Source organism: Peromyscus eremicus, chromosome 22, assembly GCF_949786415.1.
Source record: "Peromyscus eremicus chromosome 22, PerEre_H2_v1, whole genome shotgun sequence".
NCBI lineage: Eukaryota > Metazoa > Chordata > Mammalia > Rodentia > Cricetidae > Peromyscus > Peromyscus eremicus.
The window spans coordinates 5,938,329-6,010,417 of record NC_081437.1 but is presented as its reverse complement, the minus strand read 5'-3'; the positions used below and the strand labels follow the sequence as shown (position 1 = coordinate 6,010,417).

Here is a 72,089-nt window from a genome sequence, read left to right as displayed (position 1 = left end):
CTCCACACGTCACTCCTAGTCTCTGCTGTCTTTGCTGCAAACAACAGTCCCAACTTAGGCTCCCAGCCTGGGACTGGTGCCTCTCCATCAGCATAGCTGCCCATGCGGTCCTAAAGCTGGGGGATGTTTGTACATAAAAGTTTTGTCTGGCGAGAAGTGGTGGCACACACCTGTAGTTACGGCATTCTGGAAGCCTGAGGAATGGTGATTCCTGCTCAAGGCCAGCATGAGATACATTGCAAAACCTTGGGAAGAGAGGGGGGGGGGAGAGAGAGAGAGAGAGAGAGAGAGAGAGAGAGAGAGAGAGAGAGAAGAAAGGAAGGAAGGAAGGAAGGAAGGAAGGAAGGAAGGAAGGAAGGAAGGAAGGAAGTTGGGAGAGAGAGAGGAGAGACTGGTTTGGTTGGGCTGGGGTTATAATTCAGTGATAGAACATTTGTTTGGCATGCTTGAGGCCCAGGGTTCTGTTTCTTTCTCTCTCTCTTACACACACACACACACACACACACACACACACACACACACACACACTCAATTCTGTGTACATATCAGATATGGTTGAAGACCACAAAAGGAATAGAAATGGTCTCAGTATGAGAAACATGGACTCTTAGGTGAAAAAATGTAGCATCAGCTTAAACTAGAGTTGTATTCAGTGGGAGGGTTTGGTTTTGTTTTTTGATAGCATAAAAGGGATATTGAAAGTAAAGAGAAGCAGAGAGCTGGGCATGATAGCAAGTGTCTGTAATCTCTGTAATCTGGAGAGACAGAAGCCAGAGGCCCTCAAATTTAAATAGCAAGACCTTGTCCAAAATAAATAAATACTATTTTTAAAAGGTAGAATAGAGAACTCATAACTCATGCAGTAATTTGCATTATTTAATTAGTCAGTTTGGTTTAGTCTTTATCCAGATAAGACACTGCAACAAACATATATAACATTCTAACCATACAACAGATTAATTAATTCAGTCAATGTTTATTGAACGTGTAATATGTACCAACAGCATTCCAGATGCTTAGAAAACAAAGACTCCTGGCCCTTGAGGATCAATTTTCAGTGCAGGAGACTGACTTACCCAAAGTGTAATAAGTAAGCCGTCTAATGATGCTATGGGGAAGCAAACACAGCAGAGAGGACCGGGGATCCCGGGATGTGGCAGGGGTATGTGTGGTCTCAGATGAGACTCACTGAGAAAGCAACATTTGAGCAAAGGCTTTAATGAAGACAAGACCATTAGCTAAGGCGGTTCCTTGGGCAAGGACATTCCAAGTGGAAGAGAGCAAAGGTCTGTGAGCTGACTATACCTAGTGTTAAGAAGAAGGAGTTTGGGGTTAGGTGGAAGAAGTGAGACCATGTAAGGCTTTGTGGGTTGTTATAAGGATTCTGGCATTTTTCTGAGCAAAACGGGAAGCCATTGAGGAATTTAAGGTGAGAGTGGCATGAAGTGACAGATTTTAGGAGGTGCCTTTGGCTGCTGCATTGGGAAAATACTGCTGGTGCACCATTAATGCCAGCACTTGAGAAGCGGAGGTGGGCAGGTCTATGACTTTGGGGCTACACAGTGAGTTCCAGGGAGGCCAGGGCTGCATAGTGAGTCCTATCTCAAAACAACACACAAATAGAGGGAAAATACTGCTGAGACCAAGTCTAGGAGGGAGTTAAAGAGGTTATTTAAATTATTCTGTCCAGAGACTACTTACTGTGGCTTTGCCCAGGGTAGTACTACAGGGTGGAAAGAAGAGGTCAGATTCTAGATGTGCTTGTAGGTAAGAAAAAGCAGAACCAACGGGAACTTCAAGGTGCTGGGCTTTCGCATAATCAAGGAGATCAAGGAAGCGGTTGCCCATGGTTACTGGAAAAACCCTCACTCCAGAAGCAGCGTGAACACTGAGGCTCTCTGAGGATCATGGAGCTTTTCTTGGCTCTTGATGGGCTTAACTCTGGGAGCCAGGGTGCCAGACAGGCACAATCACCAAAGTACCCTGAACCTGTGGCTTCCAGGTGCCTTGTCTCGTGCCCAGGAAGAATCAGGCAAGGCAGACAAGGAGTGAGCAGAACTGAGGGAGACCATTAAAGAAAGGCAAGAAAGAAGCCAGGCTCTGAGAGAGACCAGCATCAGCCGCCCGGGCTCAGTTGTCTTTTATGGGTTTGATGTGGGAACAAAGCGGAGACTGAGGTCCTCTATGTTAGGATTGTTCGTGTTTCGGGGAGAATTGAAGGCCCAGCCAGTAAGGAGTCCATAAGCCTCAGGCGTGTTCTGTCAGCACTGCTAGAGAGTTACTCATCATTCAAGGGAGAGGTCACATGTGCTATACACTAGCTCATGATCCACCTTGGTCCCCGCCCTGACTGCCTAAGGGAAGCCGGCCCCTGTCTCAACACCACAGAGAAGGAAGAGTTTACAAGAGATTACGTAATGGAACAGAAAATCCCCTCAAACCTCACTGCCTGCCCTGAATACGTGTGTGTATATTTATTTCGTTTTGTTTTGATCCTTTTTTTTTTTTTTTTTTTTTTTTTAAAGACAGGGTCTCAGGTAGCCCAGCCTGGCCTTCAACTTACTGTGTAGCCAAGGATGACTTTGAACTTCTGATTCTCTTGGTTCCACTTCCCAAGTACGGGGATAAGAGGCCTACGTCACCAGGCCAGGTTTACGCAGTGCTGAGGATGGGACCCTTTCTTGCTGTGTACATGCAAGGCAATAGAGGGTATCTGACCAACCGCAGCGCCAGCCCCGGGCTTTCCTTTTTCGCCATCAATCAAGTACATAGTTTTGTTTTCCTTTCTTTTTGTTCCGGGACCATGCTGCAGATGCAGAGGTCAGAGGACACTTTGCAAGAGTCAGTTCTGCCAGCACGTGGGTTTGGGGCCTTGAACTCAGTTGTCGGGATTGGCAGCAAAGACCTGGATGTCCCTGTTTGGATTTTTGAAACAGGATCTCCTGTGGGCTAGCCTGGCCTTTAACTTACTACTTACGAGCAGATGACCTTGAACTCCTGAGCCTCCTGATTTCCTGTCCTAAATGCTGAGATTACCTTAAGAAGAAGAAGAAGAAGAAGAAGAAGAAGAAGAAGAAGAAGAAGAAGAAGAAGAAGAAGAAGGGAAGGAAGGGAGGGAGGGAGGAAGGAAGGAAGGAAGGAAGAAACAAAGAAAGAAAGAAATTTAGCTAGGTATGGTGGTATACGCCTATAAACCCAGAATTTGGGATGCTGAGGCAGGATGATTACTGGGAGTTTGAGGTTAGCTTGGGCTACAAGTCAGTTTGGGTTACACAATAAGACCTTGTCTCAAAAAATAAAAAAGTTGGGGGAGGGGAGAGTGAAATGTTCAGTGGGTAAAAGTGCTTGTCACCCATTGGTGGAGCCTAAGGACCCGAGTTCTATCTTCAGAACTCCCATAAAGGTGGAGGAAGTGAGCCAACTCCACCAAGTTGTCCTCTGACTTCCTCAGGGACACTCTGACACACATACATAAACACACAGCAACAATGAAGAATTAACGGAAGTAAGAAGAAGATGGAGGAGGAGGAGAAACTTACACAGTGGTTTTCAGGAGTTAAGACTGCCCAGCTACCTCAAGGCAGGGCATAGCCCATCACCAACCGGAGCTCACTGTAATGGAAGCACTCATAAAACCAAGCCGAAGCCCAGGGGTGTGACTGCCTGGATGCCTGGACCCAAAGTGCTTTCTACTTTCCCCCTCTCAGTGCCGGGGATGGGAACCAAGGTGTCTGGCACCCTAAGAAGTGCCCTAACCCAACCGCAGGTTCTGAAGATTGATATTAGTTATGCTCCCTGTGTTACCGTTTCCAAACTGTGTTCGCGGAAGAACACACATGGAGATACACGCCCGGGCTTTCCCTCTCTACACATTGCTCCCGTCTCCATCCCATCGCCGCAAGCCTGCGTTATCTTTCTAGAGCTGGGTTCGGTGCAAGAACACAAAGACTCATCCAAAGAAAATGAAACAAAACAACAACTTCCCCGCAGAGTGGAAATCACTGTGCCCCTCAGGCCTGCTTACGTTCTGGGATCTTCAGGCGTTCACAAAGGCGCTCTGCTTGGCCGGCTGTAGGCATGCTTATAAACTTTCTCCCAGTCTCCTTACTGTAAACACAACTTTTAGCAAATAACCCACAAAGTCAGCTTAGCCAGAACCCTTTGTCCTTGACATCTGATTATCTTTAGCACCTCCTTGGCTTTCTCATCTGCCATAGTCCCCTAGGCTGCTGTCTGACACCCTGTCTATCTTCAGCAAGAATGCTGTGGGGTCAGTATAGCCTGAGCCCTCCCCTTACCCCTGAGGTTTTCTCTTAGGAATTTTCCATCCTCTGCCCTCTGCCCTCCTATCTAGTCCCACTTGCCCAGGCTATCTGTTTGGAATTGAGCCCATCCTTTGTCCCCTACTGCAAAGTGCCATTGCCGGGGTCCTTATCACCTACTGTGACTGACACCCCAAATAAAGTCTGCCTCACTATGCTGCAGTAAAAAGTATTGTTTGGGGCTGGCAAAATGGCTCTGCTGGTAAAAGCACTTGGCACCGAGACTTACAACCAGAGTTCAATCCTCTCTGGAATCCACATAGTAGAAGAAAAGAATTGATTCCTGCAAGTTGATCTCCACATGTGCCTTGTGGCATGCATAACCCCCTCCCCAGAAGAAAGAAATATATATACATACATATATATATGCATATATATTATATATATATGCGTATATATTATATATGTGCTTATATATTATATATATGCATATATATTGGTTTTTCAAGACAGGGTTTCTTTGTGTAGTCCTGACTGTCCTGGAACTTATTCTGTAGACCAAGCTGGCCTTGAACTCAGAGATCCTTCTGCCTCTGCCTGCGCAGTGCTGGGATTAAAGGAGCCATCACTGCCTGGCTATACTTTTAAAGTATTGATTTTTTTTTTTTCTGTGACAGAATTACCCATGAAGAAAAAAAAAAAGAATTACCTATGAGGTTTTATTGTTTTGTTTTTTTTCCTCTGTGTAGCTTTGCGTGTTTCCTGGAACTCCTTTGTAGACCAGGCTAGCCTTGAACTCACAGAGATTTGCCTGGCTCTGCCTCCCGAGTGCTGGGATTAAAGGCGTGTGCCACCACCGCCCAGCTGGTTTTTGTTTTTACTGGAGATTCTTATTCAGCAGTCTGGAGCAGGACCTAAGGTTATACATTTCCAGTAAACTTGGTACCAAAGCAGCTGAATGTTCTCAGTCAACTTTGAATAGCAAGAAACAGAAGGTTCTTTTACCTGGGCTAGATGTGGACCCAAAGTTTCACTCCGTAGCTCATAGTGACCATGGTGATCCCTCCCCCTCAGCCTCCCATTATGAGGAGGATTATGAACGTGAGCCACCACATCCAACCATAGAGTTTTTTTTTAATTGTGTGTATGCATGTTTGTGTATATGTATGTACATATATGTGTGCTCATGGAGGCTAGAGGCATTGGATACCCCGGAGCTGGAGTTGCAGCCAGTTGTGAGCTACCTGGCATGGATTCTGAGAATGGAATTTGAGTTCTCTGCAAGAGCAGCAAATGCTCTTAACCACTGAGCCATCCCTCCAGGCCCCTGAACAGGCATATTAATGAAATATTTTCCCCACAATGGTTTTGTGTCAACCAAAATGATGAATTCTAGACTTCATTGTACCGCCCCCCCACCCCCACCCCTGGAAGTCTCAGGCTTTCTTCACATCTGTTTGTCTCATTCTCTTTTTCTAGCTGTCTCTCTAAGAAGTGTTTAAACTTTGGGGTATTTAAGAATGCTTCATGGATGGCAAAACTGTGCCTTGGCCAATTCAACTACAGACGGTTTGCAAAATTTGCCGTGAGTGAATTATTTGGAGGTGCTCAGGGCAACAGGCTCCCCTAAGTTCAGCATCTTAATGAACATCTGCAGATTACACCCCACCACCCCTTGTGTGAACTCTCAGCTCACACTTGAGACTATTTTCTTTCCCATGTTAGAACTTTGAAACAGCTCCTTTCTCAGAGCTGAGATTGCCTGGCTGACGTCCCCCTGAGTTTTTAAACATGTTCATTCATATCTCTACATTCAACTACCTTAATGACGGCAGGGTTCGGCTAACTTGTACTCAAAGGTCTAGGCAGCCATTTTGGTTTGTAGTATCTTTGTTTCAATTATCCAGCTGTGAAAGTAGCCTTAGACAACATGTAAATACATAGGCACGGTGACAATCCCATTCTAGTAGTGCTTCTCAACCTCCCTAACCCTGCGACCCTTGAACACAGCTCCTCATATTGCGGTGACCCTCATGGAATGATTTCATCGCTACTTTATGACCGTGATTTTGTGACCACTATGAATCATAATGGAAATATTTGATACGCAGGATAACTGATAGGTGACCCCCGTGAAGGGGTCATTCAACTCCCAAAGGGGTTGCAACCCAAAGGTTGAGAACTCTCGCACTGAAGTTTCATCTGTAGGCCAGGGAAATGGCTCCATGCATAAAGGCACTTGCTGCCAAGCCCGATGGCCAGAGTTTGATCCCGGGGCCTCACGTCATAGAAGAAGAGAGCTGACCTTTGCACTTACAACTTGTTCCCTCACTTCTATACTTGTGCTGTGGCCCATGCCTCCCCACCCCTACCCCAAAGAAAATTTTTTTAAAAAATGTAAAAACGTTTGTAATTTAATTTACAGGAAACAGGCCAGGTGTATCTATTAGGGCACCTGTAAGTACTTAGATGCTACAGACGACTGATTACAACTCCTGGTGGACCGTGAGACTCAGTCGGGTAATGACTGGTGGTTCCTCAGCAGACTAGCTAGGCGAACTGGGTAGCAATGGAATGCTGACCCAGTTATTTGGGTCATATAAAAGGCGGCAGGGAGCAGATAAGTGAGCAAAGAAACCCGTCTCTGCAAGAGTGAAGCAAGCTCACGCAGAAATGTCAAGACAACCTGATGAGGAGAGAGAAGAGAGAGAGGCAAGTTCCTGCAACTCTAGCTGCCTCTCACATAATCCCTGCCTATTTTTGTATCAGATATCTTTTATGGAGCCAATTGGCTTGCATTTCTGTTTCTTGCCACCCGATAACTTGAGCAACCTTTTCTACCCAATTTTGTAAATGACTGGCAGTTCTCTGCTGTAAATAGCATTGGGTTTTGCTAGATGGGATTCCTTTCTCGCTTCTATTTCAAAGATCCCACCCCACCCTGCCCATTTGTTTCCAAAGGTTCTTTCTTTCTTTTTGTTTCTTTTTCTTTCTTTTTTTTTTTTTAAGATTTATTTATTTATTATGTATACAGTGTTCTGTTTGCATGTATCTCTGCAGGCCAGAAGAGAGAGCCAGATCTCATTACAGATGGTTGTGAGCCACCATGTGGGTGCTGGGAATTGAACTCAGGACCTCTGGAAGAGCAGTCAGTGTTCTTAACCTCTGAGCCATCTCTCTCCAGCCCCTTTTTTTGTTTCTTTAAGAAGCATGTTTGGAGATTTCATTAAGAAATATGTTTTGTGTATGCTTAAGCATGAAGGTTAGGAGAACAAGATGGTTGGAAGAAAGCAAGACAGGGCTGGAGAGATGGCTCAGTGGTTAAGAGCACCGGCTGCTCTCCCAGAGGGCCTGAGTTTGATTTCCAGCGCCTCCAAGGTGGCTCACAGCTGTCTGTAACTCCAGTTCCAGGGTTCCAATGCCCATTTCTATTCCCTGTAGCTAGAGTTTTCCTGCCTGGCCCACAGTCAGGACAAATCTCTCTCACCTGCCAGTCCCACAGCCTCTCAGACCCAACCAAGTAAACACAGAGACTTATATTGGTTACAAACTGTATGGCCGTGGCAGGCTTCTTGCTAACTGTTCTTACAGCTTAAATTAATCCATTTCCATTAATCTATACCTTGCCACATGGCTCGTGGCTTACTGGCATCTTCACATGCTGTTTTTCATCCTGGCGGCTGGCAGTGTCTCTCTGACTCAGCCTTCCACTTCCCAGCTTTATTCTCCTCCTTGTCCCGCCTACACTTCCTGCCTAGCCAATGGCCAATCAGTGTTTTATTTATTGACTAATTAGCAACACATTTGCCATACAGAACTTCCCACAGCAATTCCCTGTGGACCCCAGGTACTCACACAGCGCACAGACATATACAAAGGCAAAATGCCCACATGCGTAACATTAAAAAATTAAAAAGTGAAGAAAGCGATACAGATCCAAGTGATGGCATAGCCTCATAAGGGGGCAGTGACCTCCAGTACTTGTCTCTATCTCTGAACGTGCTTCACCTTACCTTACTGCAGCCAGTACAGATTTGCTGTCCTGCCCTTTTTTCTTTTTTTTTTTTTTTTCTGGATTTTTTTATTTTAAACACAAGACTTGCTGTGTTGTAGACCAGGCTGGCCTCGAACTCACAGAGATCCAACTGGCTCTGCCTCTCGAGTGCTGGGATTAAAGGTGTGCACCACCACTGCCTGGCCCCTGTCTAATATTTTTGTTGCAATGTTTTAGTTTCTACTTCTCAACAGGTGGGTTGCTCCAAATTACTATTAATATTGGGGTTTGGAAAATTTTATTTGATATAAATGATCAATTTTAAGATGTACAACAAAAACCTGCGGTGGTGGTGCATGCCTTTAATCCCAGCACTTGGGAGGCAGAGGCAGGCGGATCTCTGTGAGTTTGAGGCCAGCCTGGTCTACAGAGTGAGATCCAGAACAGTCAGCAATACACAGAGAAACCCTGTCTTAAACAAACAAAATAATAATAATAAAGTGGTAGTAGTACATGGAAGCTGGGCATGGTGGTCCACACCTGTAATCCTAGTACTTTGGAGGTGGAGGCAGGAGGATCAAGAGTTCAAGGTCATCCTTGGCTACATAGAGAGTTTAGCTACACAAGACCATGACAAACAAATAAGACAAGAAATGATAAAAAATAGTACATTAAAATTTTTTCATTGGCAGTTCTAACATTTTAGCCTGAATGACATGCCAGTGCTTTGAAATACTGTAGGCAGAAGTTTCTGGCCCACCAGCCACTTCCAGGTAATCACACAGAGGCTTCATATTAATTATAAATGCTCAGCCAATAGCTCAGGCTTGTTACTAGCTAACTCGTACATTTTAAATTAACCCACATTTGTTATCCACGCTTTGCCATGGGGCTTGGTACAGTACAGTATGCCCATCTTACTTCTCTCTACTTCTGTTGGTGACTCCAGACTCTGTCCTTCTTCCTCCTAGCATTCTCAGTTTGGCTTTCCCACCTAACTATTCTGTTCAGCTATTGGCCATTCAGCTTCTTTATTAAACCAATCACAGCAACATATATTCACACAGTGTAAAGGAATATTCCACATTTCCCCCTTTTTGTCTAACTGAAAAGGAAGGTTTTAACTTTAACATAGTAAAATTATATACAACAAAAAAAGTTATCAAGTAAGAATTATAATTACAATCTTCAGTCCATTTGTATTTGGCAAAATTAGACAAAAAATTCTATTATCTATTTTATCTTTGTGACTCTAACATTTTATACCTAACTTACCTTTAATCATAACTAAGGAAAACATTAACTATGACTGTCTATCTTCAACTCCATCAAAGAACCCAGAAGGGTGAAATGTTATCTAACGACAGGGACATCTGGCTGCCTGGACAGTCACCCTAGGTTTTTCTATAATGTTGGGGCATCCATCTTTGGCCTACAGGCCTAGAATATCTAACAGACATTTCTGAGAAGCAGGGAATTTTGAAGGACTGTCCTACCTTGTCTTGACAAAGTTTGGCAGTTACCTATTTTATACCCTTCTGGTCCAGTCTGGACAGTATACTGTCAGCAATTGAAGCAATGGCAATTTCTTTACCCAAATGGCTAGCTTTTGCATAAAGAAAGCAAACTCCATACAGAGGTCCTTAGATGCCCATCATCTTCTTTTGAAGTAAATTGGTGCTGTCAGGAGCAGGTGTCTCACTGTCAAGAAAAGCCTTATGTTATTAAAACATTTTAAATGCCATATTTGTAGGTCTTTGAAGTATTTTAAGACCATCTATCTACCTAAATATATCTGTTTAACCTTGAAAACATACCTAATATGACTACAAGTTTGAATATTATAGATGACCTGTTTTTTTTATTATATATTACATTTTAAATGAGTTACATAAGCACAATATCCCAAACATGAGTAGAAACATATAGTATAGCAAAAATAACTTTAAATTTGTATTAGTAAACCAAAATCTATACCAATATAAAATATTTTGAGATTAGTGGTTGTTTTTTGGATTAAAGTAGATTCAATAATCTACCCTTTCCTCCTATCATTTCTTCGATATTATATCCTCCATTTTTCTTTCAGAAAGAAATCTTTGAATTTAACTCTTTTGTTTAGCCTTTTTTTTTTTTTTTACTATGACCAATAACAACTTGTAACCAACCCCCCTTAAATGATAACAAACATCTATAACCAATATTTTGGGAATGTGGGTGTTGTTTTCTCTACACTGCTTTCTGTTGTCTGGGGGTGCTGACATCTTTGGGAAAACCTTGAGAAAAAATCAGATAATTGTTAAGTCTTGGCTGGAGTATTCTGTGAGGCTGGATCATTTCAGCCAGCAAGTAGCCCTGAAGCTGTTCTAGATACTGAATCACCTGGGCCATCTGTTTTTATTGGTGTCTGGTCTCCTTGTTCTGAAAATACATAAACTTTGGTTTCTTTTTTTTTTTCAGAGCTGAGGACCAATCCCAGGGCCTTGTGCTTACTAGGCAAACACTCTACCACTGAGCTAAATCCCCAAACCCCAAAATACATAAACTTTGAAAGGTAACATACATATCTGTATTAATACAAATATAGACTGTGCATTGTACACAAGTCATCCAAAGATGATTTTTTTTTGTTTTATGTTCGAAGAAGTAAAATATACATCACAAGTCTTATAGGTTTTTAGGTTTCTTTCTTTATGTTTGTAGCCAGAATTTTCAGGAGGTCTTCCTTGATCAAACCTGATCATATTTAACTTTGAATGAATCCACAGTCTTTTATTTTCTGTGGAAATAAAAGCAGAACCTCTTTCCCAATGTAACATATCTTTTGACATCCATTTTGAAGTTAAGACATTTTAAAAATATATAGGTTGGTTTAGCCCAGCAGCATTTACAATCAAATGTGTCTTAGCAGCTATTGTTCCTTCCTCAGAGGCCAAAAAATTCAAAGACAATACAATAACACATGGTATTCAGACTCTCTGTGTATTTTACATCTTTATGTGGCTTTTTAAAAATTACTTTACTCCCTCTTTAAGGATTATTATTTTAAAATTATATTTTTTAATCTATGACTGTATATACTTTCTATTCTCTCTCCTGAGCCTATATATATTTTTAAACACACTGTAACCCATTCAGAGGTTGTTTTTTTTTTTTTTCCTACCTGGATCTGTTTTTACTAAGCATTAGTATTGTTTTTTGATTGGATGAGGCAAATCTTAAACAATTATGTTAGCTACCGGAACTGCTCAGCTTAGCGCATGGTGGTAGCGCATGGTGGTTGGTGGCTGGCAGCTGCCAGGACACACTTTTCTGTACTGTGGCCAGCATGACAGACTTCAGGAACCCACCACGTGGCTTAGCTCATGGTGCCCTGGCAGCATTCTTTTATGTTGGACTTGTTTAATTCTGTGAAGCTGTGTTACTGTGCCTGTCTAAAACACCTGATTGGTCTAATAAGATGAATGGCCAATAGCTAGGCAGGAGAAAGGGTAGGTGGGGCTGCCAGGCAGAGAATAAATAGAAGGAGAAATCTGGGATCAAGGAGGGGTAAGAACAAGGAGAGGAGGACACTAGTAGCCGCCAACCAGCTACACAGCCAGACATAGAATAAGAAGGAAAGAAAAGATACACAGAAATAAAGGTAAAAGACCAGAGGCAAAAGATAGATGGGGATAATTTAAGTTAAGAAAAGCTGGCTAGCAGGGGGCTTTTTACCTTTCTTCCTGTATGTCCTACTCTGTGTCTGCTGGCTGGTGGCTGCCTGGCTGGCCCCAGGGGTCTCCCTCTCTTTCTCCCTCCTTCTCTCCCCTCTTCTTCCTCTGGTTTTCCTCAAGCCTAGATTTCTCCTATTTTTCTCTCCTCCTGCCATCCCTGCTTATCTCTCTTCTGCCTAGCTATTGGCCATTCAGCTTTTTATTAGACCAATCAGGTGCCTTAGGCAGGCAATGTGAAACAGTAACACATCTTTTCATAATTAAACAAAGGCGGCAGAAACAAATGTAATGCACCTTTACACAGTTAAAGTAATATTCCATTGCAAAAACAAATGTAACACATCTTCACATAATTAAATATTCCACTACACACTCCCTCATCTGAGGTGGGTAGCGCCAGTGGCCCAGATTTACCAGCTCAAATACCACCCAGGTCCACAGCTCCATGGGTTGGCCCACCCTAACATCTACACCATCTAGGACCTGCTGGAGCTCATGAAGGGACTGGTCCTGTGGAATGATACCCACAGGATCTCCATTACTCAGGCAGCTGTGGGATATCCCAGAGGAATTCCAGTGAGGATCCAGTGATTATGGTGTAACAGAAACCAGAGGCCTTGAACCAGACCAGTGACTCATTGCAATGAACATTTGCTAGAAAAACTGATTGGACAAAAGGGTATACTACATGACACACCACTCCCAATGCCACCAGGATGAAGAAGTGTTAGAGATGCAGGAAAGGAGGAGAAGTGAAGAGGTTTTTTGGTTTGGTTTTAGTTTGTTCTTGTTTTTGTTTGTTTTGTTTTGTTTTGAATTTTTAAAATTTTCTTTTGGGGGAGGTGTTGCAGGAGGGTAGGGATGATATGGGGGGGGCCAGGAGGTGAGTGGAATTAGGGTGCATGACGTGAAATTCCCAAAGAATTAATAAAGAAATTTGTACTCAGTTGTTTTTGCTCTTTGTTTTTTTGGCTCTTTGGGGGGCCTGCCACCCAGCTCCCAAATAAGTTACACACAGAGGCTTATGCATAATTATAAATGCCCAGCCTTAGCTTGGCTTGTTTCTTGCCAGGTTTTCTTAACTTAATTTATCCCATCTACCTTTTGCCTCTGTGCGTTTTCCTCTTCTTACTTTTATAGATCTTTCACTCTTACTCCATGGCTGGCTGTATAGCTGGGTGCCTGGCCCCTGGAGGCCTCCTCCTTCTCTGGCCACTTCTATCCTTCCAGATTTCTCCTTCTATATCTTCTCTCTGCCTGCTAGCCTTGCGTATCCTTTCTCCCGCCTTGCTATTGGCTGTTCAGCTCTTTATTAGACCATCAGATGTTTTAGACAGACACAGTAACACAGCTTCACAGAGTTAAACAAATGCAACATAGAAGAATGCAACACATCTTTGCATCATTAAACAAATGTTCCACAGCATGATCAAATGTAACATACCTTAAAATAATATTCTACAACAGAAATTATGTTTTAAAAAAATGCACAGAAAAAAAAAGAAGCAGCCGCATTCTGGAAAAAGAAGAAAGCTCCGCAAGAAATCTTGACGCCCAGGGCTCCTTTTTGTAAAGAGTTAAGGTTCTGTTCTTCCAGACTGCTTGTTCTGGTAAACTCAAGGGAAAAGCTACTCCCTCTGGATCATCATTATCTTTAATCAAAGCTTTTCCTTGGTGGATGTTCAAAGTCCTCTAAATAAGCCTCTCTGTATACAACACTCCCCGGACTTTGAGCTGAATGTAACAGATTGTAACAGCCTTGAGCTTTCCAGGCTGGGGTTGTATAGACGTGCCAGCCTTCCCAGGGTGGGACCAGTCATTGCAGAGGACCAGCGGAGAGGGTTTTATGGGTGAAGATGCAGAAGATTCATTACTTGACCTCAGACAAGGTGTATACTTTTGGGAGGGGGGTTACTTATTTTATGGTAGGCTGGCTCCTGAGGTGGTTTAACTCTGAACTATCTTCCAGCTTTCAAATTTTATGATACAGGAAGAGTGCTTAACTACTTGAGTTTAAAATAGATGTAACAATGAATGAAAAAGAAAACTCAAATTCACCCACAGAACCAGGGAGGCTACATAGCAGGGCCGATCCTAGGATGACTGTGGCTTATAAGTTTCAGTTTTACTCAGTCACTGGGGAAGCCTCAATGAAACATTTCACTATTAGGATAAGAATTTGTACTGTATCAAGCTGATAATAGAAAAAATAAATAAATGAAAATGAGAAAAGAAACTAAAATTCATTCTCTATATCAAATACCATATTAGTCTATATCTGTCAGGAGCAGATAAACACAACTGAGGCACTAAAGTTGGGGCTTTTTGGTTTTGTTTTTGTTTGTTGAGACAGGGTTTCTCTGCGTAACCCTAGCTGTCCTAGAACTCACTTTGTAGCCCAAGCTGGCCTCGAACTCACAGAGATCCGCTTGCCTCTGCCTCCCAAGTGCTGGGATTAAAGACGTGCCACAGCTGCCCAGCTGGAGTTGTGGCTTTTTAAAAGCCAGCCTTTTTCAACCTTCCCTTCCTTCCTCCCTGTGCTTTCTCTCTTCTACATCTTCTTCCAGGAACTTCCTTCAGTTTGTCCACAGGAGGGGGCAACAGTGATGGCTGGGAAAGGAGATTTGCAGTGAACTGATGCTCCAGCTGAAGCACAGCTTACTTTCGCCTTGCGGCTTCTTACTCTGAAAAAAGATGGGGCTCTCCCGGACATTGTAAGGGAGTGGGGGAAAGGAACTGGTAGATGACTCTAATCATCTGGTGTTTTCATCTGTGGATGAGGGGACCAAATACTCTGGTTTTCGTTCTTCTATATCAGGATGCCTATAATTCTATAGCTCTGACATCCCCACAGCTAGGTAGCATGCTTCATATTCAGGTCACTTTATATGCAAATCCTGAGACATACTGAATATCTAGTCAACATTCATTCATCAGGAATCAAATGAAATTCTACTGAGCAGGCAATGTCTCCATTTCTGACACCTTTTCTCTTTATCCACTTAATATCTGTGTAAATGGGTATCAGTAGTGTAGTTTTTGAAGAAGTGGATATAGAAACTGAAAGATTTAATTTCCAGGTTCATAATAACAACAGTAAACTGAAGTCATAGTTTTGCTTTTTCTTATGAAGGCATACATTCAATGGAATTTTGTTTTCTTTTTACAAAAAACTTAGTTCTGTAAGTAGATGACCTTAAACACTTGACTCTCCTATGTCCACCTTCCAAATTCTGGGATTACGGAAGTCAGGCACTGTATTTAGCTTGCTCTTTGAGGTAGAAGCTACATATGAAGCCCAAGCTGACCTCGAAACCATGGCAATCCTCCCTACCCAGTACTGGGATATAAAACTGCGCCATCATGGGCGGTTTGATAGGCTACTTTTCTAGGCTTTAGTGTCCTTTTCTGTAAGTGGAAGTCCTTAAAAGTACAGAGTTGGCAGATTCACCAAAAACCACGAAACACGCAGTAAGTGTACCCCAAAGGGAATGTCCTTAATATAAAAAAATTATTCAACCTTTGTCCGAAATTCAGATTTAACTGGGCACTCCCGTTTTATCCAGCAGCACTGTACCCGGAAAAGCAATACACGTACAATACGCGTAAAGTCCTCATGACTATCCAAAGCCATCAGCGAGGACTCTGTACATTTTTTTTTGTTTTGCTTTTTGTTACTTTTTTTTTTTAATCTGCGAGACAGTCCCATTATAAGTGTTACTTTAGTAAAAAAAAATCTGTGTCTGATTCCAAAGTCCACGTTTTCCCCTAAAACCAAAGCCGGCACTACAAAGAGTTTCCACGGCGGCGTTTCAGCCAGCGGAGGGGTAGCGCGATCTCCAAGAAAGCTGGACGGTCTCTCCACCACTTTCAAAGCCTGGCCGATGGTGGAGAGCCTTAGGGGACTGGAAGGAACCCAGGGCTGGGCTGGCCGTCGCGGCAGCCCGGGCACACGCGTGGCGGGAGGACACCCTCGCTCGTCCCGCGCCGGCTCATCCACTCAGCAGCCGCGCCGCGCCTCCGCCGCCCTCCCATAGGTCCTTCCGGGGGGGACAGGCGAGGGCTTTGCATTTTCCCGCCCGCTCCGCTGGGCTCGGGCCCTGGGCGTCCCCACCCGGCCTCCCGAGCCCGCCCCGCCCTTCCGGACGCCACCTTCCCCCACCCGCCTCCAGGGCAGCCCGGAGGGGGCGGCCGCCGCCCTGGTAGCAGGCGGGCGGGGAGGCCCGGGCGGGCCGCGGGAGGCGGGACGGAAGGAGGGGCGGGGCCAAGCGCCTTGGCGCCGCGTTGCCATGGCAGCGGGGCGGGGAGGAGGGGGAGGAAGCGAGCGAGCCAGCGAGCGGGAGCGGGAGGGGGATGTGGTGCTGCGGCGGCCGCCACCGCAGCTGCCGCTGCCTGCTCGCGGCTGGGTGTCCCGGAGGCGGCTGCTGGGAGCCGCGGGAGCAGCTGCGGTGCTCTGCCATATTGTGTCTGGCCCGGCCCGGCCCGGCCCTCGCCTCCGGTTCGCGGCGGCTGAGCTGACGGTGAGTCCCGGGGCCCGAGCGGCGCGGGCGGAAGGCAGCGCGTGCGGCCGGCGGCGCAAGGGCGTGGGGCGCGGAGGCGGCTGTCCCGTGACGCGCCGGGACATTTTTGTCCCGTGGAGAAGAATTGGCGCCCGGCGCGGGGGTGTCCCCGGCGCGCGGGCTCGGGCGGAGCGTGGGTTCCCCACCACCGCCGCCGCCGCCACCACCACCCCACACCCCTCGGGGGTGTGGAACTGCGGCGAGCACGGCCCCGCGGGGAGTTAGGAGTTTCTCCCCGAGGTAATGACCGTCCGGAGGGGGCGTCGCGCGGCCCAAGCCCCAGTGGGCAAGCCCCAGAGGACGGCCGGCGCGCGCTCGGCTCGGCTGAAACCCGCGGCCGGGGAGTTGCTCGGAGCAAACCGGGGAGCCCCGCGCCACGTCGCCGCCCCGCTCCGGGCTCTCCGATCCGAGCGGGACGGCGCGCGGCGTGGAGTCCCCGTCCGGCCCGGGCGGGAATGGCTGGGCCCGGCGAAGTGGTGCCCAGGAGGAGCCGCGCGCGCGCCCCGCGTGGACTTGGGGCGCGGGGCCCGGATGTGGGGTGGCCGACCCCGGCTCGCGCTCGCCGGGCTGGCGCCCCCCGAGGGTTAGCCGGCCGGGTGGGTTGGGACTTGGGACTGTTTCAAGCGTTGCAATATGGACACTTCCTGTTCGCCATCTCCTCCGGGGCCGACGAGGTTCCTTGTGCCCTTGGGTCCTCGGCTCCGCCGGGAGAGGTCCGCGGTGGTCGACGGCCTTGAGCTTGGGAGCTGGCCGGCGGCCTGGCACCCCTGGAGCACCCGGCGGGAGTAGGGGGAGGTAGTCCATGTGCGAGGTGCTCCGTCTCCACTCCAAACTCCGCCCCCGGCTACCCTCTTGCAAAAAAAAAAAAAAAGCCTCTGTCCCCACCGCACCTCACGCGACTTGGGGTGCTATTTCGTTGGGAAGCCTCGCTCTCGAGGTCTTCTTGCACTTCGTTTCTGCTTTAAAACCTTCCTTTTCACCTTATGGGTGCTGCGGGGTGGGGTGGAGGGAGTCCTAAGTGCAGAGAAATGATAAGACTTTTTTTTTTTCCTACTCGCAACTCCGATGTGCGCGGTTAATTATTTCCAGGTTAGTTGGTGCTCTTTCTCCTGTCTTCTGATTGTGACAGCCACGTGGCCGGCTGAGTGCAATAGAGTGCTCTGGCGGCCAGAGGGCTTGAGGCTTCTCCGGTAGCAGGGGCTTTGTAATGGTTTAGTCTTGGGTTCTGCTCCAGACTTCTCTTGGTGCGCTCTGATACGGGGGTAGTGGAAAGCGCCGAACCGATCGTGTCTAAGTGTTTTCACCTTAATCGTCTGGTGGCTTTGCTTTGCACTTCTGGTAAGGTGTGCATATTAACATTTCTGCCGTCCTTTGCAGCTTTGATGATTCATCTTAAAATTTCAGCAGTGTTAGGTATCACTTTATAGACTTGCCTGACTCTCAAGTCGTTTGAATTTCAAAACCATTAACGAGAGATTCTAATAAATGTAAAATGATCACATTCTGGTGTTTGGAGTTTATGAAGAAACTCATTTTTTTTTTCTTTTTACATAGATTAGCGATGAAAATGCCTCTTTAGGGATAACTACTAGTCTGATTTGTATACAGTCAGATTTGGGGTATTAGTTAATATGAAAAGAATTCATCTTAAGTGGGAAATTACTTTTTAGAATACATAAAGGTGAAAGGGAAATAAAGTTAAAAAAATAAACTTTGGAGAGTAAATTTTTAGGATGTCTGTACATTCCTAGATACCAATGTGTCATTTTTTTTTATTGCTTTGGCAATTTGATTTGTTTCTGTAATATGTTTCTATTATACTTAGTTTTACTTGATCACTGAGCCATGGGAAGGAAACACCTTAGATTTGTAAAGAATTGGGGAGAGAAATCATTCCAAGTCCATATACTGGATTTTTTATTATTCTGTGATGATTGTGAAGGTATTGAAGAGGTGCTGGAGGGCTGGCCAATGTAGAAAAAATGGAATTGAGAAATGAGTGTGTGCTGAGTACTGAGAGCAGTGCTTAGTCGAGAAAGAAAATAAATGAACTGAAGAGGTGGCTATGTGAAGCCGGAAGACCGAAAACATGCTGGAAGATGGAACTTACACGCCGTTTGCGATGAGGTCTAAAAGCAAAATGAAACTTAAAAGTATTACTCAAACTGGAAGTGCTGCCGCCGCTGCCCCCCCCCCACGTGTGTGTGTGTGTGTGTGTGTGTGTGTGTGTGTGTGTGTGTGTGTGTTTTGAAAAGACTCTCACTATATGGTCCTGGCTGCCTTTGAAATTGGAGTGACCCTCCTGCCTCTGCATCTTTTGTGGTTTTGAGACAAGGTCTCAGTATGTAGCTCTGGCTGGCCTGAACTTGCTATGTAGATCAGGCTGGCCTGCCACTCCAGAGATCCATCTGCGTCTGCATCTTGAATGCACCACCATGGATGGCTGCATGTGGTTTTGTTTTGATTGTTTGGGACAGGATCTTATAATAAGCCCAGGCTAGCCCCAAGCTTGGTGTGTAGATAAGGACAACTTTAAACTTCCGATTCACCTGCTTGTGTCCCAAGAGCCAGTATTACAGGTGCACACCACCACACTTGGCTTGTATGTGTTTAAAACTCCCGATGCACCTGCTTGTGTCCCAAGAGCTGGCATTATAGGTGCACACCACCACACTTGGCTTGTATGTGTTTAAAACTCCCGATGCACCTGCTTGTGTCCCAAGAGCTGGTATTACAGGTGCACAGCACCACACTTGGCTTGTATGTGTTTAAACTCCCGATGCATCTGCTTGTGTCCCAAGAGCTGGCATTACAGGTGCACACCACCACACTTGGCTTGTATGTGTTTAAAACTCCCGATGCATCTGCTTGTGTCCCAAGAGCTGGCATTACAGGTGCACACCACCACACTTGGCTTGTATGTGTTTAAACTCCTGATGCACCTGCTTGTGTCCCAAGAGCTGGCATTATAGGTGCACACCACCACACTTGGCTTGTATTTGTTTCCTTGCTGTTTGTTTCAGCAATTCAAAAGAATGGTTATTTTTCAAATAAAATTTTTATTCTTTAGGAATTTCATACAATGAAACTCCCCAGATCCAACCCCACATCTCTACCTACCCAAATTCATATACTTTTTTTTTTTTTTTTTTTTTTTTAAACCCAAGAATAGTTTCTGGGTTTTTTGTTTGTTTTGGTTTTTTGAGTCAGGGTTTCTCTGTGTCTAACTCGTAGAGTTCTGCCTGCCTCTGTCTTCAGAGTACTGGGGTAAAGGCGTGTGCCACCGTGTATGGCAAGAATGGTATTTTTTTAAATGTCCATTTTGTTGCTGCTGCTGCTTTTAGATTGTGTGTGTAATTTAATAACTGGGTTTTATGTAAATACAGTCTTCCATGAGAGCTCAGGGCTTTACCGATTTGGAGAAGAAAAAGATACCTAGATCTGATCTTTTTCTTGGGTTGAAGAAGTTAAACACGGGCGAGGAAACTTTTCAACTGAGAGGAGTTAAACTGTGTGTAAAGTAGGTGGCGTGAGCGATAAATGGAGAGGGGAACTGTAGAAGGCTTGGGTAGGTAGGAGAGGCTTCTTGGAGGAGGAAGGCTATCGCTTTCTAAAGGGAACGTAGTGCTACCTCCAGAGTAGATGATGTCACCCAACCATGAATGTGAGTTTTTTCTTAACTTTCACACTTTGGCTCCAGTCTTCTCCCACTGTTCTGTAGAAACTGTTAATGACGTACACCCCAGCGTGGTATACAATTTACTTTGCATCTCTGTTGACGATACATGTTTATTAGTTGGAACTACACTTGGACATTCCAGCGTTAGGCCTGGCTGAAATGTTGATTGCTGTGAGCCTTGGCTGTAGCTGTTTCTCCGTCTGGTCCCACTTGACCTCTAGTCCTGTGTTTCTCTGGCTCACCCAGCCCCACCGTCCACAGCCACTTATAAAATAATGAATTACACAGAGGCTTATATTAATTACCAATTCTATGGCCTATTGGCTCAGGCTTCTTGCTAACTAGCTCTTACTACTTAACTCAACGCATAACTATTGTCTGTGTATCGCCACTTGTTCTGTGACTTTACCTGCATCTCATTCCATGTTGCTCCTTGGATGGCGGTTTGGAGTCTCTCTCAACTCTCTTTTCTCCTCTCACTGTCTCTTTAGGATTTTCCCTCCTGGCTCCATCCTGCCCTGCCATAGGCCAGTGCAGCTTTATTTATTAGCCAATGGGAGCAATACATATTCACGGCGTCCAGAAAGATATCCCACAGCACTTGGCCTCATAGACTTTTAGACCTACCTTTACTTTTAACTATAATTTGTTTTCCTTCTGTGAGAGCATATGATTCTTTAGGCTATAGCATTCTCTACTGCCTCTTTTCTAAAATTAATAAATACTGAGTACTTAACAGTGTGCCAGCCTGTATTACAGGAGCAGTGAATAGTACTGAACAAAAGGAATTCCTTCCTACATGGTTTATTGTCTTTTAGATTCTATAACCCTAATTAGATTATATGCTTTGACCACTTATTAGGGTCTTGTTTTAAATATGTATACTCTACCTGGTCTGAATAAAGAAGTGTGTGAGGTGTGAAGATGAATAGATCTGTCTTTATAAGTAAAGGTGGAAAAGGAACCACTTCTGAATTTAAATATGGTCTCATTTCCTCCAGAATGAGTTGGAGGATGATGAAATCCTTTTCTGAGGAAGGCTCATTTGACTGCAGTGTGTGCAGCGCTCAGAGGAAATGGGAGGAACTGAAAGAGCGTGTTTGAAGGAAAAAGTAATAACAGTGACGTTGGGAAGGATGTTTAATGACAGAAAGCTGGTGGATTAGTCTGCTGAGTGTAGAGGAATAGGAGATGTCAGAGTGAACGTGACCTGGAGGAACGGCCCATAGAGGTTCAGGGTAATTAATACGGGGTGGCAGCTAGTGGTATGAATTGTCATGAGAGGTAGTAGTTGAGTGTTGAGGGCTAAGAATGTTGCTTGGGAAACTAGAATGTAATGGGCTTTGCTTTGGTGACATGGAGGTCTGTAATGAATACTGTATCAAGACTTGTATCATGCCTATGGTATTACTTTAGGGATACTTTTAGTTCCACTACAGTAGAATACTGTCACTGTCTTGTCACCAAACAAAGACCAAAAGAACATTTATCCTCATTTAGTTTTTATTTAAACAGACTTTGTGTTAGAATAGTTTTGTATGTGCAAAAAACCTTACCCAGTATCCCTGATAGGGCCTTTTGTGGTACATTGTCACAATTAAGGAAACAGGATTCCTATATTACTATTAAACATGCCATTCAGATTTCTCTAATTTTTCTCTAACGTACCTTTTTATCCCATACCTACAGTTTTCTGGACTTTAATGACATGAGAACTTCAAGACCTAATCAGAAATTTTATAGACTGTTCCTCAGTTGAGACTTACCTAGTGTTGAGACTTACTTTCTCATCATGAGCTCTGGCTTGTGGGTTTAGGGAGGAAGATCAAAGGTAAAGTGCCTTTAGAGTATCTTAAGGGTACATGCTGACATACCGTAGAACAGATAACCTTCATCATTGATTATGATCTTTGCTTGCCGATTTTATAATATATGTATCTTATCCACCTCTCCATACCAGATCTGCTTTGGAAGCAAAGTATTCAGTACAGCCCATGCTCACAGGCCTTGACCCAATTCTGATCAATTTTTTTTTTATTTCCTTCAACCTAATTTTCTTTTACATTAAAAAAAAAATTTAAACCTGCACTGATGTTTTTGAGCATCTACTGAATTAGGTTCAAGAAAGACATTGTTATACCCCAGGTGTATGCCTGATTTAATCATAAAGTAGGATTTACTGCCTTACTATGTGTTCCGATTTCATTAGCATTTATAAATAAAAAGTTACCAAAGCCCTAAAAGTCTAAATAAAGCTCTTAAAGTGGCTCTTGGTAAGCTACTGTTCTATAGTTTAGTATGTGTGCCATAAAAATAGCTGTCCTTTTGTTATCAACACAGGTTTTCATTCTTCCCAAGTAAACACTGCTGATAAGTTACCAGCAGAGTTTAACTGTTGTCACCTGTCTTCAAAGCTCTGCGTGTGTGTGTGTGTGTGTGTGTGTGTGTGTGTGTGTGTGTATGTATGTGTGTTTTGAAAAGGCTCTCACTATGCAGTCCTGGCTGCCTTTGAAATTGGAGTGACCTCTTGCATCTTTTGTGGTGGTTTTGAGACAAGGTCTCACTACATAGCTCTAGCTGGCCTTGGAACTTGCTATGTAGATCAGGCTGGCCTGCAACACCTAGAGATCCTTTTGTGTAGCTAAGGCTGGCCTGGAGCTCCTGATCCTCCTTCCTCTATATGCTGAGTGCTGGGATTACAGGTGTGTGCTACCATGCCAGATTAGAGTTTTCAGGTGTTAAAGAAGTTAAGAATTTTCTTGCCTTTTCAAAATTTTTAGTGTGTATGTGTACAAGTGCCTGAGGAAACCGGAAGAGGTTGTCAGATCACCTGGACCTGGAGTTACAAGTAGTCGTGAGCTGCCCAATGTAGTTGCTGAGAATTGAACCCTGCTCCTCTGCAAGAGTAGCAGACACTTTTAAGCACTGAACCATCTCTCCAGCACTTCTTGGCTTCCTGAAAGTTACTACCTGATACTATGCATTTGGTTCTTTTGGCCCCCAGAAGCCTGTTTGGTTTGTTTGAGAAGTGCTCCTAAATCGATGTGTGAAAATACGTGTCTAGGAAACCACATTGGGAAAAGAACAGGGACACATGCGCAGATAGAGATCGGAGGAGGACTTGTGAGAGTTGGTTTTCAAGAATCAAATGCAGGTTACCAGGATGTGGCAGGTGCTTTCACTTGGTGAGCCATCTTGCTGGCCCTCTTTTTTTAAGACACGATCTAGCTGTATATCCAAACTGGCCTCAGATTTACTGTTTAGCCCTGGTCTCAAACTTAATTCTCCTGCTTCAGTTTTCTGAATGTTAGGATCACAGATAAATAGGTAGCATCACACCCAGCTTTGAAATTCTTTCTAAATTGTATAAATATACTTCAAGTTATGGATTCAATGAGTAGATTTAATATTAGATTTTGCAGTGATATGGTGCTAATAGAGATCACCCACCCATCCCACCCCCATCCCTGAGATAAGGTTTCTCTGTGTAGCCCTGGCTGTCCAGATTTTTGTTGTTTTGTTTTTGAGACAGGGTCTCACTGTGTAGCTCTGGCTGCCCCGGAACTCACAGAGATCCGTCTGCTTCTGTCTCCTAAGTACTAGGATTAAAGGCGTGTGTTACCATGGGTGGCTAATATAGTTATTTTGAATTTTATACATAACCTTAGAGGTAAGGAATTTAGGAAAGTGATAAAAAACATACCCTTGTGGTTTATCTTTTTGTTTGTTCGTTTTGTTTTTGTTTTTGTTTTTGAGACAGGGTTTCTCTATGTAACTTTGGAGCCTGTGCTAGGACTCACTCTGTAGATCCACCTGCCTCTGCCTCCTGAGTGCTGGGATTAAAGGCGTGCGCCACCACCGCCCAGCTCCTTGTGGTTTATCGTAAAAGAAGAAATACAAATAAAAATGGGAAGAAGTTTCTTTTAAATTTAAGATTTTACTGCACTGTGGCTTTGTTTCATCCTTAAAAGTTCACTTCAGTGATACCCCCACCCCTGACATGCACACACATTAAAATCAGAGTGTGGGATCTGGATTAACAGGTGGCTGTGGGCCACCTGACATGGGAATTGAACTCATGTCATCTAGAAGAGTATGAGCTCATAACTGCTGACCCATCTCTTTCCAGTCTAAATGCGCCTTTCTTTTATGCTGATTGAACATTTATTAATAATCACAGCAATAATTTCTACTGCTTATTAATTGTGTACTGTGTCCTGGCATGGTATTATGCTACTAGGCCCATGAGTATATAATTCTCAGCAACACCCCTGCAGATAGTATTGTATTTTTGCATATATAATAAACAAGGAGAAATTGTGTAAATGTAGTGCTGGGTATTTGAACACAAATCTATCATAGTAAAAATCCATGTTTTCTTTGTGTTACAATCTGAAGTCTTTTAAGAAAATGGGTTATTTGTCAGAATGAAATGCTTACATATTGCTCTGTTCCAAGCAGGAGCAGTAAAGAATGCTTGATAGAGAAACTGTTATTTACATGCCTACACTGGCAGGAATCCCGCTACTTTTCTTGTTCCTGTGAGTTAAGTAATGGGTGCTGCTCCCTGGGATTCAGGGGAGGCTCAGCGATCTGTCAGGGCTATGTAGGTGAGTTGGTGGCTGGTGGGTTTGCTTGATTGCAAATCTCACTGTTCAGTTGCCTGGCATGACATTTTGCTATAATTATTTTTTTAAATGTTTGCTCACTAATATTACGGTTTTTGCTGGAGCATAAAAATGAATACATTGTATCCTGCCAACAGTGATTTATAGCCTAATGTCTGTCTGCGTATCCACAGTTCTCCCTCCCCAATTCTGTATTTTTTTTTTTTTTAAGGCAGGGTGCTCTGTAGCCCAGGCTGGCCTTGAACTAGTTATGCAGGGAAGGGCTGACCTTAAACTTCTGTTTTTCAGGTGTTGGTATTACTGGTATTCATGGTGTCCCCTATCTCCACATTTTTAGTATTTCTTAAATACATGCTAGAGTCAGTGTAGAGAGTTGTATCCAGCATCTGTGTGATAGTGTTGGTTTCAGTGTAATAACTGACAGGAAGCTGCTGCCCTGGTTTAGACAGGCAGGCCCCATCACTGTGTCTTACACACCAGCCCATGGGAGTCATTTCAGTTACCTTCTTCGTGCTGTACTTTGTGAAGTGTTTTCAAAGTGGGCTTTGGGTCTTTTGAAGATGGTTTCTCCCGGTACTGGGGAGGATGGATTGGAGGAATCAGAGAGGAGCCTGTTAGAATGCCAGTGCAATAGAGCAGGTGAGCTGACGTTTCCTTCTGAGGCTTTCTCAAAGCACTTATTAAACATGTTCTGTTACAGTGAGCTGTGTGGCCCTTCCACTAAATTGAAATACTTCGTTGTGATATTCACTGGATAAATACTTGTTGAATTACTATATTGGTTTTTGAGACTCTCCTGTTTATGTCTGAAAAATAAATGTTCTTGGCAGTTCTAGAATGTCTCTTAACTAAAAAGATAGGTTTTACATATTTTTAAATTTTGCACTTTGGCCTACACAAATAAAGGTCAGATACTTTTAAAATGTGTTATATTTGAGGAACAACAGGTAGGTTCTATAGACTTATTACACTGCCAAATATTATAGTGAAATGTTATGCGACAGTCAGTCTCTTGGTTTGCCTTCTCATTTTATTAAACTGTGTTAGAGATTATTCCAAAAATGTTTCGTTATTTGTGTTGTAAAGTGAAATGTAGTTGCAGAAAACCATCTAGAGCAAATACATAACTTAATGAGTTACTGTAAATCCAGCACCCACACAACCTCCTCCCAAGCAGGGACTAGAAGGTGCCAGCAGGAAGAAGCCCTTCCAGACTTGTAATTACAGAGTCCTTCCTTTATCAAGTGGCTGGGGTGTAGTTCACTAGTGGGCGAGGAGGCCCTAGGTCCCATCTCTAGCACACACTAGCTTTGGGGTTTTGCTTGAGATAGCACCTTGCCATGTTACATAGTCTGGTTTAGAATTGGACCCTCCTGCTTTGGCCTCCCTAGTTTCTGGATTACATGTCTGGCTTTTAAAAAAAAAAAAAAAAATCAGACTTGGATTTAGCTATGCAGGTATGTATCCCTAGCCAGCAGTTAGGCCTGTTTGTTTGGGGGTGTCTTCTGATATTCCCCTTTTATCTTCCTCATTTCTCACCCCACCTTGATTATCAACTTTTTCATCTTATGTGTCTCCTAAGGTTGGATATATAATACGTTCACTTCTTTTCCTGTAATTTGCTGACATGAGCTATGTGATTGGGATTCTCTTCTTCCTTTTATTTAGTATTCTTGAACTCTGTCACTTCATGTTCAAGCTATTCCAATGTCTCTTGATTCCTTTCTGCTTCTGCTATTTTTCTTTTACGGCTTGTATGGCTTTTTATTTTTAAACTCGCTTTGAAATCTTTCATTTATTTCTGTGTATTGCCTGAGGAAGCCAGAAGAGGGCATTGGATCCCCTGGGACTAGAGTTACAGAGGGTAGTGGGAATTGAATTCAGTGAAGCCCCCTCTCCAGGCCTTTGTTTTTTGAGTCAGGGTTTCATTCTTGCCCTCCCTGGCCCAGAACTTAAGCCGACCTTCTACTCCCCTTCCTAGTGCTGGACTTAAGGGGGTGCTGAAGTAAGCCAGCTTGCTGAGCAGTTTTCTCAAGCATGCTTTATTATCTAAAAGGGTGTAATTTTACTTATTTTTAATTGTAACTTTATAAATAGGGTTATATTCATATTTTAGCCAATTTTAAAAATATGAACTCTCTAAATTTTCAGGCAGTGACTCTGATAGGTCAGAATTCATGGAGTTCTCTTCTGCTGCATTTATCTATCATTAAAGTTTTATGTGGACAGGCTTCTAAGATTTCCAGGCACTTTAAACATTTTATTTGGAGGCAGGGTCTCACTGTGTAGCCCTGGCTTCCCTGAAACTCCCTGTATAGACCAGGACTCATACTCACAGAGTCTGCCTCTGCCTCCCACGTGCTGATAATCCAGCTTTTTTTTTGGGGGGGCGTTAAATACAGTGTCTGGCTTTGTAGCTCAGGATGACCTTGAACTCACAATTTTCCTGCCTCAGGCTTCGTGCTGGGGTTATAGGTATGTGCCACCATGTGTAGTTTATTCCCATGTGGACTGTTTCTTTGCTCGGCCCTTTGCTCCTTTTATTTCCATTCCCGATACTGTATACTAAGTGTGGGCTCTGTCCTGGAAGAGAGCTCCAGGGTCCCAGCTCTAAGAGTTCAGATAGACTACGACAACCCAGCTCTACAGACCTTGGGGGGGGGGGCACTTCTGCCATTGGAGCCTGTTAGTCTCCATTGACCAGTCGACCAGTCGTTCCCTGGGGCGTCCCAGCTCCACCAGTCACTCCGTTGTTTCTCTCTCATTTAGACATGGACAGGAAACAAGGCTGTGGCCAGGATGTCAGCCCTTTGTTTCTTGGGTTTGTTGTGTTCTGCGGGTTAATGAGTTTGGGATCTGCTCTCCAGTTGCTTTCTGTTGGTGGTGCTGGGGCTGAAACTGGGGCCTTGCACATGGTGGGCAAGTATTCTAACCCTGAGCCACGCTCCAACCTTAGTGCCTTTATGTGATGATTGTGAAGAATCAGAAATTTGCTGCACTAGAGCAGATTTTAACTCCTGGAATGATCACATCATTTTGTCTTAAAATTTTGGTGAGTCCTTCTTCCCTAAAATTACTACCATTTAATTTTTCTGACAGTAATTTATATAGCAAAAAGCCTCAAATTAATTTTTTTTCTGTTTCTTCGTAGTTAAGATGGCATTTGAGAATCTAGTAAAGGTTCTTTGGAGAGGCAATCCTAAGATTATTCTTGATTCAGATAGTTCCTTGACTGCTCTAGTTGTTTGTTTTTTGAGACAGGGTTTCTCTGTGCAGCTTTGGAATCTGTCCTGGAACTCACTCTGTAGACCAGGCTGGCATTGAACTAAGCAGAGATACACCTGCCTCAGCCTCCCAAGTGTTGGGATTAAAGAGGTGCGCCACCACCACCTGGCACCCGAGTTCTTAGTAGTAGTTAGTAGCTAACTCATGGCACAGAGCTAGACACATTCTAAACTTATAGAGAAATAATGAGATTTAAGTAGTTCAATATTGATGGATTAGTGTTTGGGGAACTTGCTGGATTTTATTTATTTAGAGATGGTTTGAGACATGCTTGCTCATACTCCTAGATATTTGAGATGCTGAGGCAGGAAGATCACTTAAGTCCAACAGTTGGAAGCTAGCCAGAGCAGCTATTGAGACCCTATCTTAAAATAACTAGGAGCTCAGAGATGCCTTGGTGATTAAGAGCAGTTACGGCTCTTGCAAAGGACTAAAGTTTGATTTCCAGGTGGCCCACAACTGCCTGTAACTCCAGCATGCAGGGATCTGATGCTTCTGGCCTCCATGGATACCAGTACACATGCACATAACTCATACACAGACACATAATTTAAAATGAGATAAATCTTTAAGGATAAATATAGTTTGAAAATCTGACTTAAATGTTCAGAAAGCTAATGGAGAATTTTTTGTTAATTTGATTTTTTCAAGACAGAGTTTTTTGGTGTGGCAGGGGCTGTCTTGGAACTCTCTGTGTAGACCAGTCTAGCTTTGAACTTAGAGACTCTCCTACCTCTGCTTCCTGAATGCTGGGATTAAAGGTGTGAACCACCACTGCTAGGCTTGAGAATTCTAATTTAAAGAAAAAAATCTTTCCGGGCAGTGGTGATACACATCTTTAATCCTAGAACTCAGAGGCAGAGGCGGGTGGTGAGAGGTTGAGAACAGCCGGGTATACAAAATGAGTTCCAGGATAGTCAGGTCTACGCAAAGAAACCCTGCCTCGAAAAAACAACAACAAAAATTCTTTTATATGTATGTTTGTGTGTGCACATGTCTGTGGGTACCTGCAGAGGCCAGAAGAGGGGGCAGATCTGGAGCTGGAGTCTCCAGGACTTGTGACTTACTTGGCATGGGTGCTGGGAACCTCTCCTCAGAGCAGCATGTGCTCTTAACCACTGAGTTGTCCTTTTAGCCCAGTGGAGAGTTCTTTTTATGTTCAGAAGAACAAAGAGGCTAAATTGTGTACAGATGACCTCATATGTCAGATGCTTGCTATATATTAGGAATCAGCTGTATGTAAACAGTTGTAGCATAAATCAGTCTTCTGTACTCATCCCCAGTGCCACAGCTGAAAAAGGGGAGCGTAGATTCTTCTAGACATTGTCAGCTTAGATTCATGGTTACAGAGGGAATACAGGGAGTAGGGATTGACTTTCCTCCAGAGGTAAAGGAATCTACTAACTCAAATGATCTGGCTTGGTGGAAAAGTGCATTAACCCCCCTGAGCCATCTTGTGAGAGCCCGGTTTTATTTGAAAATAATATGTTCCAATGGTCTGCCTGTCTGCCTGCCTGTCCTCCCTCCCTCCTTCCTGATACAGTTTTCCAAGTGTTACTTAGTATTGCAGTGCAGTTGTGTGATGGAGCACTTGCCTCTACAAGAAACCTTGACCAGAATAACTCTTAAAGGAAAAGAAAAGTTTGGCAAGTACCACCACAAAGCAGAACGGGAAACAGTGCCAGACATGATGTTCTGTACTTGGACGGCAAATTGCTCAGTAAATGGAAAGACTGTGTTCCAGCCTTGACTTTTGTTTCACAGTTAGATTAGTATGTCTCCTTTGTTTAGTTGAAATCAAATGTAAGGTGACATAATTTGGGTATGCTTTTCCCTTTGTGCTTCTCATCTAGTTTGACAGCAAGTTATAGGCAGGTTATACTTGAGGAATTCTACTTAAGGATGTGAGTCTATTGTTTTCAATTTTCTTCCCTGGTTAGCAATTGGTCTGACTTTTTCTGAATTAAGTACCTCATGGGTATTGAACTTTAGTGTTTATAAGATAATCCAATGTCTGTTGTTTCTTTTGAACTACTTACACTAATAAAGAGTAGAGGAATATAGTAGGAGAGATTGAAAGTCTTTGTTGTTGTTTTTGGTTTTGGTTTTTCGAGACAGGGTTTCTCTGTGTAGCTTTGTGCCTTTCCTGGAACTCACTTGGTAGCCCAGGCTGGCCTCGAACTCACAGAGATCCTCCTGGCTCTGCCTCCCGAGTGCTGGGATTAAAGGCGTGTGCCACCACCGCCCGGCTAAAGAACTTTTTTCTTTTTTAAGATTTATTTTTATTTATTAAGTATACAGTGTTCTGTCTGCATGTGTTCTTGCAGGCCAGAAGAGGGCACCAAATCTCATTACAGGTGGTTGTTAGTCACCATGTGGTTGCTGGGTATTGAACTCAGGACCTCTGGAAGAGCAGTCAGAGCTCTTAACCACTGAGCCATCTCTCCAGCCCCCGAAAGTCTTTAACAGAAGTTTAGATACGATTTATAAGGCGGAGTTGTCATTGTTAGGCTTCTCTGATGTATGTGCACATGTGTGTGCTGGTCTCTGCATTCCAGAGGCCAAAGGTGGGTGTTGGGTATCTCCTCCTTTCACACTCTGCCTTATTATTTTGAATCATCCTGGGACTAGGCTGGTAGCCAGAAAACCCTATTGATTCTCCTGTCCACACCGGTGTGAGGTTACAGGCATATGTGGCCATACCAGTCTTTTTTTTACAGGAGAGCTAGGGATTTGATCTCAGGTCATCATGCTTGCACAGTAATCACTCTTCACCAGTTGAGCCATCTCCCCAGCACTGTGTCTCATGTTGCTCAGACTGACCTTGACCCACTAATCATCCTGCCTCTTGAGTGCTGGATTACAGGTATGTGCCACAAGGTCCAACTATAGGCTGGACCTTTGAAAGCTTACAGAGAAGTGACCAGTAAACACTTGATCAGGATTAGTGTAGTTTGAATTGACTTCAGGAAGAGAGAGGACAGTATCTGTCCTAAGGCTATAGATCTGGGTTGGGTATATTGATGGCAGCATGTACTTTCCCAGGCTTCTGCACTGACAGAGCCGTGAAGGCAGGATGGTGCCCAGGCAGAAGTGAGCGTGGGTTCTGCAGCGCACTTCAGTGAGTTGCTTCCACATATAAAATAGTAGTCACTATCGGTAGGGTTGTTACAGAGCTCGTGAGGTAGTTTTAGTAAAGATTTTAAAACGATACCTACTATTAATGAGCATCAATAAATCTTCTTTTAGTCTCTTGTAATACATGCACACATGTCCATTTCTCTACAGGAAAGCCAGTTAATATTTGAATTTGAGTGTGTATGTTTAAAGAGAACATCTTGCTTTGTTGTGTAGACCTACCCTAAACTCTTCTGCTTCCGTCTCCTAAGTGCTATGTTAAAAGGTAGCCTGCACCACCTGAATTTCAGTTTCTGTTATTATGTAGATTATTCTAGAAAAATTGAATCATACCATTTCTCAGCTACCAAACTAACATAATAGCAAAACTGTTGGAAAGATGTATATTAAACCACTTTAGGTGTGGGAATTTTATTTAATCGTGGGAGAGTAGAAGGGTCTCTCCCAAATCTGGGTGTTGGAACATTCTTAAAGTTTCTGGGTTGAAATGTTAAGGATAACTAACAGTTGGCTAGAGTTAGGTGTGCTGTGAACAGTTTGAAGCACAGAAATGCAAGGAAACATAATCTAGGGACATACTATCACAGTTCCTGTATATTGGAGTGTCCATCTGAATGTACTACAATTTTGGTGGTCTAGGGCTAGGTAATAAACACTTAGAGTATTTTCAAATTGTGTTTTCAACTTAAAAAAAAAAAAAAAGAAACATTCACTTTCTTTCGTTGGTTAGGTGGGGGCACTTTGCAATTGAGATATTTGTGGTATTTATTCTAAATTTTTGTTTGTTCTTTTTTAAAGGATGTGTATATGTGGGGGAAGGAGGTTGTGCACAAAGCAGAAAAGGGTATAGAATCCCCTGAAGCTGCCCAGTGTGGGTTCTGGGAACCAGTCTCAGTCATCTGGAGGAGCAGTGTAACTGCTGAGCTATCTCTCTGGCCCTGTGATACCGTTGGTTTTTTATGACAGGGTCTCACTATGTAGCCTGACTGGCCTGGAACTCACAGAGATCTACCCACCTCTCCCTACTGAGTACTGGATTTAAAGGGATTAAAGACATATACCACCGTATTGGGCCTCTGTGGTATTGTATTTTGAAGTCATTATTTATGGATCAATCAGGGATTTCTTGTAACAAAATGTTATGGGTTCCCCCTCTCATTTAAATAGATCTTAGTAATATTTATGGCTCCTAATGTTTATATTTTTAGAACATTTTAATTAAAATTTTTGCCTTATGTTTATGGGTGTTTTGCCTATATGTATGTCTGTGTATCACATGTGTACCTGGTACCTACTGTAGTCAGAAGAGGGCATCAGATGCCTGTAACTGGAGTTACAGGTGGTTATGAGCTGCAATCATGTGAGTCCTCTGGAAGAACAGCAAGTGCTCTTAACCGTAAAGCCATCTCTCTAGCCCCTATATTTTAAGAATATTTATTACCGTACTGATGCCTAACAGTTTCTTATTCTGTTTATGGATTTGAAACTAGCTTTGAAGTCATTAAATACATAAAACTTCACTGATAAAATTTGCCCTTGGATTTAAAGAATGAGTCAGCCCATAGACAAATACATGTATTTTTCCCCCCCCCAATAGTCCTGAATTTTAAACTAGGAGCTTTAGTGTGAGAGCTGAGTTCTTCAACAGAACTTACCAGTTAGTTAAAGAGATGTCCAAGACATAAACAAGAGAAATGCATGTGGCACTATGGTGTACCGGCATAATTTAGCAATTTGATAGATGTCATTTAAAAGAATGACCAACTGTGTAGACTTCAAGGTCAAAGGGAAAAGCATTGCCATATTCATACTCGGTCATCGCACATTCTTAGGTCCTGAAGTATCCAAGCTGCTGTCCCCAGTTTTAGCAAGGATACTTCAACTACCATAACAAAAGCTCAAGTAGGTAGGTGCTCACTGACATCAAGAAGAAGTGATTCCAAAGTCCAGGCAGGCTCCCTCCCTCCCTTCCTTGCTTTAAAAAATATCTTTTATTGTTCATGTTTTTTATACAGAAAATAATAGGTTGGCTTGCTGTTTATTTGTTAGAGATGTTTCATTTTTTACCTTATCAAATAATGCATCTTTTTAACTTCCCCCAAAAACTAACTATCACATAGTTTTGGAGATATGCTGAAACAATGTATAGAATACCATACTGTGTGCAAATTACTTACATAGATGTGAAATATAAACTCAAGGTTACAAAATGTATCTGGATGAGTTGGGGAGAGAGAAAGTGGACTTAGAAAGAAGTAGCCCTACAAACTTTTCTTTTTCAGTTTTAGTGGTTTCTGCTTTTAGCGTTGTTGAAAGGTATGTTTTTTTTTTTCCCCACTCAGTTTTATTTCTTTTACCCTCATTTCAGAAGCAGTTTCTCCATGAGAACTGTGTCTCCTTCTCTTCACCAGAAAATGCAGCTGCACACATTTTTGTTGTTGTTCAGAGACAATGGATCACATGCTGTGTCACCTAAATCTGTCTAAGAGGCAGTTTAATCCCTCAGTTGTCTGGGTACATGACATTGTGTAGTATTATGATCAGATGTACATTTTTGTGCAGTACATTTGGGATTTAAAAATCTATTTTATTTATTCTATGTGATGTGTGTACCTGAGTGTATCTTTTGTGCCACATGCATTCAGGAGCCCGAGAAGATCACAAGAGGACACTGGATCCCCTGGAACTGGAGTTACAAGTGGTTGTGAGATGCCATGTGGGTATAGTGATCCAAACCCAGTCTCCTGCAAGAGCTGTAAATTCTCTTAACAACTGTGCTCTCTCTCCAGCACTGCATTGGGATTTTAAATCTGTCTAATCCCAGAATTGGGTGTTTTGGAATGGGAACTATTGGTAATGGAGAACCTTACAGAATGTGATGTAAATCTGTAGGAAAAGTTGGGACATCTTTTGGTCCCTTTCTTAGTCAGTGTTCTATTGCTGTAAAGAGACACCATGACCAAGGCAACTCTTATAAGAGAAATCATTTAATTGGGGGCTTGCTTACAGTTTCAGAGGTTTTTTATCATCATGGTAGGGAGCCTGGCTGCATGCAGGCAGGGTACTGGAGAAGTAGTTGAGAGCTACGTCATGATCCTCAAAGAGGAAGCAGCTGGCTCGAACTCACAGAGATCCTCCTGCCTCTGCCTCCCAACTGCTGGGATTAAAGACAAAGTGTGTGCCACCATACCCAGCCATAATTATCTTGATAATAGATGGATTTTTTTTACTTGATACAAATTCTGAAAGAGGACAGTAAATTCTGAGTTGAATATGAATGAATATAACTACATCTTTATATAGCTGTTTTCATTTTATATTGTATTTGTTGCATTATCTTAAGTTACTGAAATGGTGTTAATAAGTAAAAACTCAACCTTTTTTTCTAAATGTCCTAGGTTGTCTTTTTTTTTTTTTTTTAAGACTTGTATGTATAAACATTTGCCATCATGGTGTGTGTGTGTGTGTGTGTGTGTGTGTGTGTGTGTGTGTGTGTCTCGCGCGCGCGCGCGCGCGCGCAAACCTGCAGCTAAAGCTACAGGTGGTTGTGAGCCACCATGTGGGTTCTAGGAACTGAACCTGATCTGTAAAAGCAGCAAGTGCTCTTAACCACTGAGCTGTCTCTCCAGCCTCTTGTTAAAAAATTCTTTTCTGTCTGAGAATGTTGGCACCGGGCAGAGCTGTTAAGACATTAATAACAAAATGCTGAGAGTCCTGAGATTTAAATTGTTTGAAATTGCTTGAATCCCAGAGATCAGAAGGATTCTGTTAAGTGATGTGATCGGCAGAGCCCAGAATGCAGGGGATGAAACAAACAATAAGGAAGTGAGCGTTGCGCATGAGGAAGCCGGGGACGGCTATTGCGGCGTTCTTCTGAGAAGTCCTGTGGTCATGCTGACGTCGGGAGATGGGGAGAGGCCTGCTTAGTAGGGTCTTTTATAATTTCTAAACAGAAAAATCATCTATTAATTGATGAACTAGAATAGGCTAGTCTAATCGTGTAAGAGGTGGCTTTTGTTTAAGTCCATAAATTGACCCGTGTGTGTGTGTGTGTGTGTGTGTGTGTGTTTGTTTGTGTTGTGTGCGTGCGTGCACGCTCATGTGAAAAAGATGTATAACTACTAAAACTAAAACTAATCTAGCATAGCATTTTCCTCAAGAACTTTGAGCTTGTTTAAACTATAAAAATAAATAAATACATTAAAGAAAATCCAGAAAGACTAACAAAGGCCATTACCAAGTCTGTAGTATAAACAGCTTTTAAAATATCCTTCCCTCCAGTTTTTACAAGTTCTTTTTTTTTATTTCAGTTATTGTTTTATACAGTCAATTTTAGTGGCTACTGAATACTAGACTGAATAGGTAACTTGGCAATTTCTCTATTGCACGATATGCAAGTTAGCAGTTTTCCAACCTTTAATGATTCTTTGGATATTTGTGGGGGTGGAGGAGGTTGTAGAGGGGTTATAATTGTATATAATATAATTTTGTATATTTTTGGACAGAAATAAATGTTTTTTTTAATTACTAATATCTTTGTTTGCTACATACCATGGACTGTGCCACATAATATTTAACATCAGATTTTGTTTTCATTTCCTTGGTTGCTAATGAAGTCTGATATTGTCTCACATTTTTGCTGTTGACACTTATTTATCTGCTGTGGCAGACTTAGTGCTTGGCTAGGAGTGGTTGGGACTGCTCTAAAATGAGAGTTTACAACAGCTCTGCCTGCATTTCTCCTTGAGAACACGGCGACGGCTGCCAGGCTTGCTAAGAAAATGCTGCCCTGCAGTGTCCCCCCTGCGTTCTCAGCTCTGCTTGCTGTACTTCCTGGAGTGCTAGAGCACCTGGCTGCTGTTTATACTCCACTCCAAGATCATGTCCACGTGGTAATATGCCAGCACTGTAACAGGTTGGAGGGACACACAGGCCACAATAGAATGTGAATACCAGACATCATGTTTAAGAACCAAAAAGGACCTAATAAAGGAATTTTTATAAATGTACTTTAAAAGAAAACCATATTTGCCCCATCTAAATTAGTTTCTGAGAATATTTAGTCAAGAGATTGTGATTTTTGAGTGCCTGTCACATTAATGCACCTGTAGCAAAGAGGCTCAGCGCAGCCCGGGGAGTTCCTTATCTGCTGACGACCTCCACTCAGGTGAAGGCCGATGAGGACTGCGCTGCAGGAGAGGTTTTCCGGGAGAGCCAGAGTGAAACAAAGCGAGTGTGTTCTCAGATGTAGGAAGTCACAGCTTGTACCCCCTAAGTTTGGTGACAAGTCATTAAATATTAAGACAGAGATATGGGGTGAGGAGGAGGCAGTAGACAACCCCAGAACATGATAGGCTTCTTAAGAGAGTCACTTTCAGGTGTCTTTACAATGCCTGTTCATGTGATAGTGTGGTTCAAATGCTGTAATTTACCACAAGGTTTAAAGATTAATCAAAGCTTAGACTTGAAGTTTAAATAGTAAGGAGAAATGTATGGGCCAGTTTACAATTTTTCTTTCAGAATTTTCTTTGTAAATTAAATTGTAAGTTGATTTTTATCTTGTTATGGTTTTAAGAATGAGAGAGGATTGCTGATATGAAAGTTGAGGCTACAAACACGTGGGGATGTGGCTTACCTGATGGAGTGCTTGCCTCGCTTGCCCGAAGCTCTGGGCTCCTTCCCCAGCACCTCAGAAACCAGGCTTTAGAGGAGCAGTGGGCCTGGAGTTGCAGCACTCAGAAGGTTGACGCCACATAGGTTCTGGCCTTGAGTAAGCAGAGTTCACTTAGTATTTTAGCACTCTTGTTTGAGATGTTTTTAGGAAAACTTCCTATTATCTCTATACAAGTTTGGCTTGTATCAGCTGTATTGAAGGTTCTTGACTCTGAGTCAGCCGGAAAGACAAACTAGAAACCAGGGTGAGGGGGTTGGTACCCATAGGTGATGTTTATATACTGTTACCATGGTATATAGTGGTTGGAGTTTTGGTTCTGTGTTTGCCTGCATGGGTGTTCACTCTGTTTTTGCATATTAGCCAGAATGCTTAGCCTGAGTCCTTTTCCTCGTCTATAAAATAAGGTTCGCAATTGTCTCAACTTAATTGATAGGTAGCTGACGTACAGCATGCAGGGTGTTAAGTAGAATTAATGTCTGGCCCTGAACAAATTGGCTGAGGTTATCACTGAGGAATTTAGTAGTGACTCCCAGGATCCAAATAGACAAGTTGTGTGTTCTCGAAGTAGCCTGTGACCCCATTTCAGTTAGCTGACCCTGAACCACGCGAATAGGTGTAGGCTTTTAAGTATATATAAAAAACAAAACAAAAATCATTTGAGAAACTAGAAGTGCAGGAGGATAGTTGAGAAGCAGCTTCATGATTAATATAGTGGCAGTTCCGACTTCCTGAGAATGTCAGTGATGGGGCATGCTGAGGGTGAGAGGATTCAGAATGCAGTTAAAATACTAGATTTTTGGGTTTTTAAAGAAACAGCAAATGTTTACTGAACTTAACTTCACCAATAGTAAAATTTAGGGAATAAGAAATGTTACTTTGTTGAACTTGCGGAAGAAAAAAAGTGGTGGTTCCCAGGTACTGTAGCAGGAGAAGGGACAGGAATATTAGTCAGAGGGTGCAGAGTTGTAGTTACACAGGAGTAAGCTCTTGTTCTCTCGTGTAGCACTGGGACTCTAGTTAATAAAAATATAAACGGCTAAAACTGCTAAATAAAATAAAAACTGCTAAAACAGTAGAAAGTTAAATATGTTCTTACCATGGAGAAATAAATATGTGAGGTGATTTGTTTTCTTTATGTTCACACACACACACACACACACACACACACACACACACGCATGCACACACACACGCACACACACACACACACACGTATTTTGTATCAGGGTTTTATTACATAGTCCTGGCTGTCTTAGTTTGGGTTTTTATTGCTGTGAAGAGACACAGTGACCACGGCAATTCGTATAAAAGAAAACATTTCATTGTGGTGGCGGGCTTACAGTTCAGAGGTTCAGTTCATTCATCATCATGGTGGGACATGGCGGTGGAGAGGTAACTGAGAGGTCCACATTTTGTTCAGGCAACAGGAAGTGGTCTGAAATACTGGGCGTGGCTTAAGTATATATGAGACCTCAAAGCCTACCTCTACAGTGACATACTTCCTTCAACAAGGCCATACCTACTCCAAGAAAGCCACGCCTCCTAATAGGGCCACTCCCTATGACCTTATGGGAGCCGATTTCATTCCAACTACCACAGTGGCTAACCTATAACTTGCTATGTAGACCAAGCTGGCCTTGAACCTGGAGTTATTGTCCTGCCCCTGCCCCTGCCCCTGCCCCTGCCTCCTGAATGGTGAGATTACAGGAATGCACCACACTCAGCTAATTAGCCTGTTTTCATCATTCACAATGTATACATGTGCAGTTTGTATAATTATTCTGTGTCAATTAAAAATAATTTGAAAGGAAATGTTTTTTTCTTAGTATGATATATAAAAACAAAACTAGTTTACTTTTAAAAAATATTATGTGTATAACACGTTCCTAGTATCCACAGAAGTTAGAAGAGGGCATTGGACCCTCTATAACTGGAGTTGTGGATGATTGTGAGCTGATATGTGAGTGCTGGGAATTGAACCCAGGGCCCTCTGAGAGAGCAACAAGTGTTGTTTTTTTGTTTGGTTTTTTTTTTTTTTTTTTTTTTTTTTTTTTTTTTTTTTTTTTTCCGAGACAGGGTTTCTCTGTGTAGCTTTGCGCCTTTCCTGGAACTCACTTGGTAGCCCAGGCTGGCCTCAAACTCACAGAGATCCGCCTGGCTCTGCCTCCCGAGTGCTGGGATTAAAGGCGTGCGCCACCACCGCCCGGCTAACAAGTGCTCTTATACTGAGCCATCTCTCTAGTCCTAGAAATGATTTGTTTTTTATGGTAAATATTTAAGATTTGGAGATTTACTTGGAATTGTTTAAACATTGTTTCAAATTTCAGTATTTTAAAGATTGAGTACTATGTATGATTATTACAGTAAACTATAGATGCTTAGGATAAATTATGAAGTCATGACATAGTCTGTTCATAGTTTAGTTATGGATGAAAACAGTTGTATAATACTTGCCCCTGTGTGCCTGTGGAGGTCCAAAGGCACCTTACAGGCATTGGTTCTCTTCTTCTACCTGCTGGGTTCTCAGAGTTGACTTAGGTTGTCAGGCTTGGAGTAAGTACTCTATCTAGCAGGCCATCTCACCAGCCCCATTACATTTAGTAAGAACTACTACTGGTTATTGTGGACCAGAAACTTTGCTATTGAAGCTATATAGTTTTTTTATTATCACTAATACATGTGATGCTGTCAAGTTATGTTTTATTTACTGTTTATTTATTGTTTCACATAATATGAAGCAACTACTTTGTATGCATTATAACTGTCAAAACTGTATTGTATTTAAATATACAATATTATATGGGGAGCTGGGTATGGTGGTGCACACCTTAATCCCCGTACACAGGAGGCAGAGGCAGGGGGATCTCTGAGTTTGAGGACAGCCTGGTTTACAGAGTGAGTTCCAGGACAGTCAGGACTACAAAGAGAGACCCTGTCTCAGAAAAAAAATAAAAGAAAATCCTAAATATATATATTTATTGTTTGTATGGCATAGTCAATTGCAAATTTTTCTTAATTTGGATGTGTATATGTAAATGTTCATTTGCTTTTTCCAGAGTTTAAGATTTATATTAATGGAGAACTTCTTTTTTTGCAGAACTACACGAGTAAATGGGTCCAGTAATTGGAATGACTCCGGATAAGAGAGCTGAGACCCCAGGAGCCGAGAAGGTTGCAGGACTAAGTCAGATTTACAAAATGGGAAGCTTGCCTGAGGTCGGGGATGCTGCGAGGCCAAAGGCCACCCTGGTGGGCAGTGACTCGGCGGATGACGAACTGACAAACTTGAACTGGCTTCACGAAAGTAGTAATCTTCTGACCAACTTCAGGCTTGGAAGTGAAGGTCTCCCAATGGTTAGCCCATTGTATGACATAGAGGGGGATGATCTGCCGGCCTTTGGACCGTCCTGCTACCAGAACCCAGAAAGAAAGTCAGCAACTTCAAAGCCCCCATACTCCTTTAGTCTTCTCATTTATATGGCTATTGAACACTCTCCAAATAAATGTTTGCCTGTCAAAGAGATTTATAGCTGGATTCTGGACCGCTTCCCGTACTTTGCCACTGCACCCACAGGCTGGAAGAATTCTGTTCGGCATAACCTGTCCCTGAATAAGTGTTTTCAGAAAGTGGAAAGGAGCCATGGCAAGGTCAGTATTTATCAACATTGCTCTGTGTGGTGGGGGAAGTAATACAGGCCCTTACGATATGGGGAAACCAAGGAAGCGAAGCCAAGTCAGATCAGTTTGAGACTAATTGTATTTATCACTTGCTTTCATTTCTGATGCTTTAAAATTTTTTAGTGTTGAGAAATTTTTACTAGAATTACCTTCAGTCTGCCTTTCACCTGGGTGATTCTTACCAGTGCTCCTTCCCACCTCATTATCCGCCATCCGCCCTGACCAGGAGTTGAAACTGTGCTGTGTTCGGCAAGCACTCCACTGTGCTGTATATCTAGACCACAAGTTGTTTGTTTCTCCTTTTGAGAGTGTGTGTGTCTCATTGTAAAAAGATTTTATTTAATTGTGTGTGTGTGTGTGTGTGTGTGTGTGTCATGGGTTTGTGCCTGAGTACAGTGTCTTCAGAAGTCACAATAGGACGTTGGGGTCTCCAGAGCTAGAATTAAAGGCATTTGTGAACTGCCTAATGGGGGTGCTAGGAACTGAACTTGGGTTCTCTGGAAGGGGCCATGCATGTTAAAACCTTGCTTCCATCTCTCTAGTCCCATGGAGTGGATTCCCCCTAATTTATACAACTATATCAGTATATATCCTATTTATTCAGTATAAAGATCTACCTTATAATGAAACTGTAGCTCATTTACATTAAAGAATATGACAGGAATTATTTTTAGTTTGCTTTTTCTCTGTTCTATTTTTTTAAATTTGCTTTTTAAATGTGCTTTAAAAAATAAGTTTTCTCCCAGCACTTGAGAGGCAGAGGAAGGTAGATCTCTGAGTTCTAGGCCATCCTGGTCTACAAAGTGAGTTTCAGGACAGACTCCAAAGCTACACAGAGAAACCCTGTCTAAAAATAATAATAATAATAAAAATAAGTTTCTGTAGCTATAAAAGTTATATAAAGGCAGTAGTCTGAGTGAGAAATGTAGACAGGCAGAGTGGAAAGGTACAATAAATGTGAAGGCTAGTGAATGTCATAATCAGTTACTTAGGCTTCAGTTCTGAGGTTTTCCTTTATTTCATTTGTGATATGTATGTTGTTTTCCTAAACATGTCTCCATTCCCTGTCAAAGGAGGATCACACTTAGTACTGCACATGGACATAGTTTCAATAAAGATGCAGGTTTGAACAGTCTTAACACCTGCCTCATGACTGCTGACCTGGTTAGACATTGTGTTGTAAGGTAAGACTAGCTTGAGAAATTCATTTTCCTTGATTTACAGAATACGTAATACCATGTTCAGACTTGCCTGGATTCGTTTTCTTTACCATTAGCTTTTTAAACCTGTTTTAAAAACTGTTTTCACTCTCGTCTTTTTAGTTTCGTGTTTTCTTGGGTAATCTCATCCATTCCCAGGGCTTCACTTAGCATCTGGTTGCTCATGACTCAAGTTTGTCTCCTAAAGCCAGACTTAATTTGCAGCTAATTGTTTAATCTAAAGTTACGTTGACGTTTATATAAGTTGAACTTTATGCCTCCCTCTTCTAGGATCCAAGATTCTAAGCTTGATGTTTTTCTTTATGATGCCTAGTTACTTGGATATAAAATTTGGAAGAAGTTTATACATTATCCTGCTGAAGTCTCTTACTTCATAACCAGGAAAATGAGACCCAGCTAGGTAAAGTCATTTGACCATTGCCTGCAAAAATCAAGTTAGAATCTAGGAAATAAACTACCTATAAATTCTCAAGGATCCTAGTTTAGATCTTCATTTCTCATCAATTGAAAGGCACATGTGTGTGTGTGTGTGTGTGTGTGTGTGTGTGTGTGTGTGTGGTAATAATAGCTTTAGAAATTTATTTTTCCTTGATTTGCATAATACATAATACCATGTTCATACTTGCCTGGATTCTTTTTCTTTACCATTACCTTTGGGGGGAGGGGCAGGCAGTGTTTTGAGACAGGCTTTCTCTGTGTAACAGCCCTGGCTGTCCTAGATCTCACTCTGTAGACCAGGCTGGCCTTGAACTCAGAGATCCACCTGCCTCTGCCTCCTGAGTGCTGGGATTAAAGGCGGGCGCCACCGTCTGGCTACCATTAACTTTTTAAACCTTTTTTTTTTTTTTTTTTAACTTTTTTTCATTGTTGTCTTATTAGTTTAGTGTTTTGGGTCATCTCTTATATTTATGTATGTGTATATAATACATACACACACACACATAGAGAGGAGTCGGCGTGGGTAATGTGAATCAGGTGTTCCAAGAGCCAGATACTAACTTCATGAAGTTAGCTCACAGTAGCCTCGTGTCACTTCAGGTGGTTGTGAGTTCTAAATTGTAAAACAGTGAGTTACGGACATTAAAGAACTCCCAGGGCTGGAGAGATTGCTGAGCCATTGAGAACATGTGTGCTCTTCTAGAGGAGCAGAGTTTGGTTCCCAGCACGCAGGTCAGGCAGCTCACAACCACCAGTAACTCCAGCTCCAGGAGATCTGATGCGCTCTTCTAGCCTGTGCAAGCACACACAGGTGGCATAGCCACCACACATACACAAATAAATAAATAGTCCATCTTTGAATAAAAAACATTCCTTAGAATAGTTTTTAGGGTTCTCTCAATCTGATCTCTGTTTTTGATGCTGTGTAAAAAATGACTCCATGAACTACCGCTCCCCACCCACCCCACCCCCACCCCACACTAGCTTCCAGTGTGTGGTCTTTATCCTATCCCATCCAGAGTGCATTTTCCTAGACTCTGTGGAGAAACCACTTCCTCGGAGCTCAGTTTGGAAGCTCCCCCATAGGCACTTGCTGCTTGGTATATCTATTCTGGGCTCCTGTAACCTTTCCTTTATTGTTTCTATAGTTAGATATTGAAGGGACTGGTAATCGGCCCAAGACCAAGTTCTCAGAAGCACAAAGGGGGCTTTATTTGCCCCAGAGGGACAAAGGGCAGGGGATAAGAGATAGAGGATAAGGGAGAGGGGCAGGGGTATTTGTCCTGGAGGGACAAAGGACAGCCTTTGGATAGAGAGGAGACAGACATGGCACATAGGCAAATGGCAGTTTATAAAGGTACAAGGGGAACCTCCGTGTTAGGATGAGCTGTTTAATTTTGATTGGACATTTTAATTAGGGCAGCCAAAAGGGGCCTTTGATTGTTGGACTTCAGTACTCTGATAGATGGACCTTGGTAGTCAGTCTCAGGAGGAGGAGGCGGTGGCCAGCTTTAGGGATGTCATCTAATGGTTTTAGCAGGCAGAGGGAATGGGGGAAGGGCAAGGCCTGCTAGAGCCATGTGTGCCATGCTCGGGCGGGCTAGAGTGCCTTCGCATATTATAGCTATGTACAAGTTTTTATATCCCACCAGAGTGGGTATAGACTCTCTTACGGAGTTATCTCCTACTTATCCCTTGCCTCATAGTGATTGGTAACAGGGGCCATGATTCAACCAACCTTTCAGCCGTAGGTGAATGGTTCAAAAGGTAGGCAAAGATCTTCAGGCTCTTGTTCCCTGAAGTTAGAGAGGGGAGAAGAGATTAAGGTGTGTGTGGAGGGGTGGAGGGATTATTCTGTAACCTTTTAAAAAGTTCAGTAGTTCCCATTTTAATGCATAATTTATTTTACCTTATTTAATGGTACTTATACATCTGAGTTTAGTTTTTTCCAAAAACACTAATACAGTGAAAGTTCTTTTATGTACATTTTTTACTTGTTTGATTTTTATACAGTGAGCTCACTCACCCTCCCCTCTCTTCCTCCTCCTTCTCTCCCTTCCTTCCTGGAGATAGGGTTTCATGTAGCCCAGCTGGGCTCAGACTCACTGTGTTTATTGAGGGGATTCCAGTTTCAGAGGTTGAATCCATAACTATCGTGGTAGGGGATGACAGTGGACAGGCAGGTATGGTGCTGAAGTAGTAGCTGAGTACCTTAAGACACAAGCATGAGGCAGAGAGAGGGAACTGAGAATGGTGTGGACTTTTGAAACCTCAGAACCCACCCCAGAGACACACTTCCTCCAACAAGGCCACACCTCCTAATCCTTCCCAAACAGTTTCAGTACTGGGGACCATGTATTTAAAGATACCAGCTTGTGGGGGCTATTCTCATTCAAATCACCACAATGGCCTGGAAGTCATTAAAGATTTCCTTTTCTTCTTTTTTTAAAACAGTGTTTCAAAATTTAAATCATGGCAGACCTCAGATTCACTATGTAGACCACGATGGCCTAGAACTCACAGAGAGAGACCTTTCCCTCCCGAGTGTGCCACCGCCGCCCAGCCTATTTTGTTTTATGCGAATGTCAATGAATGTATATGTGTGCTCTGTGTACATGTAGGAGTCTGCAGAGGCCAGAAGGCACTGGAGTTAAAGTGGCTGTGAGCCACCATGCAGGTGCTGGAAAGTGAACCTAGGTCTTCTGCAAGAGCAGCCAGTGCTCTTAACCTGAGCCAGCTCTCCAGTTCCAGGCCTGATCCTTTGATCTTGATCTGCCTGCCTGTTTCCTTAAATGCTAGTATTTCACACTTGCCTATCTGAGCAATTGCAGTGTTCAGAGAAAGGAAGTAAGGAGGCGAGAGCTAGGGAATGGGAAAGGATGTTTCAGTTTCATTTGAGAAAGAAAGAATTCTATGAAGAATGAGATAGAAATTGTACCACTGGAGCAAAAATTAGCAAGCTGTCACAGGTAGGGGTAGGAGAGAAGAAGCTATGAGTACACACCACCAACGTCCAACTTGGTGAAGCAGTGATTTTTTATTTGAGTTACTTAATAAGAATGTGTGAGGGCTGGGCTGGAGAGATAGCTCAGCGGTTAAGAGCACTGACTGCTTTTCCAGAGGTCCTGAGTTCAATTCCCAGCAACCACATGGTGGCTCACAACCACCTGTAATGAGATCTGGTGCCCTCTTCTGGCCTGCAGGGACACATGCAGGCAGAACACTGTATACATAATAAATAAATAAATCTTTAAAAAAAAAAAAAAAAAAGAATGTGTGAGGGGTCACTTACAGGAGCAGAAAGGAGTCAGAGACAGCTGCATCAGCGAAGCCCATCCCAGCCCAGGTGACAGCTCACAACGGTGGGAGCCTGGAGCCCACTGCACAGCCTGCAGGCGGCTCGGCAGATCCCAGTGCCCTTTCCAGGTGGCTCAGTGGTCCCCACCTCCTCAGGCAGCTCAGTGGTCTCTGCAAGGTCTTTGTAGCTTGTCATGTCTGGGGAGAGTGACTCTCGGAATTATGTTTACTCTGGGAAGGAGGAGCCCAGTGAATCTGTCTTTCAAGGACTTCCTGAAGCTGTTTTGAGGTGTTTACTTTCTTTCTGTCTTGAGCTCCCCTGCAGGATGGAATGTTTTAACCCCAGAGGAAACTGCTTGATGTTGATGAAAACTAGAACACTCTGCTTGATAGTTTGAGATTTAGGAGAGTTCTTACTTTCAGGGGCAGAGGAAAAGCGCTTATGGATTTATTGATTGATTTGCTTGGGGGCAGGTCTTAATGTAGCTCAGGCCGGCTTCCAGTGGAACTTGATAGGCAGCTAAAGATGACCTTGAACTCCTGGTGTCCTGCCACCATCTCAAGTGTTAGAATTGCAGTTTTTCACTCCCACAGCTTGGTGGCTTTGTTTTGTTTAAATGTATGAACCTTTTGAGTCAGTGTCTCAGAGTGTATTTTCTTTTGCGCCTGTTGGATTTGGTCCCTGAATGAATGGTATTTAGAGTTGAGGTTTCTCCCCATAGGAGGAAGGCAAGGTCTACCTTCTGTCTCCTTTGTGTTATCCACACCACTTCAGAAAAGCAGATTTAAAGGCTTAAGGCCTTTTTTTCCAGGTCTGGGGATCAGACTTATGGCCATTGCATATGCATGGCAGGTGTCCACCACTGAGTTACGTTCCCAGCCAACATCCAGTATTGTTTTTCTGAATTTTTGTGGAACGTAAGTGAACATTGTGACTGATTTTTAGTCTATAAATAAAGAATTAAATTTTTGCTAGTCTAGTTACAGTTTTAATGTTTTATAATTTGGTGATTCTACATATATATGAAGGGATTAGACAAGACAACTTTTAAAATGTATAAGGCAAGAACATAACATTTCAGACATAATATTGTATCTTCTCTGAATTTGTTATTTAAACTTTTATTAAGATGAATCTTTGCAATTTAGCCCCTAATATATTCCTTTCTACAAAACCTTCAGTGGTTTTTCTACCAATCTTAAGTTTTAAAATTCATGATAATAAATGAGAGAATGCCTATTTTCTGTTTCCCAGTTTATTTCTTATCAGCATTTCATTTTAGAATAGTATTTCTAACACTTTTATCATTTGTGGTTATCACTAACCAGAGTTTAAGTGAGAGTTAGTTAAAAATTCTTTTTGCAGACTCTGGAATATAGATGAGCAAATACATAGTTTATCTCTTGAACAGACCAGTGGCAGGAAATGCTGCCATGGCAACATAAGCCAGACTGTTATTTGAAACTGTACTGAAACTGCAAGTTCTCAGTTTTTACAGTGTGCTGTTTCAAAGAAATAGCTTTTTCTACTGTGATCAAAAAAAAAAAAAAAAAAAACTTTCAGACTTTCTACTATAGAATTTTAAACAAGGTTTAAACCAGTTTGTAGGAGATATCTCCGGAATACCAAAGTAGAACATGGGTAGTGATTGATAGACATGTCTTGGTCAAAGTATGAAAAATTACTTGTGTATATGAAACCTAATTGGAACAAAAGATGTGTGTTGACAGTTTTATTTCCCAATTGTCAAAACATATCATTTTGTCTAAATGACTGAACAAAGATCTAAATTAGTTTTTATCACTTAATCTAAAAATACATTTGCAAATTTTAACATTTCTTGTAAAAACTTGTCAGTTGCTTGGGTTTTTTGTTATTTTTGTTTGTTAGTTTTTGAGACAGGGTGTGCACAATTTGTGTGTGTGTGTGTGTGTGTGTGTGTGTGTGTGTGTGTGTAAGTAAATTATATAGTGCTTGCTGGGACAAAACTCACTATGTAGACCAGGCTAGCCTCGAACTTGAGACAGTCCTCTTGCCTCTGTCTAGCCCTAATGCTTTCTGTGGTGCCTTGCTACTGAATGCAAGAGAGATGTCTCAGCCCATTCCTCCCTATGCGACTGTGTTAAGACTTGCTCACTTTTCCTTCATCTGCATGTCTCATTTGCCAGGGTGTTTAAAACTGTTTTGTTCTCAGTGGATGGGCTTTTCCACAGGTAAGAAGCTTCCCCCCAAGTTAGTTTATCCCTTACTGCTTATCACCTAAACTTTTTAGAAAAAATTTACTTTTGTTCTTACTGGTTTGTTGTTGTTTTGGGTTTTTTGAAACAAGTCTCTCAGTGTAACCTTGACTGTCCTGGAACTCACTCTGTAGACCAGACAGGCCTTGAACTCACAGAGATCCGCCTGGCTCTGCCTCCCGAGTGCTGGGATTAAAGGCGTGCGCCACCACTGCCCGGCTCTATTGTTGGTATCATTAACCAACAATTGTTGGTATCTTCAACTAGCATTCAATAAACACCCCGTGTCAATTTCAAAATAACTAATTAATGTTTATTTATTTTGAACTGTGTCACTTGGATATAAATTACTTTATTTGAATCTCATTGCAACTCACTTGGATCTTTTATTTTATGGGTAAATTGTGAAATGTCCGACTCCACATTGAATGATTTGTCCAGTTTCACGTGATCAGGCAGTAAGTAGTAATGAAAAACTTGGGTTTTAAGATTTTTTTTTTTTTAATTACATATTATGTGTCTAAGTCTGTGTGAGTATGTATACCTGTGTGTGAGTATCAACAGAGGTCAAAGAGGGCAGCAGATCCCCCAGAACTGCAGTTATATGTGGTGTGAGCCCTCTGATGGGTGCTGGGAACCAAACTTGGGTCTTCTGAAAGTGCAGTACAGCATACTATTAGCTGCTGCACCATCTCTCCAGCCTCAGATCTTAGTTTTTAAAATTGTGGAACAATATTTTTTCATCATGCCATTTTATAAAAATGAAATGGATTCAAAGATAAAAGATCTTAGTAGTAGACTAATATTGCTGTGACAAAGAATTTAGGAAATGGAAGCAATGTGGAGATAATTGCATTAAGCCTTACATCATGCGAGATTTTATACAAGGAAGGAGTATTGGGAAAAGAAATAAGTAAATTTAATTGTTTTTCAAAGAATTATTAATGTAGTTGTAAAGTATAATTTAAATTTTAAGATTTTTTTTGGCAATATAAAAAGCATAGGATCAGTGAGATGGCTTAGAAGGTAAAGGTACTTGCTACAGAGTCTGAGGGACCTGACTCTGAGTTCTTAGATCCACTCAGTAAAAGGAGAGGACTGATTCCTGCAAGTTTTCCTCCATCCCATACTCATGGCTTGTCTCTCTTTCATAAATAAATAAGTTTAAGCATTATATAAGCCTAGGTATAAATAAGTTTGAACCTCTCTCATCGTGTGGTTAGAACAAGTTTTGTGTATTTCGTGGTGACTGCAATCAGTCATGTATAGCAGGCTCACTTCCACTTTGGGGGGCGGGGCGTTGGGTAAGCAGGTGTGGGTTTTACAGCAGATCAGCATCTAGCAGCAGGCACAGGGGTAGCTGCTGCATCTTCAGCCTTGGCATGTACTCAAAGGTGGGAGGGCTTTCCCCATATACTTACTCAGAGCAATCTGATAAATTGTGATACATAGCAATTCCAGGCTATTGATTCTTGCACACTTTTTTCTAGGTTAATGGAAAAGGTTCCTTATGGTGTGTTGATCCAGAATATAAGCCCAACCTTATGCAGGCCTTGAAGAAGCAACCTTTTTCCTCTCCACAAAGGTAAGGGCCCTCTGTGTGATTTAGATTTATTTTGTGAGATGGAAAAAACAAAATTGTAGGGCCTTGTTTTATTTGTGTGTTGATTTAATTGTATAGAGAAGTATTTACAGCTAACATTAACCTAGGGGATTTTCCTCTTGGTTACTTTCCTTCTTTGTAGAAAATAAAATGTTGTGAGATATTTAATTACACTGTGATTGATTTAAATAAGAACTAAGTGGCCAGTAACTAGGCAAGAGGTAGGACTTCCAGAGAGAGAGTGCTCTGAGAAGAAGAAAGGGAGAGTCTCCAGCCTGGTACTGCAGAGGAAGCAAAACATGCAGAAGGAGAGGTAAAAGCCATGAAGCCACATGGCAGCGCGTAGATAGAAATGGGTTAACTTAAGTTATAAGATCTAGTTAGAAACAAGCCTCAGCTAATAAGAAGTCTCCGTGTCATTAATTGGGAGCTGGCTAGTGGGCCGAGAAAGACTCGGTACACATTGTGCCCAATGTGGGGCAACAGGTGTAACAAATATCTAAATGGTTCCGTTAAAAATAAAAACTTGGGAATCAGAAGTTGAGACAAAGACCTGATAAATCCAAGGACAGCGGAGAGTTGATTGGATGACCTCACCAGCTCCAGACACCCATACCCACCCCGGAAATCTCTTCCTGTCCTCTCTAGCAGACCTCCTCAGTCCTCCAAGAACTTTATGGCTAATACTGGTCAGTCAGTTGCTGACTCCATCCTTTGATTCAAGGTGGCTTTGTTAGCACAGTGGAATGGCTCTAGGAACAATTCTGCAACAATAAAATGCTGGAGAGTTGAATATAAATTCTCAGAAATAAAGTCAGTGCAATATATTATAAGTAAGCTAATAAGTTATATGACTTCAGTTGCAAAAAGACTAACTCATTTTAATTGTTTACATGACTTACATAGCAAATTAAATGCATATTTAAATTTTTAAAATAAGATGATTCACAGTTTGTAATTATAACATTTTTGATACACCATTTAAGATTGTTTCATTGCTATAAAGAGACATCATGACCAAGGCAGCTCTTTTTTTTTTTTTTTTTGAAGGAGGGAGGAGGTCTTAAATACAGGCTTACAGCACAATGGGAGAACCCCGGAGGGCAGAAGTTTGCTACCGATGTTTTGCGATCTTGCATCTAAGCTGTTAACGTCCATTATGCAGGATACACAGACAAGGAACTTCCCTTAAGCATTCAGGAGGGTGGAACCCAGCAGGGAATTAGCATAGAGAGGATATGAAGGTCAAGGTCAGCAAGCAAGGCAGCAGTTACCCAAAATGGGAGCCAGGGCCCTACAGGTCCCCCTTTTTACTAAAAAAATGAGCTTCTGACTTAGGATGCGAGGGACGTCAGCAGGTCACCTTACCCATCATGGAGATGCCTGCCCAGGCCACACAGGCGCTCTGTCTTAGGTTGGTGAGCGCCCCCCATATTACCCGTCTCTGAATACTCATTATCATACAGGCTCAATCACGTGTGAGCTGCAGAGTTAACTGCTGCCAAAGATCTCAAAGTGGCTCTGGGCTTGCAATCTGTGTGTTCGACACAGAAAAGACCAACAGAAGTCCTAACCCACCCATACCCAGAAGGCTAAAGACAACTGAGCCATTCCCTTCCCAAGGCAGCTCTTACAAAGAAAACATTTAATTGAGGACTTGCTTTTAGTTTCCGAGGGTTAGTCCATTATCATCATGGCACTGGAGCAGTAGCTGAGGTCTTTATATCCTTACCCACAGGCAGCAGGCAGAGAGAGAAAGACTGGGCCTGGGGTGGGCTTTTGAAACTCAAAGCCCACTCCTAGTGACACCCCTCCTTCCAACAAGCATACTCCTGCTCCAAGAAGGACAGATCTAGTCCTCCCCAAACAGTTCCAGACATTCTCAACTGGGGACAAAACATGCAAAAATATGAGCCTATGGGGGTCAAAAACCACTGCACAGCCCAGGCTAGCCTAAAGCTCGCTGTGACCCAGGCCAGCCTTGAACTCATTGCAATCTTGTTTAGCCTTTCCAAATTCAGAAATCACTTGTTAATAAACTTTCAAATACATATGTAGGGAGAAAATGAAATTAAAATCTCACTGCAACAAATTCAGAATTTCCCATTGTAGTTCATTTGAATTTGTAAACTGTTATTAATGAAAGGTTATAGTTGAAGGTGGAAAGTTGAAATGATTGGACAATGTATCAGTCATTGTAAGAGGAACCAGTAGGTAATGTATCCTTATGAAACAAAATTTTAAAAGAAATGATTCATTGGAGCTAGGTGTAAACACCTTTAATCCCAGAACTCAGGAAGCAGAGGGAGGCAGATTTCTGTGGGTTCAAGGCCAGTCTAATCTATATGTGGTGAGACCCTATCTCAAAAAAAAAAAAAAAAAAGGGAAAGGAAGTTGATTTCTTCTTAGTTAATATTGGTGCTTATGAGATATTCTATTTAAATAATAGTTTAGAGCTAAAGGAAATATCTTTAAAGTTTACTTACGTGACTTACTTAGCTGTGCTCTTAATTAAGGATAAAGTGGGAGGGTGGCACTGTCCTTTGGACACTCCCACAAATCACATTCCACTATATCTTTATGCTTTGTATCTATGTTTGTATCTTTAGGCTTATCATAACTTTAGGTATTAAAAGTGATTTTGTTGGCTTTTTTTTTTTTAAGAGTGAATAACAGCATGGGAATTATCAATTGTTGACTTTAAAACCTTAATAAAATAAAAACATTTTGTTCCATTTTGTTGATTCCTTTTGACATGTTTTTTTGTGTAACTCTGGGGAGAAAGAATGAGGTATATGTAAAAATTGAATAGGAAATAACACTTTTAATTTCATTTTAAAAGATTTTTCTCTACTATCACAAGTAGATCCCCCTCCCCAAAAAACAAACAAAAAAAACCCTGGAAATTTAACTCTGTGGCATTATTATATAGAATTTTTCTTAAATACTTTGATAAATTCTTTTTTTAAGGAAGAAATCTTTTTTAATATTTTATTTATTATGTATATAGTGTCTGTCTGCATGTATGCCTACACTCCAGAAGAGAGTACCAGCTTTCATTACAGACAGCTGTGAGCAACCATATGGTTGTGGGAATTGAACTCAGGACCTCTGGAAGAACAGCCAGTGCTCTTAACCTCTGAGCCATCTCTCCAGCCCCTTTGTTTTGATAAATTCTTAGTGTTAAACTAATAACTGTTAATATTATATCAAATTTAAATATATAATGTAAAATAAATTCTTACATATTTATTGTTCAAGGCATTTAAAATACATTATTATGTAATGGTGCAAAAATACTATATGAGAAATGTAATTATTTCTGCTTTACAAATGAAGAAATTAAGAGATAAATTATTTTTTAACAATAACTAAATAATTATTTTTAATTTTGACCCTTGCTCACTTATTTCTTTAGTAGCTCTTTCTAAACTGAGTGCTATTAGCAAAGAAAGATGTATTTATGGCTGGGCTCTGTAAGACTTGTAAGCACGTCTGTCTTTCCTCCCTGTCTTCTAGTGGTCCTTTATCGCCTCACTACTTGAGCTCTGTTCTCAAGCAAAGTCAAGTGCAAACTCTTAAAGGTATGTATGAACACTGTCCTACAGAATCCTGATTCTTCTGATTGTAGAAGGCTTAAGCGATAAATTTCTATAGAGAGAAAAAAAGTCATCACTTATCAATATTTGGTATAGTGTATATGTGCGCATGTTTTTCTTCAGTGACTCGTAATGTATGGGTATTTATGTTCCTCTACATTGCTCTTATGTTAATTCCTCTTTACGTATATTTTTCCTTGAAAGTCACATTTAATTTCTTTCTTTTTTTTTTTTTTTTTTTTTTTTTTTTTTGGTTTTTTGAGACAGGGTTTCTCTGTGTAGCTTTGGAGCCTTTCCTGGGACCTCACTCTGTAGCCCAGGCTGGCCTCAAACTCAGAGAGATCCTCCTGCCTCTGTCTCCCCAGTGCTGAGATTAAAGGCGTGCACCACCACCATCCAGCCAAATTTAATTGCTAAGTAATATCATCATTGGAGTTACTTTTGCCGATTATTATGTGGCCCATGGTAACTTTACATCTATGAAATGGCTGAAGAAAAAAATAGAACTAACACTAGTATTTTGAGGTGCGGCGTCTGCCACGTCGCAGTGGGATTAGCTGCAGCAGAGACCTCCATGTTACGCCTTTGGTTTTGCATCTTGGTTCGCAAATCATAAAATACTTGTCTCGTGACCCTTTGCTATTGGCATGTAGTTCAGAATGTTTTTATAGGTTATGCCTGAAGGCTTTTCATTTAGACTAATAGGTTGACCTTTTTAAAAGGGTTTTTTAATGTTTGTCCCCCTCCCCCTCATTTTCATAGTATTTTCATTCTTCAGTGGGGTTTGGTTGATCTTCCCTCACCCCTTCTGCCCGCCTTTGCCCCCATCCCCACCCAAACTCCATCCCCAGTAGCCCCCCTTTGTTTGTTTGTTTGTTGTTTATTTTTTTTTTGAGAAAGACTCTCTTTGTGGCCCTGGCTGGCCTGGAATTCTAGACCAGGCTGCCTCAAACTCACAGAGACCCACCAGCTTCTGCCCCCCAAGTGCTGGGATTTAAGGCTGTGCCACCATGCCCTGCTCATCCACCTTTTATGTCTATGTCACGTGTGTTCATTACCGTCTTTATCATTCTCTTGTAAAGCCACGTTTCACCTTCTCATGGGTCCTTACCAGTGTCCAGGCATCTACACTGTCTCATTCTCACGTAGACACGCATATACGAAAATTAGGAGCTCGGCTCCTTAGGGCAGCAAACCTGCTCTCTTTCATCTTTCTCAGCCTGGGTCACCTCACTTCAAACAGTGTTTTCCACTTCCATCCATTTTCCTCAAGTCGCATAACTTTATTTTCCGTCACTTCTGAGTTGTGTATATGTACCACATTTTCATTATCCACTCATCCACTGGTGGGCGTCCAGCTGATTCTGTTTCTTTGCTATTGCAAATACAGCAGCAATGAACATAGATGTACAAGTATCTCAGTAGTAAAACGTGGAGTCCTCTGGGTATGTACCCAGGAGTGTAATAGCTGGTCATAGGATTTCTGTCTTTAGTCTTGGGGAATTTCCACACCAATTTCCCTTGTACTGCAGGAGTTTGTGCTCTTGACCAGCGGTGAAGAACGGTTGCACTTTCTCCATGCCCACCACCATCTGTTGTCACTGGCTTGTGCAGCCACTTTGCCATTGGCCAGATGGAAACTCAGTCTTAAAAAGTAATACTGATAGGGTTTCATGGAGCCTAGCTGGCCTTTTAACTTGCTGTGTAGTTAAGGATGACCTTGAACTACTGATCCTTCTACTTCCACCTCCAAAGTAGGATGACAGGCATGCACCATGCCAAGTTACGGTGTGCTGAGGATAAAATCCAGGGCTTCATTCATGCTAGGTAAATAATGTACCAACTGAACTAGATTCCCAGCCTTCCTTGGCTCATTTTTTGATTTGGTTGTTTGTTACTTAATTTGTCATGTATTACTGGGAAAGATCCTCTTCATCTTGTAGGCTGTCTTCTTCACTGAGAATCAATTGCTTTATCTGCTGTGTGGACAGAGTTGATAATTTCGAGAGTTCCCATTTGTCGATTGTTGGTCTTGTTTCCTTTGTGACTGGAGTCCTCTTCAGAAAGTCCTTAACTGTGCGTGCATCATAGTTACAAGAACAAATCCAAAAGTTTGTTGTTTCTCTCCTGAACGTACTGATGTTAAAGCATGTTGGCAAACTCCGTACCTCTGAGTAACACCCCAGCCCTCAACTCGTATGTCATGAATTTTCTCCCTGCTCATAATTAATAGGTAGATTAGTACACTGAGGTTTGTAGTGTTGTTGTTTCAATTCTTAACATTTCCATGTCCTTCACAAATGAAAACCTCACAGGAAAGCCTTTGGGTTGTAAGTTATTTTGGCTCTTGGGAGCTTATAAAGCTGAGCTTTGGAGGCATTGTGCTTCCTATGAAAATAGAGAGGGAGAAACCTTTGCAAAGAAATTTAGTGGGTGGGATCAGTTTCTGGTGACCCTCTGCCTCCACTGAAGCCAGTGTCTGTGAGGGTAGATGGGATCTCTCTACCCTTAGGCATTGCTGAGGCACTTCTATGTTTTTGTATCCCAACTAACTTCTGAATCTTACCCTGAAGCTCACGTCATCTGGATTCCGAGACATGCTCTTTGTGAATTCTGAGATTTCTTAGAATCTTTTCTTGCTCTTGTTTCATTCCATCCCAGTTGGATTCCTTCCTGTGGAGACATTCCTTAGTTCCAGCCTGTTTTTCTGTCCTGGCCTGTGATGGCTTGCATGTCATGTCTCTTCTCTGTTGCTCCCAGCAACTTCTTTTATCTCTTGCTTAGGAATATGAGACCTGTTCTCCTAGCACACAGTGAGTTAGGTGAGGAGGGTTGATATTCTAGATTCAAACAGTTCTAGACCTGTTCTGGACTAGAACACACAATTCTCCTGAATTTTAAGAGGCAAAACTGAAGAACCTTTAAAAGTTTAAGGAAGTTTATGTTTAAATTTGGTTGGTATGGGCATGTTTATAAACTGAAAAGTTTGCTCCCCCTCTTTTCCCTTAAATTGTTTCTGGAGAGGTTTGAAAAATAACCAAGTAGATCAAACATTCATCACGAGTTATTATTGAGTTCCCACATCATGCTGGGTACTGTCCAAGGTGCCTTGAGATTTGCAAAGGTCGGATTCGGGCCAACCTGCTCCCAGAAACTTCACCAGGATGTTTAGTGGTAGAATATTTGTTTCACATGCAAAGAGCCCTGGGTTTGATTCCCAGCAACACCCCCCTAAAAAAAAAAGAGGAAGAGAAAAGAGAAATAGTTTAACTGAAGAAGATTGACTTTCAGGATTATGCAGAGGGAGGAGGTAGTGAGTATGAAATTAATCTGGGCAGAAAGGTTTTTTTTAAATCCCTGGCAGAGGCAGGCAGATCTCAGTGAGTTCAGCCAGGTCTAATATAGAGAGACCGTGTCTCAAATAAACAAGAAAAAAGAGAGAAAAGAGTGAGCCTGTGCAGAATGGTGCCCAAGTTCATGCAGTATTCCATCTTCAGAAAGGAACTGATGCTTGAGTTGCTGAGCCTCACAGATTAAGCGAGTTGCTTAATCTCTGAATGAGGGTTCGATGCAGGACATGCAGAGTTAGTTACGGGACAGAGTGCTAGCATTCAGAAAGTTGTCTGGTCATTGCTAGGCCTCTGGCAAGCATACTATGAGTGTGACTGCAGCCTGGGTGTAGGAGAGGACCGTGCAGGTGTGCTTGTTTGTGTCCTGTGGACAAGGCACAGGGAAGCCGAAGCAGCGTGGGAACAGCTGCTTCCAGTGCTCACCACCGTGCCTGCAGCATGATCTCACTCGATCCTTTTGAGATGTTTCTATACCTTAAAAAGTAAACAAACAAGGAGAGTGAAATTTAAAAAGATTTAAGTAGCTTTCTCAAGATCGCACAGCTGGTAAGTGGCATAGCTTGTAGCCTGTGCTCCTTCCTACAAGATGGGATGCTCTGAAGAAGCTGCCAAAGATCTTCAATAGAGGGTAAAATACTAGTTTTGTTTCACACACATCACTTATGCCTCCTTATGTCATCTCTCCCACCATAGAATCACTTTCCTGATCGTGCTCTTTAGCTGCCACTCGACACGTAAGAGCAGAGGTTAGTTATGGGAACTTGAGAAGCTATCATCAGCAAAACTGGGCCAGCACAGTGAAAAGTGCTGCTGAGCACACCAGGACAGAGAAGGAAACAGAAGTGAACTCATCCGGTTACCACCCTTCACTGTCTGTTTTCCTAAAACACTCGGGGCACTACACATAGATATGTAATTTAACAGTTGATGGTCATGTTAAAGGTTAACTACACATCTAGTTACAAGTTTATAGGTGCAGGTTAGCATATTTTTAAATTAAAATGAAGATAAACCAGTAAACTAGATGGATTAAAATATTGGTAATTCTAATGAATTGCTCTTGCTTAAACAATTCTAAGAGGCAGCTTCTCCTTTTGGATAATTTGTAAATGTATGTGTTCATTTTGATAGAGGAGGTAAATTCTTTTATAATTATTACTAAGCTCAGAGCCATTTAAATATGACTGGTTGTTCTTATATTATTTAAGCATGTTAACTGAGAATCAGTCACTAGGAACATGTTTGTTTTGGCTTTTTCAGGGGCTTAAAATTGGTATTCTAGGTTTTGGTTTTGGTTTTTGTTTTTGGTTTTTTTTTGTTTGTTTGTTTTTTTTTTTTTTTTTTTCGAGACAGGGTTTCTCTGTGTAGCTTTGTGCCTCTCCTGGAACTCACTTGGTAGCCCAGGCTGGCCTCGAACTCACAGAGATCCGCCTGGCTCTGCCTCCCGAGTGCTGGGATTAAAGGCGTGCACCACCACCGCCCGGCTTAGGTTTTTTTTTAATTTCTAATAATTTTCCAAGATCAGGAGTAAGGACACATAAATCAAGAGGTAGAAGTTAGCAGTGTGGCCAAAGTGGCTTATGTTTGGAATCTCCTTAGTTGGAAGGCCAGAGCAGGAGGATTGCTGAACAGTTGAAGTTAGCTAGGGCTGTAGAGTAGTACTGTTTCAAAAAACATAAAGAAGGAAGGGGAATAGAGGAAGGAAATGAACTGTTTGGATGGATCGCTATTCGACCCAGTTATGAAATCAGTAGTGTGATTTTTCTTACAGAGTGCTTGCTGCCCTTGCGAGGATCCAAGCTTTCCATCACCCAAGCTCACAGTTGCCAGAAACTCCAGCTCTAAGGATCCAACACCTCTGCTAGCCTCAGCAGGCACCTTGAATACATGTGCATACATAAATCAAAAATCTTTTTAAAAAGGAATACAAATATACACTAACTTTAAATGAGAAGCGTTTTTGGGTGTTTTAGTCATAGGTGATAAAAATCTCTAATTTTCCTTGTTAGATTCTCTCTCACTATCACACCCCCCCCCCTTAAATAAAATTGGGAACAAGATTAAATCCTCTTTTATGGAGAGAAGAGTTATTTATGGAATAGTAGTCTTGTGAAGTTGTGAGTTGTGTCAGGACACTTGGCTGGGCACGAGTGGGGTTCAAGATCCAGCCCACCCACCACTCTCTTAGCTGTTGTCCACAGTTGGGGACATTCACTTGGAGAACTGCTTGCCCTTGTCCAGGTCACAGTATGACAGCATGTAGGAGCTGCGGTTTTTTGGTTTTTTGGTGTTTTTTTTTTTTTTTTTTTTTTTTCAAAAGCGTGATGGACTCTTTCAAATTGTCTCAAGTCTCAAGAGGTAGGAATTGGAGACCTCTGTATGTCCAGCCTCTCTGTTGTGATCATGACTTATCAGTTCACATTCTGAGCTTTTTCCTTTGGACATTCCCCGACCTCCCTGAGCCCTTCATCCAACCGTTACCTTTTCTGCTTTTTCTCCTTCATACTTATCACTGCCTTAATGTTCTAATTGTTTCTTTATATTCTGAGAGATGACAGTTTCTTTTTTATGCTATGTTTTCAGTCTGGAATAATGTTAGGCTCACAGTAGGGCATTCAACTTACTGGATGAATAACAGAATGGAGACTACATTGTATTCTGATTATTTTCTACAATTTCCACTGTAATCCTAGATGCTTACTAAATATTAAGGAGGAGTGCTAGACCTTGAACACTTGCATTCCAGAGGCTCATTGCTGAAATACAAATCCCACCTGATTTTTTTTTGTATTTATTTATTTATTATGTATACAGTATTCTGCCTGCATGTATGCCTGCATGACAGAAGAGGGAACCAGATCTCATTAGAGATGGTTGTGAGCCACCATGTGGTTGCTGGGAATTGAACTCAGAACCTCTGGAAGAGCAGCCAGTGCTCTTAACCTCTGAGCCATCTCTCCAGTCGCCATCCCACCTGATTTTTAGGGAGCCCTTCTGTTTATTTTATTTTTTTTTTTAAATAAGGTCTTTGTGTGAGATAAGCCAGGCTGACCTAGAACTCATTTTTTTCTGCCTTTGGAATGCTGGAATTAGAGGCAAATGCTGTAGTGTCTGACGTGTGAGATATGCATGAACTTGTTATTAAAACCCAAGGTGGTGATATAGGCCAGGTCTCATGGTTCATGTCTTTAATCCTCAGTGCTCAGGAAGTTGAGGCTGGAGGAACGCTAGTTCACGGCCAGCCTGGGATGTATAGACTTGTCTCCCCAAACAAGTAACAGCAAACCCCAGTAACATTGCCTACCCTGAGAGCATTTGCAGTCGTGTTGGGAGTACATAAGTCAGCATCTTCAAGGTTCATTGTCTGTAGTAATGGAAAGTAAGTTAAAGCACGTAAATTGGAAAACTTTGAAGTATAAATGTTTCCAATTTTAAGATACAGTGAATGGAAACTTCATATCTAGATCTTCTTTTATCTTTTAAGCTTAAGTTTATATTCATTGCTTGCACCATTTTATTTGTTTCTTCAAATAGTTATTTGGACTACTATCAACAAGAGGAAGAAAACGTACGTGTGTAGATGTGACAGCCTGGTGGCTTTATCTGAAGTAGAGTCTTGTAGTCACCACATGTGTTTGTATGTGGTGTATATTCATAGGCACGGAGAACAGCTTGTACAAGTTGCTTCTCTGCTTACCACGTGGGGTCCTGTGATGTGACTCAGATTGTCAGTCTTGGCAGCAAGCACCTTTACCTTCTAAGCTGTCTCCAGGTCCTATTTATGCATTTTTGAGACAAGGTTTCTCATTGTATCCCTGTTCTTGTGCCCCTGTTAGAATACCCAGCTTGAGGTCATTCTCTAAACCCTGTGTAGAGGCATGCATGCATACATCCTAATTCTAAACTCCAGAGGCAGAGGATCAGGATTCTTAGGCTAGCCTATGTGATATAGTGAGGTCCTGTCTCCAAACAGACAGACAATGTATAATGCTGGGGCTGGGAGAAAGAGAGAGCTCAGTCTGCAAGGTACTTTCTTAAAAGGACAGGAGCCTGAGCCCCAGAACCCATGGGAAAAAGCCAGGCGCTTGTAATTCAGGTTCTAGGGAGGTGGAAGTGGGGTGACTGGGGTTGCCTTACCAATTGGGCTAGCCTACTTAGCAAGTTCCAGACCAATGAGATAGTTTGGGGGTGGGGGGATATTTTTTGAGACACTTGTGAACAGCCTCTGCAGGCATCAGACACACAAGTGTTGGACAGACATACGTGTAGGCAAAACACTAATACACATTAAATGAAATACTTGTTCAAAAATTATTGACAAGAACTGTTTTGTTTTTTGCTTGTGAGCCTAGCCTTTAACTGCTGATCCATCTCTCCAGCCCCAGGTTGGTTTTGGACTCACAGGGATCTGCCTCTGCTTCCTGAATGCTGGGATTGAAGGTTTATGTCATGACTTCAGGCCACTTTAGTCCTACTGCTGACATCTTTGACATTAATGCTGCCCCTCTTCTCTCTTTTCAGAATCTGATATTGATGCTGCCACTGCAATGATACTTTTAAATACTTCAATAGAACAAGAGATTTTAGAATGTAAGCAACCATCCTTTTCTTTTAAAATCAATTTTACAAGTGTCTTTTCAAACTAATGCTTTTAAAATACAAGATGACTAAATGTCATAGCAGAATTACTTCTTTTCTACTAAATTGTGTTTTAATCTGAATGATTCAGTTTCTGTTGTATTATTGTATTAACATTTATATAATCATTTGAAAACAATGAAGTTAATGCTGTGGGAGATTTTTGTGTTGATCAAGAAATGGAGGGGGGAAATGCTTTTCAGAAGTAAGCTTGAGAGGCTAAAAATAAAGATGAAAGCTACAAAGACTCCATGGGAAAGATATTTACCATTTGGGCTGGGCGATGGCTCTGGGTAAACATGATTGCCACCAAATCTGATCTTAGTTCAGTTCCTGGGACCTGTGTGGTAGAAGGGGAGAACTAATCCTCAGGGCTTGTCCTCTGGCTTCACACACAGGCCCGAGTGAACATACACAGACAAAGACACAAAATAATTTTTTTAATAAATTTTTTTTATTAAGAGATTTTTTTTATTCATTTTACATACTAGCCAAAGATTCCCCTGGCCTCCCTCCTCCCGCCCCCCAGCCTTCCCCCTAACCCACCCCCCCATTCCCACCTCCTCCAAGGCAAGGTCTCCCATGGGGAGTCAGCAGAGCCTGGTACATTCAGCTGAGGCAGGTCCAAGCCCCTCCTCCCTACACCAAGGCTGAGCAAAGTGTCTCACCATGGGCACTAGGTTTCAGAAATCCAGCTCATGCACTAGGGACAGGTTCTGATCCCACTGCCTGGGGGCCCCTATACAGTTCAAGACAAACCACTGTCTCGCCTGTCCAGAGGGCCCAGTCCAGTTCCACAGTTCATGTGTCTCCACTAGTTTGGATAGTGACGCAAAATACTTTTTGAAGGATATTTAGAGTTTGGAATAGGAAAAGTGCTAAGATGTAAATTGCAAAGGAAACTTGTGTGAGGAAAAGATGGACAGAATTCATTAAAATTGTTTGACTGATGAGTGTAATCCCAGCACTGGGAAGTAGAGCAAGAAGACCAGGAGTTCAGGATCACCCTTGACTAGATAGCAAATTGATATCAGCCTGGGATACATACGACCTTGTCTCCAAACAATGAAATAAAAAAGAGGCTAGGAGGCTGGGGACTTCAGCATGTGTTAGAAGGCTTGTCTAACATGCAAGGCCCTGGGCAAGTTTGACTTCAAGCAACCAAAATAAATAAATAAATAAATAAGAGTAGTAGTGCAGAATAGTGGAAGAATTTTTTAACTGTGTATAATAGATAAAAGATTAATATCATGTCTGTAAAAGGCCCAACAAGTAAGAAATGAACAGACAGGACCCAGCACCACACTGGTCTGCCTGCCATTTAGGTCCGGGTCTGTGTGGAAGAGGAAGCAGAGGGATTGAGCCAGAGGTAGTGGAAAGGTGTGTTTTCTGGACAGCAGTACAGATGTGGACATGAACTTACAGAGACTGGCAGTGTGCAACTTAATTTTTTCTTATGGGATTTGTTTGGTTTAGTTAGTCTGTTTTGATTTTCAGTTTTTTGTGTTTTGTTTTTATTCTTTGAGAGAAAGAATATAAGGCCGTGTGGGTAGGTGGGTGGAAAGGAGTTAAGAGAGAGGAAAGAATGTGAGAGAAGTATATTGTTAGTTACTAAAAATATTTAAGTAACATTTTAAAGTAAAGCAGAACAGTCAGCAAAATATATGAAAGTTACTCTCAAAAGGAGAAATATGGGGAGATGTAAAGTAAGTTTCAGATACTGCCCTTAGTTTAGGAAACAAAAAATGTAAATGATGACTAGTGTAGTATGAAAGTGGGTTTTTTCATACACTGTTGGTTAATTGTTACAGCCCCCAGGGGTGATTTGAGTATACTTGAATTTAAAATACACTTACCTTTTTATTCAGCCCTTATATTTCTTACCATCCCTCCTAGAAAGTGTGAGTGTGAGTGTGAGAATGTGTGAAGGGTATCCACCAGATTTCATTGCTGCAGCGTTACTGGACACAAGTACAAACTTGGGAACAATGTAAATACCCACCAGGAAATTGTCAAGCAGTGGTGCAGTCATCTTGAGACATTCTTTGCAAATAGTACAAAGTAACATTTATGTTCCATGAAAGTCAGGCTATCTTCCAAATGGTTTTTAAATGTTTCAGATTAATGCCTGTAGATAGAATAATATATGGGGAAAATCCTACAAAACTACTAACTGCGAGCTCTTATTACTCAAAAGTGGGAGTTTTGGGGGGTCTGTTTTTGCAGTCAAATCCTCTGACTTGCTGATACAAGTTCTGTTTCCGCAGGCGAGAAGCCTCTGCCTCTGAAAAGCTCGCTGCAGAAGAAGAGGGCCTACAGCAGCGCCTTCAGTGGCCCCAGTGCTGGGGGACTGCAGGAGAGCCACTCGGCAGCCGCCGGCATCGACCCCAAAGCAGACCACAACTACAGTGCCAGCGGCATGGCCGCTCAGCGCTGCGCATCCAGGGCCAGCGTGTCTTCCCTGTCCTCTGTGGAGGAGGTGTTGGAGTTCATCCCAAAGAGTAGCCATGGGGGAAGTGATGGCAGCGAGGGTTTCCACAGTGAGGAAGACACCGATGCCGACGACGAGGACGATCCTCTGGGAGACAGTGGCTATGCACCACAGGCTCCTGAGGACGGTGCTCCGAAAGGACAGCCGGGCACAAAGATACGAAAACAGTCCTGTCAAGAAATTGATGAGGAGCTCAAAGAAGCAGCAGGGTCGCTGCTCCACCTGGCTGGAATCCGTACCTGCCTTGGTTCCCTCATAAGTACTGCGAAGGCACAAAGTCAAAAACACCGGAAGAAGTAGAAATACTTAGTAGTGTGAAGTTACTTTAGAGTGTGGCAATACTCTTCTACTTAGCTCTTTACAAGGGATGTCAGAGCCATAGCGGACCTCTTTAGCTTGAGGGTTGGGGAGGAGTGCCACTTGTTGCTTTCTAAATATTTTTTGGTTGCTTTTCTTTTTTGTTTTGTAAAATTAAACAAAAAATTGCTCTTAGGATCATGCCTAATTGTAAATCTGATATAAAGGCCCCAAAACATAATTTCTGTGAATAAGCGTCTCCCAGATTTGGAAAATTTTTGTATAAGAAAATTCTCAGCCTCTGTCTTAAAACTTGTAGGGGGAAAAAAAATCAATCTCTTTTGTTAATTGGTCAAAAATATAAGAATTGGTAACTCAGTATTTCATTTTTCTTCCCATTCTGTAATTAAATGTAGTTACTTATGTAGCTAAGCATATGCTGGCATCTTTCTTATGTGCTTCTCTCTTGACACAATCCAGAGATGAAATGTGTATCTTTTGTCTTATGCTTGTTTTAAGTTATTCTTTTTGCAGCATGAGCATGGCCAAATATAAATGGGAAAGACCCTAGATGCCTAGAAGTTTCTCTGGTTTGTAGAGAATCCAGTCCTAAGATTTAGGAAAGGCCATTTGGGGGTGTGGCTCATCTCAAGACTCCAATTCCTATTGCAATAGTATCTTTGAAATGTTTTTACCTCACAGTTAATGCATAGCATCCCTGGGGCCTTTACCCTTTTCTGGAGTACTTTGCAAGTGTGTTTAAGTTTTAGCTGCTAGCTGTCTTTGTTAAGTAAAAATCGTCCAGCAAGAGGATACAGCCAGAGAGTGTCGTGGGATAACATCCATCTTTACACACTTTCACAGAGAGAGAATCTTGTGTTTGCTTTCTAAACATAGTGTAATGAAATACTGTGAAGCTAGGTCATTGAGGGCAAAACTTTCCAAGCTTTGTATAAATTAAAATTATATGTATAATGAATTAGATTTAAAAAACTTGATAGGAAACTGTAGAGATAAATATCTTCAGGGATTTCAAAATATGTATAAAAATTAGGTCTTACACAAAACTTTTTGAGAGGCAATGTAATACCTATATGTGCCATTAATCTATGCTAAAAGATTTTATATTACTATTCCAAAAGTGCATTGGCTAAGGTATTTTAAGTATTTGAACAAAACTGCTTCTATGAGACAGTTTTCATATCACGTACAGTTTGACTATAGTATTCAGAACAGGGATACTAATACTGTAACTCACAAATATATTTTTTTATAGTGGTGGGAGAAACTTTGGGAAAGTTGAGTCTTATTTCATGATACATCCTGTATCCCAGACAGTGACTTCTTTGCAATTTTCTCATTTATATGCATATATACACTTGCTGTATGCACACATACACAGGCTCAGGTTAGTTTCTTGCTTTCAAGTGTTTTTATGACTATAAAGCATTTTCTTAGATTTTTTTTAAGAGACAAATGTTTTAATTTTTACTTATAAATTTTATTTTGGCAACACTGTCAAAGGAGAAGAAAAACTATGGCATGTTTCTTAATTGACCATACTTCAAGCTATAACAGCATTGGTACACTCCTGTGTCCATGTTAGCTGTGATTAAATCTGGATAGCCGCATTAAATGGAATTAATGGAATGGGTGCTACTAAAATACAGACTTTTTCTCTTTCATTCATAATGCAGGATGAAGAATTTGAAGTTTTTCTAACTCATAAACGTTCTCTCTCCAACAAAGAGCTAAGTGAAGTTAGTCTTTTACTGTGGTGAATAAAACACCAAATAAAAGTGGTTTTAACATGGTGTAAATCATAGAGAGGTTACAAAGGTTGGTTGAATAGCACAATATTTTGAAGCTAATCACCACGGCCCTCTGGATTGGCCTTGCAGCGTCCAGGATCCAGTTCATTGCATTCTGTTCTGAAATTGGCTACCACAAGTGTTTCTCTAAGTTGCTGTCCGTTAGCTGTTGTGTAAGTAGAGGAAATGATCTGAAGTAGGAGGAAAGAGTTCCTCTAAGCTCTAAGAGACCTCTTCAGAATGCCTGTCAGGCAGTAACTTGAGTTCCTTGATTTCCTTTCCCTCTTCAGTGGACCCTTACTTAAAGCTATAGCCATTAGCAAGGGTAACACCTGCCTGTGCACCAACAGCAGAGTTCCCTAACAGTTTGCACTTAGTTCTGGTGTGGAATTCACTGTCTCCCTTTCCACGTGCTGTTGTGTCCAGGCATCCATCTCAAGGGGAGAGCCTTCTTCATTCTGGCCCCTTGTGATGTTCTCGGGGATCACACTCCTGCTTGGAGTGCTCAGATGGAGCTAGAAGCTTCCAGTTAAGGAAGTCATTCTGAACCTCGCGGACTGGAAATTCCCAATAATGAACACACTGTGTAATAAACACGACCTAGAATCCAGGGACAACAACGTGTTTCAACATACTAAACTTGTTTTAGCTAAGGTATACTTTGTCTTCAATCAAAAGAAGAATTTTGTTGCCACCAGTTCCAGTTTTAAAGGATCCCTAGGAAAAGCTGTGTCTTGGCACTGTTATCTTTATTTTCTACATCGCCAAGAGAATCAGTGTTTCTTGAATAATCTTTGAGATTTGTTTGTGCAATATCTTACTAAATTAGTTGATCTTTTGCTTTTTCATTGAGAGTGAAAACATTGCCTAGATGGGTAGAAAAGCAAGGGGTGTGTCATCCCCTTCCTGCCTGGGACCCTTGCCTGTTCTCAGACCAGCATGACCTCTCCTAACGTAGATTCCTTTGTGTATTGTGAAGTTCAGCATATGTGTGAGGTTTTTTTTTCTTCACTGTTTTCTGAGGCATTTGTGAAGGGTTCATACTAGATGGTCAGTTAAATGCACATTAGCACAGTTCAAAGCTAGAGCCAGTGTTAAGGGAATGTCTGTGTCTTTGTAGACTGGGAGTCCTTTCGTATCAGCTCGGGCTGCAGGTGGGAGTGTTCCACAAAGCCGCAAGACTGTTACCCAAAATACAAGTCTACTTAACACCCTGCGAAAACTAGCATTTTCTAAAGCGACTTCTGATGCTTTCCGGTTTACATATGTGTCATAGGGTTTGGTTTTTTTTTTTTTTTTCTTCTTAAAGTTTACTCCAGTGTGTTAATGATGTAGTCAAATATTTATTGAAAGGCAAAATAGAGTATTTTAATGTTATACCTGCCATTTTTCAAGAACATTCTTTGCATCTAACTGCCAGTGCCATTGTCAAACTTGTTTTCAAAATTGTACCTTTTTATTAAACAAAGTGCTACATTTTTAAAGTATTATGTTGCCATCATATAGTGTATAAAATGTATAATTGCCAATTCATTGTAACTTATTTATTTTTAAACAAAAGTATAAGAATACTTTTTGATTAAAGAAATGTGTTATTAAATTGTTTCATCTTTTCTGGTAAAGCATAAAAACTTGTGAGTTTAACTGCCAGTAGATGACCAGCCATAAGTGAACCACTTCTCACTTGCCACTCTTTGCTCATAGTAAGACAACTTACAAATGTTTAGTTTTTGTATCTAATCTCTGACTATTAAAATGTTTATAAAGTTTATTTTTACCAAAGAGATGCAATTCATTATGATAAAGTTGCAGAGTAAATGTCGTTTTGTAACATTTTTTGTGCTTTTGCTGTTCTTTTATTTGAAGGGTGGTGTAAGTGAAACTTTGCATTCAAACGTTTTTAAAATATTTTAATTTTTAAAGGAACTTTTTCTCTGTGTGTGTGTGTGTGTGTGTGTGTGTGTGTGTGTGTGTGAAATTACTGATGCTCGTGTGAGGGTGTAGGGAAACTGGAGTCTTGTGTAATTAATTCAGAATGGATGTAGCCACTTTGAAAAGCAATATGGCCATTTCTCAAGAAATTTAAAATTTAATAAAATCAGTTTTGTACTTCTAAGTAAATAATCAAAAATAATTGAAAGGCGTTTCTTAAGATATTTGTACAGCCATGATGGAGATGAAGGATGTCCATCACTAGCCTGACCAATTCCATTTTGCCCTTCTCTGGTTCTTTACTTACTGCCCCCTCCCCAGTTACTCTTAGTTCAGCTTGACAGATGTCTTCATGGCCAGGGACTCACCAAGCCTAACAGGACAGATCACCCCCGATGGGAACAATCACCCCGCCTGCTGCCCTCAGAGCAAGACTGTCCAATGAAAATGGCTCCATTCAGTGATGACAGTGATACCAGCTTTCCAGAACCCTTTGCAGAACCAGACCCGAGGTGATGAGTTGGACCACTATTCCACCGGGATGCTGGCTCCACCCTCCTTTGTCTCTCCTACAAAAATGAGCATCCGTTAGCACCTTGAAGACGTTTGGGCTGTCACGAAGCCCTTGCCCTGGTTTTCCTACATTGTGCCTGTCACTGCTACTCCTTGCTGCTGAGTCCTGGAAATGTGACTCATTACAACTGGGGGAAAACTTAAGGAAGTCATGCTAAGTTGAATATACGAGCTACAACATAAAATACTGAATAACTCCGCCTTGATGTACCTGTAGGAATAAAACCAATAGAGACAAAGTAGGAGCTTGGAGAGGGTAGGGGGTGGAATTGTTTAATATACATAGAGTTTGAGTTTTGCAAAGTGAGGATAGTTTTGGAGGTTGGTTACCCAACACTGAATGTTCCTAACACTACTGAATAATACTATTTAAAATGGCCAAATTACATTTGTAATTTGTACATTTCACATAAATTTTACATACATTTTTACCATAATTCAAGTTTTGTTTTGTTTTTATGCAATAGTAAGCCTTGAAAAGACATGGAGGGAAAATAAATGCATCTTACTAAGTAAAAGAAACCAATGTGGAGCCGAGCAGTGGTGGCGCACGCCTTTAATCCCAGCACTCGGGAGACAGAGCCAGGCGGATCTCTGTGAGTTCGAGGCCAGCCTGGACTACCAAGTGAGTTCCAGGAAAGGCGCAAAGCTAAACAGAGAAACCCTGTCTCAGGGAAAAAAAACAAAAAAAAACAAAAAAAAAAACAATGTGGGCCATACAGTGGTGGCACATGCCTTTCATCCCAGCACTTAGGAGGCAGAGGCAGGTGAATCTCTGTGAGTCCAAGGCCAGCCTGGTCTACAGAGTAAGTTCCAGGACAGCCAGGGCTACACAAAAAAAACCCTGTCTTGAAAAAACCAATCTGGAAAGGTGAATGCTGTGATTCCAACAACCTGACATTCTGGGAAAAGCAAAACCATGGAGATGGTGGTAAGATCAGTGGTTGAAGGACAGGAGTATAAGTAAGTATCCAGTGAGTCCATCTGATAGAAACAGCCAGTAAACTCATCAGTGAGGGTAAGGGACAATCTATTCCAAGACTTCCAAATGAACTATGACTACTCCACCCCAGGGGAACGGAAGCAGAGCTTCAAGTTTCCTAAGTGGGCTATACTCAAATCACATTTTCCCCAAGCCTTTACTGGGCAAGTGATGGGGACTGGGGGGAGCAGGGACATTCACAGTATAGAACTCTGCTTCAGACAGGCCGTATAGACCCACCTCAACAGCCACAACCGCATTCACAGCACTGACAGTTGATAGGATGTGATATTTTATTTCTGCACCCCAATAAAGCTTATCTGGGGATCAGAAGAAAAAGCCAGCCAATATATTAAATATAGAAGTCAGGCAGTGGTAGCACACACCTTTAATCCTAGCATTCAAGAGGCAGAGATTCATCTGGATCTCTCTGAGTTCAAGGCCACACTGGGAACAGGCCTAGGCATGGTGACACACGCCATTAATCCCAGCACTAGTTAACCATAGAGGCCTGGAGGTCTGTACAGACAGACAGGACATGATAGAGCTGGGTGAAAAGAAGTGATGTAGCTGGGCAGAGAGAGGAAGCAAGATGGCAGGGCACAGAAAGGTATATAGGTGTGAGTATACAGGAAGTAGCTCTCTCTGGAGGCTGAGGAGTTGGTAAGGTGAGGTTGGCTGTGGCTTGTCCTATTCCTCCAATCTCTCAGTTTTCACCCCAAGATCTGGCTCTGGGTTTTTTTTTTTTTTATTAATAAGACTGGTTAGCAATTCGTGTTACATTTGGCGCTCAACGTTTGTGGCACAAATTCATGAAAAAGCCACTTGCCTCTGGCATTGCAGTCCCCAGCTCAGGCCCGCCCAAGCTGCACGAGGCCAGTTGTGGTGGTGCACACCTGCAGGATTTGCTGAAGGAGGCAGAGACAGGAGGATCCCAAATTCAAGGCCAGCCTTGGAGGCTTGCTGAGGAGAAGCTGCAGCTGGGACCAGGCCACAAACAGTGGTGGCGGGACCATGGCATTGGCAGCTGCTGCTCTGAATTACCAGCTGCTTCTCATCGTGTTGGTGACTGCGGTGATGCTGCTACAGGGGATGAAGGGTTTACTGCTGCTTGTTCAGAGAACAATTGCCAGGACCATCGTGTTACAAGAAAGCATTGGCAAAGGTAAGGTTGGTTTGGAGAAGTTTAGTGAGGCAAGTGGCAGAGGGAAGAAGTGGCTGTGAAGACATTCTCTTCTAGGGAAGAACGTTCGTGGTTCCGAGAGGCAGAGATTTGTCAGACTGCGATGTTGTGCCATGAAAACATCCTAGGATTTATAGCAGCAGACAACAAAGACAATGGCATATGGACTCAGCTGTGGCTGCTGTCTGATTATCATGAACGTGGATCCCTTTTTGGTTACTGTTACACTGTTACAGCGGAAGGGATGATCAAACTCGCTCTGTCCATGGCAAGCGGTCTTGCCCATCTTCACATGGAGATTGTTGGTACCTGAGGAAAGCCAGCGACTGCTCACAGAGATTGGAAATCAAAAAATATTTTGATGAAGAATGGAACCTGTTGTATTGCAAACTTGGGACTGGCTGTGAGACACGATTCGGCCACAGATACAATTGATATTGCCCCAAACCACAGAGTGGGCACCAAAAAAAAAAAATCTGCAGGGAACCGTGACCCTCCTAACGGTGACTTTGAAATCTCCAAAAAGATGATGGGATCCTACAATGATGATTCCATATGGACTATGGTAAAGCCATTAAACTGATTAACAGCACCCAAAGATGAGCTTTGGACTACAAACTGCTCAAGGCAATTTCAAGATGGCTAACTGAGATGTCCACAAGGATGATTCCATCAGGATAACGATAATACCAATAAGCTGACATGAAACACCACCCAAAGATCAGCTTTGGACTACAAACTGCTCAGGACAATATCGAGATGATCCAGCCTCACATACTACTCGATCAAGGACTTGAGATAAGCCCTGCACTTTCGCATTATGCAGAGACTGGACAATAAATGATACAGATAACTCTCCCAGGACTTGACAATTAACCTAAAAATTTTCTGTTCAGGATTCCGTAAAGATGCCTTTGCCCCCAGACAGCAGAAAGTAATTTTAAGAAAATGACCCCCACATTCCCAAGAGGTGGGATAGGTGGTTTTTGGTCATTCAGTGGGTCATGGATAATTGTCATTGTTTAGGATAGTTGGTTACAAGTTGTTAACTGATAATGGTCAGGGGAAAAAGCTAAACAAGGAGATTAGATTCAGGGTTTTTATTTGAAAAACAAAGAAGAAAAAAGAAAAAGAAAAAAGAGGATATAGATAAGAGGTAGATTATTGAATCTACTCTGAAAATAAAAAGAGATATAGAAACAATAGGATAAAAGGTAGATTATTAAATCTACTCTGAAAAGAAAAAAGAGAGAATATGGATATGATAAGATAAAAAGGTAGATTATTAAATCTACTTTTAGAAAGCAACTACTAGTTTTAAATATTTTCATTGGATTGGGTTTTTGTATATTGTATACAAATTTTGTATTGGATTCACCAAAATAGGGTAAATAATGAATTTTTTGTCTGAATTTGTCAAATGTTAATGGACTGAACATTGTTAATATAATTCTTGACTATATAGATATAATATATATTATATATATATACTTATTATATATAGTTTTTCTTATATTATAACTTTTTTATTTTAGACAAAAATGGGGAAATGTGTTATTTTAATTGTGCTCTAATAAATAAAACTTATCTGGAGATCAGAGGACAGAGCCAGCAACTAGATTAGACATAGAGGCCAGACAGTGATGGCACACACCCTTAATCCTATCACTGGGAGGCAGAGATCCATCTAGATCTCTGTGAGTTCAAAGCCACACTGGAAACAGGGCCAGGTGTGGTGGCACACACCTTTAATCACAGCACTTGAGATCTCATGTCTTTGCTTGGGAAGGACTCATGCCTCTTATCCCAGGAAGTGATGGCAGG

The 72,089-nt window shown here is 42.0% G+C and overlaps 1 protein-coding gene across 2 annotated transcripts; it reads left to right on the top strand.

Moving 5' to 3' along the window:
* The first annotated feature begins 16,305 nt into the window (after positions 1-16,305).
* Positions 16,306-67,430, top strand: Foxn2 (forkhead box N2). Of its 2 annotated transcripts, none has more exons than XM_059248395.1 (6): positions 16,306-16,492; positions 40,033-40,583; positions 49,297-49,391; positions 52,929-52,993; positions 60,880-60,948; positions 63,264-67,430. In XM_059248395.1, exons 2-6 carry the CDS (start codon positions 40,047-40,049, stop codon positions 63,785-63,787), a joined length of 1,290 nt encoding a protein of 429 aa, XP_059104378.1. In that variant the 5' UTR covers positions 16,306-16,492; positions 40,033-40,046; the 3' UTR covers positions 63,788-67,430. The 2 variants fall into 2 exon arrangements, with proteins under 2 accessions (XP_059104378.1, XP_059104379.1); XM_059248396.1 differs by lacking the exon at positions 16,306-16,492 and adding an exon at positions 16,609-16,771.
* The last annotated feature ends 4,659 nt before the right edge of the window (positions 67,431-72,089 follow it).

Bases quoted from the DNA above. Each gene is read 5' to 3' on its own strand.
- Foxn2 (XM_059248395.1), top strand. From the start codon at position 40,047: ATGGGTCCAGTAATTGGAATGACTCCGGATAAGAGAGCTGAGACCCCA. The intron at 52,994-60,879 runs GTATGTATGAAC...CTCTCTTTTCAG, and splicing joins TCAAGTGCAAACTCTTAAAG to AATCTGATATTGATGCTGCC. The intron at 60,949-63,263 runs GTAAGCAACCAT...CTGTTTCCGCAG, and splicing joins AGAACAAGAGATTTTAGAAT to GCGAGAAGCCTCTGCCTCTG.